The sequence below is a fragment of the Ischnura elegans genome, chromosome 3 (genome assembly GCF_921293095.1).
Source record: "Ischnura elegans chromosome 3, ioIscEleg1.1, whole genome shotgun sequence".
Classification (NCBI taxonomy): Eukaryota; Metazoa; Arthropoda; class Insecta; order Odonata; family Coenagrionidae; genus Ischnura; species Ischnura elegans.
Window position 1 is genome coordinate 97,347,922 of NC_060248.1, and position 60,479 is coordinate 97,408,400.

Genomic DNA, 60,479 nt, shown 5'->3' on the forward strand with positions numbered 1-60,479 from the left:
GTGCGCTTGTAAAAATACATTCGCTTTCGCTACTAGACAAACCGATGTGTTGACCAGCAATTTTTTATTTTATAATTTCACATGCGCACCACGCTTTTCGTTTTTGATGTCTGTAATGCTCTTTTCTAAAACTCATTTTACTTTATTTTTAATCATATTTGAAATTTTCAATAATTTAAGGGGCCGTAGGCAGTTATTTTCTCCTTTTCAACAAAACTTAGTTTTAAAAAATAATATATTTATACTTTAATATTAGATAACTTTTAGATGTCACACAGGATAAAATAGCCCTTTTTTGCTTTTGAAAATCATTCTCGATATTTCACGCCAACTTAGAAATACGATTAATGTCATTTATTTCTGAGCGTCCCCCAAGAAAGAGAAACAATCGGCAGATTACGAGTAATTCAATCTCCGCGCCACGCTATTGTCTTTTTTTTTCTCGTTTTGATCCCCTGACCGCGCTTACGCGTGCGGTCACGCCACATTTTCGGGAAAATAATCCATCGTCTCCCAGAAAAATTCAGAATTCCTCGAATTGTAGTAACGCAAGCAAGAAATATGCCCCCTTTAGTTGCCTAATCTAATCTCAGAGATATTGTGGATCAAGTAACGTATTGTGCGAGCTTTATCAGACTTTTATCTCTTTCTTGCAATTCCCCAGTTTTACATGCAATGACTCAGAATTTAGTGTTTTGCGTCTGCTAATTTGACATTCAGACGAAAATATCAGGATGTAAGACCTCGTCGACAAAATTAATTATAACTTAGACACACAAAAATTCTTTGATGCCAAATTCTAAATGTTTCCTAACCTTTTCATGATAAATACACATTCCTCCCTTAAATATTTTGGGTTTGATTGTTGTTGTCACCATATACTTCGATCGACCTTTACAAAAATTAAATTTTATCGTTAATCTATATTAAATGTGTCATGTCAAAAGCAAGTAACTCATAAGTGTATATGATAGTGGTGAGAGAGATATCATAGAATTTGCACGAATATTTTCTTCGGTATATCTTATTTCTTTCTTACAATAATTTGTTCGACAAGCTGTGCTGTTTTCGGAGTTTCTTCAAAGGAGCATATTTGAAGAAGAGTTCAACTAGATTGGGAATAATAATTTAGCTTGACTACATTTGCTGTGGGTGGGAATGCGATATAGCCAAACTTCATAACGCTTTCAACTACTCATTTTTCCTACGAATAATTTGCTAAACGCGTCATCGCTCTTGACCGCAGCAATCAGATCACCGGTGAAGTCATTACAGCCGCTTTCAAGCTTCGACGATGGGACATGCATTGCATGAGCCATAATAATCAATGATTGCATGCGCAAAGCAATATCGCAACAGAAACAGGCGGTTCATTACGTTTTTTTGCTTGGCCTCCCACCTGGCCGTTACATGCGCTCGGCAGCGTCATAATTGTGAAAAGGTCATTTAAGGCCCGCAAAGTTATTGCCAGCCCAAATTTCACGTGATCTCTCTCACCTCGTGCTTCGTATACACTTAAAAGTAATTGCTTCGGCCACGGCCGACTACACATAAAGTCACGATATAGTTTTTATTTTTTCAAATATTGTTCCATGAATACGGTAATAGAAATAATCATATCCGAATATTTTAAAATGAGAAATAAACAGTTAATGAGAAATAAAAATGAGAAATAAACTTTAAGTCCTGAAAATCCGTTTTCATTCATTAAATTTCTCATATTTTCACCGTTATTCCACATGTATGAACGTCGTAACATACATTTAAATCATCGTATTTGTATTTAGAAATGCAAATAATTTAATTAATTAAGCTTTTAGCTTCAGGTTTGAGCTAGGGTTGGCAAATAACTGACTGAATAATTAAATTTACTCAATGGGAAGCGGTAACGTTCTGTGAAAAGGATGGGTCAATATTTACCAAGAATCCTTTGATATCGCAAGTTTTTGTTCTAATTATGCGAAGAGAATTTAGGAGTAGAAACTTCAAGAATGCTGAAAATTGGAAACCATTAAATTGGATGTACAAAATCAATTTGATAAACCAAAATAATATGTGATAATTGGATGAGGACAATTATAAATTAAAATGCTGTACCCCTTGTGAGAGAATCATTAACGACCATATTTCCGACACATTGCGCTAAATTTCTCGTAATTATTTCATTATGCAGAGCTGAAAAAGAGGTTAAGAGAATCCTATTTTTTCATTTAGAGTAGAGGCATACTAAATCCCTCGATGTATCTTTAGAATTTAAACCCAATGAAAGCACATTTAAAGGCACTTTCGATTGGCTACGACGACTTTGAGTATTTTCTTAAATGTACCATCTTATTGAAGGTTATTACTTATTCAGGAGTAAACTAAATTAAATAAAAAATAAATAGAAAATTTATACCGTAATATATATTTACCCTCACAGACTTCCCTCAAGAAGCGAGTTGAGAAATGGCAGCATGTATCGTAGAAAAAAATTGGACAAACATTATCCACTATTCCACAGGAATATATAGATGCATGAAATATACATTTGATTTCACAAATTCTGTAGCGTCTTCGAATTATTTGAACACCCGAAAATTCTATCTACTGTTTGTCATAGAAATAAATCATGGCACATTTTCTTTGACTTGGTGGGATCTCTCCTGCAGAAAACGTGTACCTGAATTTCTCTTGGGATTCACTCTTCCAAAGGTACTATATAGAGGAGACCCCAGTCGGTTCAGTAAAATCTTGATTAAGGTTACCACCTGCGGCGCATTTTGATCACTTCAAAATACGACTTTCACGACCATGATAGTAGAGGGACAGAGGTTCTGTTTATTCTTAATATTTGCGGCTGGCTATTTGAACTGGCAGTGAATGATATTGAAAAGCCATGGATTTGATCATAGCATCATGTACATCCCTCAGTGGCGGCGGAGTAAAGACCTCGTCTGCCAAACCGGAGATCGCGGTTTCGCGTACCGCCTGGGTTGTTAGTCCCCCCAGGGAATGGTTCTTTGTGATCTTCCTAAGATAAGTTGTAACAATTCATATTCCCCGCAGTAAAGGCCCTGTTTTTGGGGCGATGGTTTTAAGTTTTAAAAATATAATAATTTTTTCCCCTAAATTCGGATCCAGCTGCCGTCAGCGGCGCGAGTGGTGGCTTCTGCAAGCCTATATAAATGCGTTGCCGTTGACTACACATCTGGAGACCGACTGGAGAATCCTCTATGGTAATAATCGTGCCCACTTCGTTAACAGTCAATTTTGTAAGCTGTTTTTTACACTTTATTTCTGTCCCACTTATGCATCCGTCTCACTGTCATCCTATGAGTCTGAGTCCGTATCTGCTGTAGGGCTCGTACAGCCTGTCCAGGAGGGGTGCAGGTGTGGGCTGAATAATTGTCGTGGTCTCGTTTTCGTTGGGCGACGGAAGGAACTGTATCGGCCCCGTCGCACTGAGCCGACCATCTACGTCCTGACCCTGTCCCTGCTCCCCGTCATGCATCTGCTGTGGCTTTTGGGACTGTTGAGAGGGTCCGTAGTTGTAGTTGCCGGAAGGTGGCTGCTGCTGCTGCTGCTGCCCATAACTACCACGATGCATTGGCTGAGTTGGCCGCGGAGGATTCGTGAAGACCTGCAGGGGCGGGTACAATGACTCGACGTCATCGTCCGAGTTCCACTGTGCTGGAGGATTGTAGGAGGTCCTGTCTGCATACGATCCACCGTCAACCCACGATCCAGAACCTGCGTGAGGTGGGTATTCTCTGATGGGGTACGAAAATGGTAGATCGGAAGGCGTGAACAAAGCCTTCATTGGAGCCCTGGCGGCCTCCAGCCCGCCTCCTGCCCAATCTCCAACGTCCATCGGATGACGTCCGAGATGTTGCATGGGTATCCCATACGGGGACGTGATGGGCATTGGGAATGTCATGGGCAAGTTGAAGTAGTCTCGAAACTGATAGCGATCCGGTGGGTGCACGAGGGACCTGCTTCGGGGCTGTCTGGACTGTACTTCAGCTTGTGGGTCGTACTGCGGTGCTTGGCAGCTTCCCGCCTGGTATGAATTCGGATTTCCCGAGTTACCCACGACACACACGTACACCCACTGTTGATTCGTGGAGAACTTGGCGTCTGGGCTTTGGTAGGTGCTTGCGTACCCTCCTGCGTAAGAGGACGGTGTGCTTCCGGAACTCGCGACTGGCCAAATGCCGCACTGCATCGCGAAGTGGTTATTATTCATTGACGGCGCGTAATCCGGTGCGTAACCTCCGCCATCGTCGCCGTATCCGTAGAATGGTTTTCCAGCCTCAGTCAAAGACGCCATCTGTAGAAAGAAAGAATTCCATTACCACTTTGCCTCAGCCAAAGACGCCATCTGTAGAAAGAAAGAATTTCATTACCACTTTGCTAACAAGGGCTTAGCGAGATTTTTTTATACGGGGGTATTTGGAGAAGGTTTTGAAGTGAAAACTTCTCATGGAGCGTTCAGCACTTATGTAGATGGGTAAAAGACATTGGACTCGCGACACCGTCACCGCTACTGCATATACGTATAATTATGTATATTCTGTATAAACATAGTATACTCGCTATATACGCAGTACTTGTAGAGGGGTACAAACCATTAGACTCGCATCACCGTCACCAGTCCTTACTCGTGCAGGAGAGTGTACTCGATACAAGAATAGTGAAGTTAAGTACAATATAACTCAATTTCTTATTATACGTTCAATTTGAGTAGCTTATTCGAATGTTGTGCCATAAAATCAATTTATAGATGTGAAGTGTTTACAATTATATAGTGTAGGAATATAAAAAAGGAAACACGTGGAGAAAATTTTTTGAAGTGAAAACTTTTTATGGCACGTTAGGAACTTTTTTTCAGATTGGTAAAAAACTCTGAACTCGGGTGACCGTCACCTCAAAATCGTCACCGCCTCGCAGTTAACGAAGGAGAGGGAAATAAAGAGAGAAAGAGTTTTGAATTTGCTCGTTCCTCATGTATGAAAATATATTCTGAATCAGAAAGGATCGCTACGTTTAGTGTTGACAATAGTTAGTCGATTTTGTTCATGGCAATAGTTATAAAAAATATTTTCTTGAATTTCGGCTAGTAACTTTGCTTTTCCGAGCTTTATATTCCTAATCCAGTTAGTAGCATTACCTTCTTATACATTTTTTAACATCAATCAGCGTCCAAATTTTTTAAAATAAAAAGTTTTCACTTCCAACGGCAGTCCTACGACTGCCATGTTTTTGTTTACTTGAATGGACTACACCCATGTCTGTGACCTTCCCTAAATTGGTGGCGTACTTTGGACCCCATTACTTCTCCCCGCTCGCCAAAGCCAGGCTCTTCGATTAAGGATCTGGGTAGAATAAGATGATAGAATAAGAATAAGTGCCGTCGCGGTAAAATTTGACTGTCAACAAGGCGAGTTATTCTTGAATTGAGCGGAAAATACTTACCTCACGAGATAATAAATTTTCGAAAAAATAGCAAACATCCGATATTTATTGAAATTATGTAAAACATTAACAATCATGAAGGTAATTTCCTATTCTGAAATACTAATTCGATTAGTAATTATCAAACCGTATCCCAAGAGACACCTTAACCTCAAGAAGAAATGATAAAATATACCGGGTGTCAAAATGACATCCTCCGGCATTCTAGGTAAATGTGAATTTTTTAGGACGAAAAAAGTGAGGGGGGTATCCCTAATACTTTCGTCTTATTAAACCCCAAAACTGATAAAAAGTCAAGGAATATTTTATTTTACAACGCTCTTTAAAGGCCAGGTTCGAAAAAAATGTACATGAAGTGCGTCAAAATGACACCTTCCGGCATTCTAGTGTTAAGGTTATGTAACTCTCTTTGGATCCTAGTTAATAGCAGGAATGGCAATTAGTGTTGCCGCGAGACTCGAGACTTTCTCGTCTCGTCTCCAGTCTCGTCTCGTCTCGTAATGGTGGGTAACGAATCGCAATCAATGCCTTTCGTTTTCTTTGATGAAGGAAACTACCCTATTGGGTGAAATGAAAAAAAGCTGTACTAAACCTCAAAAATGTTTTTTATATGGAAGTTGAAACTTTGCACAGTTGTTGCGACCAGATTATGTAATCATCATTTCATGTAATGATAAGCAAAGATATTGTATTGCCTAATAATTTTTTATGTCAGCCTACAACACATGTTTCGATTGCTACACAATCACTATCGGGTACCTGATTCTTCTCAAAACTGACTTTACTGCAGTTAAACCCCTGTCAAACCAATGCAGCAAATTATTAGATTCACCATCACTTTAGTAGATCAATGCTGCAGTTTATTAGATTTTAGTAGATTTAGAAAGGTAGGTTTAGTAGAGTTTTTATTATTAGATGTTTTTTGCAGATTTATTTTATTTTAGTAGATTTAGTAGATTCTAATGATGAATGTACATCAATCGAAACATAAGTGCAGGCTATTATAATAAAATTAGTGGGCAGTACGATATCTTTGTTTATCATTCGATATGTTGTTCCACGACATCTATCCTAAAAAAGTTGATTTGACATCAGTTCATGTTTTGATAAAAACCGTTTTTCATGGGTTACTTTTCTATACAAAATATGTGGCCTGAAAGTTGAACCAATTCCGCAAAAATTGCATTGCATTGCATTGTCTGAACAGACCTCGCCCAAAATCGCCGCACAACGGCCAAGTTTTACGATTTGCCAAGTGGGTCGCCATTTCCGAATATCGGTTTGCACTATCTGTTGTGGAGGTTTTTGGAAATATATAGCCTTGTCGATTCTTCTATTTGGTTCTGTTTGTCTTTTGTGGAGTTTTCATTTGTGTTATCAACAGGTTGAATAATTTCTCGTTCTAAATAGGGGCTACGTTAAAAACCTCCGGATCGAAGTCGTGACACGCTAAAATGGAAAGAAATCTTAAAATTATCTAGATGGTCAGCCAAATAAGATTGGTGGAATTTTGGTATGGCCAACGTAAAACGCAATAGTCTGTGTCATTACATTTCATAGAATATGATACCTCCTCAGCCTCGACCGGTTTCAGCAATGGACTGACCAAAAATATCGATATCAATTCTGCCAAAGAGACTGTTCATGTGATTTTGGATTCGAGAAGACAATTTATATTGCGGAGCTCTGTATCACGGAGCTTTTGAGGAAAATAATTTTTAAAAACTGTCTTTCGAGTCGTTTTTCTACCCAAAAGAAATAAAATATTTTATTTAACTATCGATTTGGAGCCATGACAACCAGTAATGGCTTAAATCATCAGGGCCTAAACTATGAAAGTATGTAGGATGAAAAAAATTTTTGTGGTTCTTATTAAGCCACTGACCGTTAATGGAAAATATTGTAATTGACATCATTCTTGTCAAACCAGACGGCTCATATGATTCAAAGACCCATTGGGGAAGACGAAGCTTTCTGAGCCCTTGTTCAAAGATTTATTAAGTATAAAGATTAAATTCGTCATGAAAGGATTTTGAATCAGAGTTCTGAAAAGAGCGAAATATCTAGTCATGTCTCTTGATAAACATTTTATTTTTCGAATTGCAATAAAATGTTAGATTTCAAATCATTTTAATCTACCTCTTTATAATTTGCTTCTAAGCGCATTTCTTCGGATATATTCTGACCTTTGTGCATAAAAACGCGGAGAACCTGATTGAAAACAGTATACTTTGAAAATTTCTCGAACGTATAAATGCTCTTCAGTCAGGTAAATACTCATTTACTAAGGTAGGTATTCATCAACTGGGGAAAGCCAATTTACTCATCATATGCGCTACTTAAGGCAACCAGTTCGTTCCTTCCCCTTTTTATTTATTTCTTTCATGAGTCATAAATCGTAAAAACCCCATTGGATGGTAAATAAAATGCCCTATGGTATTGATTTCACAGTAACGCTTTTACTTGCTTCACACGTTCTCCACGAAATATTTTCATGAAACCAATGACGTTCAGAAATAGGATATAGCACTATAATTACCGATAGCTGTCACTTTATTAACGCCAATTTTATTTATAACCGTTATTTCTTTTACGATATTAACTGCTATCTACTCTTCCATTTGAGTGACTGCTTCTTTATAAAAGTCATAGAAAATGTTTACACTCCGTACAAATACTTTACGCGACGTTCACCCATTATTTTTCCTCGTTCTTTCTAAATTCGAATACATGCATGCATTACCTTACCTGTTCATGGATATATCGGAATATGCTGGTTAATCGCTTACATAAGATGAGACTTTTTTTTAAATATGCCTTATTTAAATATAGACAGATAAATTGCCTTTCAAATACCGAATTATAGGTGTGCAATGACGCTCATATTATAGGGCAATGAATAGTCAGGCCAATTTTTTAAAATACAAAAAAGCTCTGCTGATTGATCTTTGAAATTTTTTGTCAAAAAATTTACTGATAATTGAGGCTGAAATTAAAAGTAAAGAGAGCAGCTATTAGCATTGGGGATTGCAGTAACGGGAAAAGTACAAATTGGAGTTACTCAGTTAAATTTCACTCTTAAATTCAAGTAGAACTTCCGAGGCAGTCTACAGATAAACCTTTTCTTCACTCTGCACTGTATTACATACTGCTTCTAATACTAATTAATATTCTAATTTTAATGTCACCTAAGTACAAAACAATTACCGTATAAAGATATAAAATAATTAACGTTACTGAAGGATACACGTTGGAATAATTGAGTAATTAACTCGATAGAAAAACTAGCAAATCAGTGTAGAAGGTAAAAGTGACTGCCCTATTAAAAATTAAAAATGTTCATAATCCCTTTTCTATTGAATTTTCAACAATTCATCCCGTTATGTAAAAGAAGTTTTTTAAAGTAATTATTTTATAAAGCAATTATTTAATGAGAGTACATGCATTATTATTCTGATAAACTCAACGGAAAGCCATTTGCTTTTTGCCTAAAATTAACTTAAACTAAGCTAATTGATTCACAGCCCCATTCCATCTTTTCCAAGATTTAGATGCTTTTCAGGAATATCTGACGCCAACAAGTTCAGCATTTTTCGGGCTGATATCGTTACTATTTGAGTTGAATATGTAAATTCATTGGAAAAAAACATATCACAGCATCTTATAAATTCCACAATTTTTAAAGTTATAAATCTCCCTTACCGAACGTTGAAGTCTCTATCAATTTTAAAGCTATATTTAGTCTCAAATTCATTTTCCCTTAATTCATTTTGTACGTTCCACAATGACAATTAGTTATGAACCACGGTTTTACACTTGCATCATTATTAAGGAGTGATAACTGACATAAGTTTCGATGTTACGCTCGGTATGAATTTGTAATTGAGGAATTGAAAAAGTGAACTTTCTTTTCCTACCCTATGGTTCCAGAAATTTCTGCCGGAAAAAATATACAACGCATGTTTATTACTAAAATTTGTATTCTTATCGGATACATGTTATAATTCCTGGGCATAGTGATCGTTTAGCTGAACACTTAATCAAGTATCACTCACGCGCCAGTTTAAAATTTTAATTTTGTTACATTCCAACTAATAAATTTACTTCTACCCCTATCCCCGATATCTGGTCTTCTACATGCAAACATCTTTTAAAAATTCACACAGGTAGTAGCTGTTTCAATGAATGGCGATAAAAACCCTGGAGAACAATCGATTTGCTTTCTTAGTTCTGATGCTTGTTTTGGACTAACTTTTACCTTTTTTCGGTTTACCGAGCCCTGTGAATCGAGAACAAAGTATTAGTGTATACAACCCGCTCAACCTTAAATCTCCCTATTGAGCAAATTTCGGACTACGTGCCTTCGTCTCACTGTAATAAAGCCTGCATAACTGCACAACTATTCAACTGCCTAGTAAACCGGTAACAGTCGCATAAGATGAATGTCAGACAATTGGGGAGCAATGATGCCTCTTGTGACCGACGCTCAATCGAGCAGATAGTGGTCACAATTACACAAGGAATAGTGAAGAAAATTGACTTGGTAGAAAAAAATAACCACAGTTTTGAAATAAACATTTTTATTTTAACCTTAATCGGCATTTTAATTTGAATTTAACCTAAAACAGCTCAAAAATTGAAGCCAACAGAAAATAAGTTAATAATTGTTCCCCAGTGTAAATCAACTACTTCACTTACTTAGATTCGGCGCATAAAAATCACATTTTCTTTAGCCCTTTCTTCGGTGTGTATATCCTAAGAACCTCATATTCTAAAAATACACTCATTTGGGTAATAAATAAGTTTTACTCTCACAATAGTTCTTATTGATTTCAACATGTATTGTTTGTGACTCCATAACGCAACACTATACGACCTCGTACCTCGCAAAACTCACTTTCTGTCCCGAAAACTCTATTTCTTGTAAACAATAGATAAATTATAGCACTACACTTGATAATAGCTCACTAATTATTACTAGCAGGCGAAAAGAAAAAGAGAATCAGAGTGCCCATATGAAACTTTGAGGAACAATTATCTGGAAGAAATCATTGCAAAATGTTCTAAGATAGAGGCTTTATCCTTACATCTGGGGGCCACTATCCGGACGATGCATTTTTGTGGCATAGTGTCATCGCTGTTCACGTTGAGAACATCGAGGACTTCAAATTCGCATTACACCGTGAAATGCTGACTGCCGTGGAGTTTCAGCGCAGTCGTCGACTCAAGAGTCAGCAGAATGTGTCTCGAGCTTTCTCAGATCTAGCGCCCGTATTTTCTTTTTACCCGTAAAGCTTCCTGCAACACCTCTGGGAGTCATATGTGTCTAGAGTGTTCAAGATCGACCTATACAGAAACTGCTTGCTTGGTCTCAAGCAATAGCGCACGCGTTAGCCTCTCCAAGTCTTAAACCTATCGTGAGTAAATCACAATTTTTATCAGCTTTCATTAAATGTTTCAATTTTTATCATTATTGCATTCATATTTTGTATAAATTTATACGATTCCCCTCTGAATCTGTGCGAGCGATTGTTCATCAATAAATTTCATCTTTTTGTATTTATACCTTACAACGCACAACAATGATAACTTAGGAATAATAGTGCTATTATATTTTATATCGCATAACTTGGATTATTATATGCCGAAAATTGTGACAGATTAAGTGTGCCTGACTATTAAGTTTTCATGCTGTTTGACGTAACAAGTAGTGCATGTGGCTATTCAGATGCAGTTTTGGAGCCCAGTAAGCCTTGATGTGCCCGGTAAACTCCTGCCTATTTAATTATATTGGTAATCAATTTCAATTTTTTATTTGATACCACATTACTTCGTCTTTATCGTCAAAATATGTTGATTATACCGTGTGATAAGGCCTCTCTTAATGTTTGATTACGTCCGATTTATCCCCTTATTCACGCGAATAACCTCGTATTTCTGTGCTATTAATTCGGCATGGCAAGCACACTAATAAAGTGTAGACATGAAATGTATAAACGTATTTTGTATGTTCCCAGCATATGATTCTAATAAGGTGTTCACGGGTTCTCCACCGGGTAAGTGATCTACTGCCAACGTTTCGACACCAAAATGTGATATCGTCCTCAGGGTGTATGGCAGACGATTAGTAGCAAACAAATTACAAAAATGGGGGAAAAAGTATAGAAATCGTACTTCCCAGTTTTGGGATATAGTAAACTATACGCCCTGATGACGATAGGGTAGGCATAAAAAATTCGTAAGCCCCCGACTTACTTAACCGGTGAGGAACATGTGCAGACTTCAACTTTGCGGAATGTTAAGTCTTAAGGCCTGTTTATATGGTACATTAACCCGCACGAGTTAATGTCTAAATATATGAACGCTTTAATGAACACGAAAATGCACAGTGTAATCACCCAACTTGTGCGAATGCATGTTCAGAAAATAAACCCTGTTCTAATTTGGTTCATGCAATCGTATGTGTTCCGTTCAGGTCCACAAAAATCGTTATTGCAATCAGACATTAACTCGTAAGTGTTAACTCATCGTGTAAACAGGCCTTTAACCCTTTCAAACCCAGAACTGCTTCCGCAAGAAATTAAATTTCAAGACCTCTCATTTTAAAAATATGAATATTTTCTACTCAATCATAATTATTGTGGCAGCAAGAAAATTCGCCATTAAACCTCAAGGCCTGTTTACACGGTACATTAACACGCACGGGTTAATGTCTAAATGTATGAACGCGAGAATGAACGCCAAAATGCACCGTGTAACCACCCAACTTGTGCGAATGCATGCACAGAAAATAGAACCTATTCTAATTTGGTTCAAGCATTCGTGCATGTTCCGTTCCGGTCCACAAAAATCATTCACGCAAACGTACATTAACTCGTACGTGTTAATGTATCGTGTAAACAGGCCTTTACAACACAAAAGATCACGTACTTTCAATATTTCCTGAATAGAGCTGAAAATGTGCACGCTTTTAATGCTACTTGGAGGCAACATTGTATTATAATGGGTTAAGTGAGAGGAGACACCTTTTCACTTTCGCAACGACACGTGTCGCTCCCGATTGATTCACCTGATTCACGACGAGAAGAAGAAGACAGGCCACGTGCGGCAGACGACCACCGCGAGAAGACGTCATCTTGATCCGGGTTAGCTCCGACCGACAGTATGTCCTCTGGTCTCGGTTATCTCCTTGCAAAGGGTTCAAATTCGGCGTCTCACGGCTTATTCCACCACACTCAAAACTCGACTATCCACGACATTCGCGAGCGAGAAATAACTAAGCAAGAATTCTTCACCAAGCCATCGGTTCAGCTTAACTCACCCCCTCGCCATCGTCACAGCAACTTTTGCAACTACGTCGAAACTTTGGAGGGAATTTCAAACAAAGGAATAGCGATCCTCAACTTGGCTAAACAATAGCGTGCCGGGTTTCATCTGAAGCAGCTTAGCCATGCACTTTGAGAAATTCCTCCCCACATCGCGCAGACACGTGAGAAAAGCAATTCGGACATTCGCGGAAAGGGAGAAAGAAGAATTGCCAACCTCACCCTCAAGCATCCGGCGTGACATTTTTTCATTTATACTCAGCGAAGAACATGTATGATTTAGTAGCGAAAAGCTTTTTTTAAAACATTTTCAACCTATATTTATCCCTTCATTCATTTTTAAAGATATCAGGCAATATATATCGGCAAATCCAGCGCGTCATACACAAAATATGACTTCAGTTCATTGGAAATAAAATCCGGTAGGTGCAGGGTACTGATTAAGGTGATTGATGTGGGAATTCTAAATCCGGTTGGTGCAGGTTACTAGTTAAATATGGTTAGTGTGGGAATTCTATTCGCCTGACCAAATTCCTCAATTCAATAGTGATAATTTTTAGCTCTTTCATTACTTGATATTCTGATTCGAAGTCATAAATGCCCTAATCCAGTAACGGAGCGATGTATTTCATGTCATGAGGCTTTCTCCGTCGCTACTGAGCTGGAAATATGTTTCTCTCAGAACACAGATTTTGGTTAGAAATATCATGCCAAAATTTCCCAATTAAAATCCTATACAATAGAAAAATATAAAATAATAATTAAAATATATATGAAAACCATTTTTACAACTGATCAAAAATTTCTCCGAGCCGTATTTGGGTGCATTATTTTTATTATAGCATTTTACCGATTAAGTTAGGTTTCTATGGAGTACTGAAGAACAGGGCCGGCCTTAGGGCGGGGCGACCGCCCCGGGCCCCGCTCTTTGGGGGGGCCCGCGTTCGTGAAAAAAAAATTAAAATATACGATAGTTTTGAATCAAGGTATCATAACGGCGTAATTACGAAGTCTGAATTTGGGAGGGGAACACATACTTAGTCAGAGAGTGGTAGGGATTCAAAATGCTCGAGTTTGTAGATGGGGTATAGAGTTTAATATTTTAAGTGAAGGTCCCCGCACTGAAGGTTCGTCCCTAGCCCCGCACCGGCCGGTCCTGCTGAAGAAGCATTCTGGGAGCCTCCCCTTTCTTCAATCACTGACCATCTCATGATATTTCGCCATAGGTAATACCGATCCTCTTGGAAATATATTTTCCCATAGCTTTCGCGCGACACTGTTGATATGGGATCAAGTAAAAGATTAGAAGGTCTGTGAATATATCGCTGGTTCAATTACCATTCTGATTATTCCCATTCACACCCACCCACTTTTATTCTGAACGTTTTTTTTTCAGATTCTCTGATAATACATCAGTTTATAACCAACACTACGAAAGCTAAGTTCTTCATTGTTTTATTATTTTTTACATTATTATATGTTTTTTGTCCTACCGTAATTAGCGTCCACATAGGTAAGCGGCCTCTAGAACCGAACTTATTTGTTGTACAAGTAATTTAAATTCTACCGATTTTAACGGCCACTTCCTTCAACGATAAACGCACAATCCCTCTATCCCGCAACCTTTACTTCGGAAAAATCGTTTGGGATACAATTTAGAAATAAATCTCTTCTAATGTAGAGAAACTCCGTACTAAAGAGTTACAAAACTAAAGAAACTCCGTACTAAAGATGCACAAAATAATCACCCGCCGTTAAGAGGCCATCAACCGCTACAACTTTGTTCATTCCTCTGATACAGACATTTATGTCAAAATAAAAATTTTAAAGCTCCAGGAAGTTATTTATATCATTTTTAAGAATAAAATTAATTAATGGCTCATCTTATCGCTACTTAATCCTGAAATCCTACACCTCTCACCTCTATTTAGCTGTTGCCTGTGTAAGTGGCCAGTTTCATCGTGACAGGTTTTACGGCACTATTTGCGTACATAGTTTTAAAATGGTATTGCTTACATAGATGACATCCATTGAACTATCTTAAAAAGCAATACAACGGTACGCACAGAGTCAACAATTCAAATTTCAAATGTTATTTATTATTTATTAAACTATTCTACCGATTAAGGTAGGTTTCCATGGAGTACTTGAGAATAATTCTGGGATCCTCTCTCTCAACCACTCTCAACCACTTCCCTATGTAATTCACAATAAGGCCTACTCGCTTTCATTATATCTAAAAATTCTATTCTTTTCATTCCTATCCCTCGTTTACCTAACATTCTACCCTCAAACACTGTTTTCAACATTACCTCTCCGCTAAGTACTCGCTCCATCCATACCTTCCGTCTCCTCCGTATTTCATCTAAAAGCTGCCTCTCCTCACCCACCATGTCCAGCACTTCGCCCTTCCTCCTCCTCCTTGCATAGCGAACCTCTCAGAAGCTCCTTCCTGTTCATGAACGCCTCCTTCGTTAAAAATTCAATATTTTTAGCTTAAACTAATACTTTTTTTAAACTTTAAAGGACTGTTTACACGATACATTAACACGTACGAGTTAGTCTGATTGCATGAACGATTTTTATTCACCGAAACGGAACAGGCAAAATGCATGAATCAAATTAGACTAGGTTCTATTTTATGCTGGGTTGTTACATGGTGCATTTTTGCGTTCTTTCTCGCGTTCATAAATTTAGAAATTATCTTGTACGAGCTAATGTTCCGAGTAATCAGGCTTTATGGGCTGATACAGAAGGTAATCCACCCTGTCCCATAAATAATGAATGCTTTCACTTTTTAGTATGATAGTCTCAGAATATATCAAATCTACTTTCTAATGTTTGGAAGGAAATTTCTTAGCTTTTCTACAAAACCACACACTTTATTGCCGACTAGTTTCGGTTACACTGTACCATTTTCAAGACTAGTGTACAAGTCACTAGTCTTGAAAATGGTACAGTGTAACCGAAACTAGTCGGCAATAAAGTGTGTGGTTTTGTAGAAAAGCTAAGAAATTTCCTTCCAAACATTAAATATGGAATTCTACAAAGTAAAGGCCTCAACAATTCAGTGCATCAAATCTACTTTCGATAAAACTTTTATACTGTCGCCTGCAGTTGCTGGCATTGGCAGGGTCCATGGATGGTTATTCATAAGGTTACGCACGCTCACGTGCTTTTTTTGGTGAACTTACACATTTTGGTCGCCAAATGTTTTCGCATTATTCAGTCTGAATATTGAGCTGCAATTATAAAGAAAAGATTCTTCTATCCCTCCCAATATTCTAATTTTGTCAAAGGGAATTCGTTGAAATAAATTACTTTAATTAACTGAGAGGCTTGCATCATTGTACCTTGTTTTTGGTCTTTTTCTTCCCTTAAAGCAGTTTGTCATGGTACCGGAATGCGCCGGAACGCCGTTCCAGCACTGGTTTAAAAGAAAGACATAATAGTCAAATAACACTTTTATCAATTTTGTTGCCACAAAATTTCAAATATATGCATTCGTAACCAAAAAAAAAACATTTGTAATAAAATGTAAATAAAAGCTTGTAAAAAAACACATAGAGTAATATTTCACTTCTAAAAAAATTAAGTAAAGTGCGTTCCGGCTCTGCTAATTTTGCCATGACGTCACTTCCTTAAGGTTGAATCACAGGATTAGCGAGTGGGTAACCTAGCATCACCATTCGACACAATATAAAAATTATGTTTTTCAAAAAAAATTCACGAAAATTTAGTATTAAAAGCCCAATACGTCTCATGACCGATCTATTTAATGCAAATAGAAAAGCTAATTTTGGCATTCTATTGAATGCTAGATTTTCTTCGTTTCTTTGGCAGAGACTGAACAATGTCTCGCGAGACGCAGTTCAATATTATGCGCCGATAACTGCGCATCTTGGTCGAATTCCAGTGCGTTGCACGCCAAGATCAACTCTTAATTAGTAGCGACCGTCGTTTACATGAACGGACAGCACTGCTGCATCATCATTCAACGTGTGTTAACTTCCGTGTCAGCCGTGACATTTGCGAGGTTTTCCTCCGTCTATATCCGTCCTTGACTCACGAAATAGTCCATGGGGTGATTGCTCTTAGGTAATTCTTGCTTGCTCAGTATAGAAGGAGACTGCTAGCTTGCTATAAAAAAACCGTGAGTGAGTTTATCCATAATACTGCTCACTACTTCAATTCGAAGGTTGCTGTGAACTGGTGTAGGAGCAGAGGTAACCCCATGCTAAGTCAAAGCTGTGTGAATTTCACGGTCACGGAGGGTAGGCGATTGAGGTGGATCAAAAGGGGGGTGAGCGGCCGCCCCTCCCCCCCCCCCCCCCCAATTTCTGGAAAAGATGTTAAGTTTTAAGGTGACTCTCCAATGTAATTTTTTATTTCCTCACCATACTGCTCAAAGCATAGGATAATTGTTCATTGAAAATGGGATATTAAGGCTGTTCTGAAAATAACGGTAATGAAGTTCGTCATATTATACTTCTTTTTGGTGATGCTGGTCTACTCACTCCCTCATTCTGTGATTCAACTCGAATGAAAGAACATGCACAAAAACTAGTTACGATGCTACAAGAAGATTGCTTAGTTAATTATCATTTACTTTAATGACATGCCTGCGACAAAATTAGAATATTGGGAGTCATCACTGCGATTTGCGGATGTACAATTACTGAAGACAAAGAAATTTACTCATTAACATAATCAATGAATGTTTGAAAGCCTCTTGCTTACCTATATGAGCCCCCGACGCATTATCGTAGTGAGGTATTGCAAACCACCAAAGCGCCAAGGTAAGTAATGGCAGTGGCGCAGCGAGGGGGGGACTTGGGGGATAAAATCCTCCCCTGGAGCATTGCCCCCCCCCCCCCCGGAGTTGAATTTTTTCGAACGATATTTTGAAAAGTTTTATACCCACAGTATAGCTGCTATTATAGCCTTTCTCTTAGAATATATTGGGTATATCCATGCTTCGGAGAGTCATTGACTTCTAAATCTATTGTACGGGGTAAGGAATATTTTTATCGATTAATTTTTTCGCAGTTAATTGTGTTGATGCTGAAATTACCGATGGGAAGGAGTGAAATCAATGCATAATAACGTTTGAAAAACAGGAAAAATTGAGCTTAGCCAAATGTCTGCCCCCGAACAGTTGCCTTTAGAATTTTAAATATAATTACTTAAGCTTAATTGGAGGGAATATTAAAAAAAACAAGATTCATATAAATTGTCACAAATAAATATTTAATATCCACAATAAATTATTATTACATAAATTAAAATGCCTTGGAGAATTCACAGGCAAATGAACATATTTTGTCTGCTTCTCACGTTTGAAAGAAAAGCCTCCTTATTGTGTTGGCCTTTCTCAGTCTGTTTCTTCATATTGAATGTTCCAATGATGAGGATGGGAAAATTACCTCCTACACTCATTACTCTCACAAAATCACCTTTGCCGGCACACAGAGAGCTTCCGCGGGTCAAAGGATTACTGTTATCGAGAATACAGGTGTATCGTGAAGAAGGTGGTGAATAAATATTTGACTCTAATCCACTATTTCACAATACGGTATGATGAGGCAAATCTGATGGAAAATAACACGTCCTATGCCATTATGGCCACCAGTATGAGGGAAGTATCACATTCCTCTTATGCCACACGTATGCACACGTTTCACCACCACGCGAAGTCACTGTTTGCACGTATAATTGCCCCAAACCTTTTGCGAAATCGGTACATTTTGATGAACACAGCACTCATACACACGCACACTTATTCGGCACATGCCACACTAAATGGCTTCCTAAGTTCACGCATCTTTACCACATCACTGAGTCAAACAACAGGCACAGGGTAAGCAGGGCTTGCACCCGCGAAGGGGAGGACACACGATCGCCTTGGGCTTCTTCAGAACCCTCGTGACGGTCCGCTTCGGGATGTTCCAAGACAGTGATTTCGCCTTGACGGGCAGGAACGGCTTCACGATCGGCTTGGGACGTGGGGCGCATGGCACGAAAGACCGGGTGTTCACGGCGGCGTATGCGTCGTCATCGTCGGCGCAGAGTTCACAGGGCTTGGGTGTCTCCGGACAAGGGACGGGAAGATCATCGTCTTCCACCTCGCCGCCGCAGTTCTCCTCTTCGGTTACCTCATCCTCGGCGCACGGTTCGGGGGTGGGCGCCACCGTAGGCTCACAAGGTTCCGCGATCTGTTGCTCTTCCTCGTCGTAGCAGTCGTCGTCTTCTGTGGGGACTGCGGTGGTCGGTTCGCAGGCGTCCGCTGCCGGGGTATCTTCGCAGCATGGCTCTGCGACCGTAGGTGCGGTGGTCGGCTCGCAGTCAACCTCGGGTTTCGGAGGCTCTTCACATCCGCAATCTGCGGGTTCAGGCTTCGATTCGATCTGACTCTGGTAGTCCGATTGCTCCTCGTAGAATGTATCCGTGCTGGGCTTTGAGTTCGAAAAGGTCGTGGGAAACTTGGGGTGGTAAATTGGTGCTTCGGTGATAGGTTCCTCACAGGCCTCGTCAATCACTTGTGACTCAATCTTGGAGGGTGGTGCCGGAAAGTAATTTTCGGCGGAGTAACTGGAAGGGAGCTCGGTGGTTCCAGAGCTAGAAGCGGGTTTAGGGGCAGAAAAGTGTTTGTAATAAAGCGGGGTAATGACTTCCCGGCATTCTGTTTCGCTGGTTTCAGGAGTGTAGTTGGGAATGTAGGGGTTGTAATCGGTTTTTTGTGGCGCGGTTTCTTCGCAGGGAACGCTGGGAAGAGATGGCTTGGTTTCAGGATTATAGTTGGGAAAATACGGTTTGTATTTGGGTGCTTCAGGTTCCTCACAAGGTTCCGAGGGAAATGATGGTTTTGGCTCGGGAGTATAGCTGGGGAAGCAAGGTGGCTCAGGTACAGGTTCGTCGCATGGTACGCAGGGAAGAGATGGCCTGGGGTCAGGGTTGTAGTTGGGAAAATATGGATTGTATTTGGGCGTTTCAGGTTCATCACAAGGTGCAGGGGGATTATATGGCTTCATTTCAGGGGTGTAGTTGGGGAAGCAAGGTGGCTGAGGTACAGGTTCGTCGCAGGGAACACAGGGAAGAGATGGCCTGGAGTCAGGGTTGTAGTTGGGAAAATAAGGATTGTATTTGGGCGTTTCAGGTTCATCACAAGGTGCAGGGGAATTGTATGGCTTTGGTTCAGGGTAATAGCTGGGGGTATAAGGATTGTATTTAGGTGGCTCGGGTACCTCGCAAGGTTCGGAGGGAAGAGATGGCTTGGGGTCAGGGTTGTAATTAGGGATATAGGGAGTGAACTTGGGTGGTTCAGGTTCTTGGCAGGGTGCAGAGGGATAAGAGGGATTGGGCTCAGGGTTGTAATTGTGGAAGTAGGGATTGTATTTAGGTGTTTCAGGTTCTTTGCAGGGTACGGAAGGAAACGCTGGCTTTGGTGCAGGGAAATAGTTGGGGATGTAAGGATTGTATTTCGGCGTTTCAGGTTGAGGTTCTTCACAGGGTACACAGGGAAGAGATGGTTTGGGTTCAGGGGTGTAATTGGGAAAAAAAGGATTATATTTCGGTGCTTCAGGTTCTTGGCAAGGTGCAGGTTCATCGCAGGGTACACAAGGATAAGATGGCCGTGGTTCAGGAATATAATTTGGGAAATAGGAATTAAATTTGGGTGGCGCAGGTTCGTCGCAGGGTGTGGATGGATAGGATGACTTTGGCTCAGGATTGAAATTGGGGAAGTACGGGAAGTATTTCGGCGTCACTGGTGTAGGTTCCTCACAGGGTGCTTGAGGATAAGATGGTTTGGAATCGGGAGTGTAGTTAGGGATGTATGGATTATATTTGGGCGTCTCCGGTGCAGGCTCTTCGCATGGAACGGACGGTTTGGGCGTCTTGTTGATTGTCGAGTCGGAGTCGCAGGGTGGTTGGTATTGAGGGTAGTGATTTCCTGTGGGGTAGTACGTGGGCTGGGGTTTCTGACTGGGAGTGTACGGGTTGTAAATGGGTTTCACGGGAGCAGGTTCTTCGCAGGAAGCGGGAGAGTCATTTGTCTTCTCGTCAGTAACTGTCGGTTTGCGTGGATAATGATTTCCGGTTGGGTACTGAGGAGCTTGCGTCGCATCAGCGCAATCTTTGGGTTCTGGTGTGACCTTTGGTGTGTCAGGTTCGCACTTTGGTGTCTCCTTGGGCGTTTCGTCGCATGGCACGCATGGTTCGGGATTTGGATTAGGGATAGTTTGCGGGGGGCTTGGAACCGAGTACGATGAGGTGCGATAGTTGGAATAAGATTTTTGCTGACCACCCGAAGTATAACTACCGCTTTCTACTTGAGAGTAGAATGACTTCGCCTGTGAGAAAGCATCCCCAAATTTCTGATAAGAACTCGACTGTTCAAATGTTGGATACTGGGGGAATGAGGTCTTTCCACTGTAGCTCGGAGGAAATGAATATGAACTGGTGCTTTGGGAACTCTCTTGTGGCTGGTATTGCGGTGTGTACGCTCCGTAGTCGACGTTTGGTACATGATATTGAGGGGGGCTGTGAGGGTTGCAGTTTCTTTCGATCGGTCGATTTCCATAGGCAACCTGCAAATAGAAAAAGAATTTTTCCTTTAATGACTATAATATAATTTAAGATTTCGTATTCTTTTCAAAGATAGATGAAGTGGAATAGTTGATAAGGACTGCCGGATTATAAGTATTCAGAAACGAATGTATGAATTTAAAATGAACCATACTGACGTTGGTAAATTTGTTCGTGAAATATTTTCTTATTTTATCCCCCAAAATTATCAATTCATGCATGAAGGTGATGGACCTACGATTGTTGTAGTAAAAAGTCATGAGAAAATTCGAAACGCGCTCGTATACGCTGGAGACTCTGGGCCATGCTCTGGGTGCGCTTCATGATCCATCGATACGTCTTCGTGACAACGTTTTAACACTTTTCCAGGCGGCCATGAGATATTTTTCTATAGTATTTTCTATGTATTGTTCTAAATTAATTAATTATATAATCAAGGTATCACTAAGAATGAAGAGTATTAAATCCATACGCCATAAAGTCTATGCATTTCCCAAAACCCGGGCTTTTCAACGAGCCTTACATGGATTGATTCGATCAGTGCTGTAGTTGGGCCGGTACGGCGTACCCCCTAAAATCCAAACCCGTTATAGCCGTACCGGTTAAAATACCTTCGCGGCCGGATTATAATACATGTTCAGCTGTTGGAATTTTTGGTAGTACCGCCTAATTTTTTTTCCAACTACAGCACTGGATTCGATACTATTACAATTCACATTGGCAATTCTTAAGGCCTTTTTACACGGGGTACGTCATCGCGCAGTCTGGCGTATGTACGAAGGCGCAGTCAAAATTGCGTCGTGTACGGCGGTAAATTGCAAGAAGTCATGCGAGAATGCATGTATGCGGGAGGGAAAAATGGCCCCTGGTCTAATGCCGAGCTCGAATTCTTGCAATTTCAACTATTTTTTCAGTGTTAACCTGCGCAATGACGTGTCCCGTGTCAAACGGCCTTAATAAATATGTCGTATTTGGAAGCCTATGAATTAATATTGCGGCCTGCTTTATTAACAGTTAGATGCTGTTATGACTGTATGCCAATTATTTAGAATGTAGAATTGGAAACATAATAGCTACAGCATTTTTCCTCCAGTTTCAGTCACGCTATTTGACTGATAGTAAAATACGCTGTCACCTGAAGTCATTGAAAAAACTGATAATCGATGCATCTTTGCAATAAAATTCGTATAGTGGTGAGAGTGACTAATTCGTATTCGAACGTACATTTGTTAACCTTTAATTATGAGCAATAGTTTAGCCATTTCCATTAATTTTATGTTTTAAGTACCAATCCCTTCGATAGGTAACACCATTTTGATACATAACTTCAATAAATCAAATTTGGGAATAATTCAATCGTCATCAATAATCAATGAGTCACTTTGAAATATGTGCTGAGTCTAGAAATCATCGGCACCTGAACTAAACGCTGAAAATCATTCTCACCTTGATTTCTCGCGGTGAAGAGGCAAACATTATATCGATTAGAAGGTCTTTTCAAACTTGACACCTGCCTTTACTGTGGAAGCTGACGAGGCAATTTATCTATTCCATGCGTTGCTCACTCATTGTTGAATTTGCGGGGCCAAGAGTGGATTAGATGCTAGGCTCGTAGCAATTTCAACCAAAATAGTCAATAATTCGCGTGCTAAAATTTTATCTGCTACCTTTGCTCACGATTTTATTCGCAAATGTTTATTTCCGAAGAAAATCTAAGGAAATCGTTCTAGTTATATGTAAAAATCACTAAATAAGAACAATATGTCGGATAAACCTTGGTAGAAATTAATGCTAGAGTATAGAAATAAAGCCGAGCTAATTTTTTCATGTGTTTACTTTAACGGCCTGATACGCCTATATAATTTTTCTTTGCGAGAAACAGGCCATTGACACGAGAAGTTTTTTTTTCTTTGCATGCTTTCATAAAAACAAAAAGTGATCAGTGAGTAGTAGTAAGTACTGATCCAGTTCATGTGAATTAAAATAAAATTTAGGGTTTAATTAGAATAATTATAGAACTGGATAACCTAAAAATCGGTTCAAGACAGTTGAAAATGCAGTTACCTCCCGTAAGAATCCTTAAATGATGGAAAACTTCGAGCCGAAAATCTCAAGTATTAGTGCAATTACTTATTGAGAGTATGAAATAATTACAAGTAGAGAAAATTCATAATGTTTTGATTCTGTCCTACTTTTATAATGCCTATAATTAGGTTAAATGTTGAATGATACTATCGATTTCTCCGAATTTGCTAAAGTCAGAATAGAATATTGGTGTGAAGTAGGGCATCAGAAAAAATTGATCGAGTCGATACGATATGTGGTATGAGAGAAGTAGAAGAATTCTTTGAATTAAGTCGTAAAAATTCTGGCTATGGATGAACACAGCTCAGGTGAAGAAAAAGTAGTAGGCCCTCGTATAGTATTGGGCACGGAGCTGATGTGGTTAAAAAAAGGAAAAGATTTCCTTTTTGGAATATAAACACCCACCTAATTTCGAGCCTTCCTCAACAGTACGTTCGATATGCTACAAGAGAACCTTAATTATGAAACAAAACTAATTGTTGAATAATTTTTAATGAAAGATTGGACGCCTCCGAAGTTTGAAATACTTTTGGGAAAATTCCGCGTTGAGAACATATATTTATGCTACAATTTGAGCGTACCACTTTCCTGTTCGTACTCCAATTGGAAAACGTAACCTGAGCAATAATGGATTTTAGGTTTCCTCGGTGAATGAAATGGAAAATCTTCTTCGGACTTCGCACCTGAAGCATTTTCAGTTGACACCAATATTTCGAAAAACTAGTTAAGTTTCATTTTCAGGACGTGTCCCTGACACAGCTCTTAGAATTTACCCTAAAGATGATATGCAAGTTGTTTTTCGAAACGTCTGCGCTATTTTTAATTTGTATTTGTGTGCAATTGAAGGAATAAATAATGACGTCGACAAACCGAAAAAATGTCGATAAATTGCTGTCTCTCATTCAGTCCTGTTAGGATCTCCATTGTTGCCGACGTTTCGATGGTCGAATTGTCCATCGAAAAGTTGACAGCAGCGGAGATTTTGACCCGGCTTCAAACCTAACAGCAATTTATCGATATCATCAACCGGGAAAACTTCGGATTTTTCGATCTATAAATACTTGTGTTGCAGATTACATTAGATAGCATCCTTGTTGTAGATTGCGCAGCGGCGCCTGGAAAACGCTTTTGAAACCCGAGTAATAAAACGAGTAATAGCCGGTTTTTTATTTCTAACCATAAGATGACACATCCATCAGCTTTACCTGGCGGTGGCTAAAAGGTCTTGTTTAGTTTGGAGAGTGATCTTACACCGAAACTAACCAGAACTGTAAACCACCTCTAAGTAAAGCTAAAATCTCCATTATCCGGTTAGTGTTTACCACACATTATAAAACCGGCCCTAAGAGTAAATTTTAAATCTCTGTAAACAATGTTAAACGCAATTTCAGCGCCGATATTTAAAAAGATCATGCATTATATTCACCTGCGTCGTTGCGGTAAGCAGGAGGGCGAACGCCCATATCCTTCCAGAAGCCCACGGTCCCATCTTTTGCTTGAGACACCGCACACCCAAGAATTTCACTGTGAACTCTTGCTGTCGGTGGTAATGCGCGCAGCTTTTATGCCACCGATTCTTGCCATCATAAGACTGGCGGGGCAGTGACGTATTTTGGGCGTCCAATGTTATCCCAAGGTGAGAGTATCTCTTCCTCGATTGTTTCCAACAGCGACGGCAGTCGAAGGCACGTACTCACAGGCGGACCTGCGGTCAGATGTTTGGTCAACAATCTCGGATCCGGAAATACACTTCGTAAGGTCATAGACAATGCTGTCGATTGCAGAGGGTAGTGTAATGCTCTTGTGCAGTAACCGATCACAAGACACGTCAATGTCTTTGCCGTAATCCATTGATTGTTACGAGGAGTTACTTCGGAAGCCTTGACGTGATTTTTGCCGCTTTCGCGACATGCTTCGATGTCCTCATGAGTTTGGTGAGCTGAGTCCTCACACGGCCATTGGACCACAAGGCCTTCCACGTTGTTGAAAGTCAGCTCGTTCCCGTCAGAGGCATATCCAGACATTAACGCCTGTTAATACGAAAATATAGCAAAAAATGAAGCACCAAACAAAAGATAAGTTTCATCTCTGGGGGTTAATTAAAATCAAAGCGCACTGGAAGCCATCGTTCACTCTTCCAAAGGCCTGTTTACGCGGTAAATTAGCTCGTACATGTTATAAACGCGAGAATAACGCCAAAATGCACCGTGTAACCAGCCAACTCGTGCGAATGCATAAGCATAAAACAGAACCTGTTTTAATTTGATTCATGCATTTGTACGTGTTTCGTTCGGGCCATAAAAATCGTTAATGCAACCAGACATTAACTTCGTAGTAATTTATCGCGTAAATATACCCTAAGGGAGTTCTCAAAAGCGCAAATAATCATAGGTTTATTTTATTTCCTGAGAATACTGAAAGGTGGCATCAAAATGAAAGATGAGGTCAACTTTTAAGGTTAATAATATCATGAAACTCAATAATATTGTCCATTGCCCTGCCTAATGAAACATTTATTTCTCTTATTAAAGACTTTATCCTGTAGATAACACATGCAAAAAATTAAATTGAATAGCGGTAGTGACTAATTGTGACTTGGTCGTACGGAATTTTTTTGCGTACGGGAATATTGCGTGATTGAGGTGAGGTTAAAGGTCCTATAAACAGTTTTTAACCTTTTCAAACTGAATACTCTAATTAAGAACTGTAAAATTTATCAGAAAAAAACTGTTTTTGTAGTAGATAACCACAATTTCTGTCGTAGAAACACGAAAAAAAAACCTATGCGTCGCCCCTTTAAGTCACCATTTTTCGCTAAAACACGCCCTAAAGTTTCAAACGCGATTCGGGAGAAAAATACTTTGCGATTAATGTGATTATTTATGTGATTTGCTACCTAATGAAAATACTATATAACACTAACCGCATTCGCGACTTTCAAAAAATTGTTGCCATTGTTGTCTGGCCCATCCTAGTGTGAGGGCTATCTCAAATATATGTACAGTTCTGTTTGTATATAAAATCTTGACACAAATTTTGCACACCTAGTTGATATTTTCCTGAGCAACAGGGATAGTAATATGTAAGTATGTAGCTAAATCTTTATCTCATCTTATTTAATATTTTCAATTTTTTCCCAGTTTTATTTTAAAATTTTCATTAAATTTGCACCATATAGGCCGGTCCAGGGCTATATCACGCCTGTTTGAGTGCGACGGAAGTCTTTACGCCAAATTCAATCCAGGCATCCTTTGATAAGCATCCTAAGTATCTTCCCATTGTCCACCAAGTTTTTATATAATAATAAGCTGGTGCAAAATCGCATTTCTAGGCATTGCAATTACGGAAATATTTTTCATGACTTGTCAACCACCTTGTTTTTCCGCTCAATGCACCTCAAGGAAATTTCCTATGGGAGAAATATTGGCCATGCTGGATGACGTTAATGTAATTAATCAATGTACACAATCCATGATGCATGCTGATTAGAGGTTTGTGAAAACCATCGCTCACCTTATGTCAGGTCAAAGGCTTCCGCAACCTGTGTCGGGCTCCATGTCGTGCCTCTATGGCTCATAGGATGAGATTGAGTCTTAAAATACCCGACTCATATCCAGACATATAGGGTTGTGTAACCCAATTACTTGTCATTTTTGTCGTTTATAGCCTCAGCCTTGGTGATGACAAAAGGTATCAAAATCTCATGACAATGAGTTGTGATAGATTGAAAAGGCAAACCTCAAACATCATTGTTTTCACTGTGGTTAAACTGGTAAATACTAGAACACAGCCCTTGTCCTCATTCAATGCTCCGATTGGTGTTAGACTCAAAATTGGGATCGGAGAAAATACAATAAAACCGCAGTTGTTTTTCAGCTATCGGTCTCACTACCACTAATTACTAACACCGTACGTCTCTAATTAATTTAATAACTAACTCAATAATTTGATCCAGAGGTTGGTGAGTATACCTACATGAGGGTTGGGCTCAAATAAGAATAGGGCATAGGTAATGAATTAATTCACTCACATTCGGGGTGGAGGGACCAATTCCTTTCCCTGGGTCATCTCCCTCTCCGAGAATTTTTTTAGGTAGTCTACACATTTTTTACCCTACTAGGTAAAAATGTCGGTCAAAATCGATTTTTCTAGCAATTCATTTCTAATCGAGAAATATCTTTCTTGTAATAACATACAGTGAGTACAAAAACATGTTTTACTTTAAATTCTAAAAAAAAACACTCGAAATACACATTTGAACAGTAGGAAAAATCTCAAAAAAATCTGCTCAGAATGCATGCTTGAATTTTTAGCAGTAAAAATTTACAAAAGCACGCACATAAAAGTTTTGGGATCACCAGTGGCGTAGCGAGGGGGGAGGGGTTCGAGGATCAGGACCCCTATAAAAACACATTTACTTTGCTTCGTGGAAGAAAACAAAATATTTGAAAAAGCATGAATTTGCAGAGGATTTATTTGAAAAATGAATTTTTTTCGATAGTGAAAAGTGTAAAAATTAGTTTAAAAACATCTACTTGGCACCCCGTTTTTTTATTTTCCCTCCTGGTTTTGGACCCCCCTCCGTACGAAATTCCTCGCTACGCCACTGTGATCACCACTTGGAACCATTCTGCTTCACTAAAAGTTTTAATAAAAATCAACTGATGGAGATGCATTCTTGAAGATAGAGGGCGTGCCTTAAATATCAACCGGCCTCAGAGAATAGTCTATCAGATTGGACGGATGACGTTATTATAAGCCGGTAGTGACGCTGCTGAGCTCAAATGAAATGCTCAAGATCGGAGTTGGAAAATCGAATTTGAATTGAAACTCGATGATCATGGCTCGATCTAGATCTCCTCGATCTTTTGCTCAGATTACGATTGTCCGAGCGATTGTACTAACGATAGTTGGCCGAATGCTGAGTGAATGCATGTCCTGACAATAGTTCACATAGTTCCGAACATTTTACGATGATCTCCCTTCTCTCAATTTTTTTCATGAATTTGTCCAAGCAAGAGAGAATATGGGCGGAAGAAAAATTATTCGTTGAATACACGTTGAACACAGTAATATCTTGACCCTGCATACCTTAAAAGCCTTGCTAACCGTCAATTTCTCATTCACTTTAGATGTTAGCACTAGAGGGCAGCACAGGTTTTAACCGTCGTTGTTTGAATGCACGACAATTCCAACGATTGCTGGAACAATCGTAATCTGAACGAGGCAGTGGCGCAGCGGGGGAGGGGGGGCGGGGGGGGGGGGATAAACTCCGAGAAATTTTAAGCTTAAGGATAAGCTCAGAGAAATTTTAAATTTGATCCATTTTACTCAATTGGATTGTTATTACTAATAGGATAGTGTAAGGATCAATAAAATATACCTCAGAAAGCCCTAAAACTTACCATTTTGAACCATTTATCTTACAATTCCGCAATTTATTAATCCCGCACCTACCGTTTACCCTGGTGGGTATTCCATACCCCCACACACCCCGGTATTAGTTGCACCTAAACCCCTCCCCCCCCAGCCTTAATTCCTAGCTTGTTCCTTGGAACGAAGCATTTGACTATTAAAACTCAATTTTCGATTTAAATCGTAATCGAGTTTTCCATCACTGTCCCCGAAGCCTTCACCCAAAATTTGAACCAGGGGCCCTGCGGTCAAAGCTAAGTGCTTTAACCACTAAGCTGCAACGCTTCCTGCTACTTGTAATTTAATAGTTGTAATCAGGGGTGGTCTGGCCAGGTCGGCTGGATGGCGATCGCCGAGGGCCCCGAGTTTATGTGGCCCGCAAAGCGGTCGAGTCTATCGTGAAGCGTACATGTAAGCCATAATTAAAAAAAAGACTCGGATTACTTGAACAGAAGTTTTTTTTTGCTATTACAATTTTCTACGTTTTCATTATTTGTTTTTTATTCACAACGCACTCAGTAAAAATTATAATATAAAAATTGAATGAAATATATGAGTCTGGAGATAAAAGAGAACCTGGTGCTCTTTAAAAAGGGCTATTCGAAAAGATTATTTTAGAGATATTTTACATTTCGGTGCAGTTTCAAGGAAAAAATCACTAAATTGATAATAGAACCGTAATGCATTATTCAATATTATAAGCTGTGAAATTCTCAGTTTTCACATTATGTTTTCTTATGAAATTTCTAGTTTTCATTAACTTTTATCTGGTTTTTAAGAGCTGGAATAGCGTCAAAATCTATTTCCGTACATGCAATTTCCGCCTAAAATTTTCCGAAGGAGGACCCCCGCATCTCCCGGTAAGGAGGGCCTAATCATGATCCTTAGCCGAGGGCTCCCAATCAGCTCAGACACCCATGTTCGGAATCCCCTTATTCTGTAGGGACAATACGACAATAGGTAACGTATCAGTAGAAAAATCTAGGTGTGATCAATGGCGGATTTTTGGTAGTAAGGGTTATGAGAGCAATGCTGTCGAACTTGGGTGGGTGTTAGAAGTGAATACTGACACTATACAATCCGGGGGTGGATCTAGGATTTTTCTGGGGGGGGGGGGCATAAGGGTCTGACAGGTCTTCACATATTTGAGATTAAAAACAAAATACAAAAATTACTGAAGAAAATATTCTCTCTATATTGATATAAAAGTTATTAATATTAAATCTAATGATTGAGGCTGAATAATATACAAATCAAAACGAACGCAATGATAACCGTATTAATAATCTTGTATATTTGTTAATCGACTGGGGGGAGCACGTGCCCCCGTACCCTAACCTAAATCCGCCTATGATACTATCCGCTGCATAATTCTATCACTCGAGTTTGTAGAGCATATATCTCAAAGACCCTCACTCGATTTTTAAACTATTAACACTATATTAAAGCTCTTTAATAAAAATAATTTAATTAAGATTTAATCTGTAAAATTTGGCATGCAAACCAATGTGGTGTTTATAATGAGTTTATTATGCGTTAAGAAACAATTTCAGCGCATTTTTCCGATTGCCACACAGATACGTTGCAATCAGTTGCGGATCCAGAGAGGAGTTTGGGGGTCTATACCCCCACTGGGGTATCCAATTTGTACTAGATAAAATGGTAATTTTGTTCAGTATTCCAATATATACAACAGGGAAGGAGAGCCTCGAAAACCAAAATGTTCACGGATAACACTTCGTTCAACGCGGCACCGATCCGATTGTTACTACTTAATTCCTTGGAAAATTAGTAATGAGACAACCTTGAAGTGTTGTTACACGCCTCGAAATTCTCAAAATATTCTATCCTCGCGAGTATATATAGTATCCTCGCGAACTACTGGGAGATTACCCCCCGGATCCCTCACCTAGCCCCTCCCCCTTGTTCCTATCCTGGATCCGACACAGATTGCAATTGCAGCTTTGTAGCGACGAAACGGATTGAATTATCAAATTTTACCTCATACCCGTTGTTGCTTATGACTTTCCGTATCATTTACATGAAGTTTCATGATATTTCGCTCCTCATTGTTTAATTCATTGGTGAAAACGTTCAAATTCGTTATTTTCTGATCCACGCACCCAATGAAATAACCCTTTGAACCACCCATGCTCAAGTGGACCACTTTGCAGCAGTGACTGATACAGAAAAAACTTGAAGGGGGGCGCTAAAGATATCTTGATTTACCTTTACTTTTATATTAATAAAAAATTGTCAAGTCACATGCAGAGTTTAAGAAAATTTTAATTAAATTTATTACTCACACATACAAGACAATGCCATATTATGATATAAAAAAGTTATAATTGTGGTTCTGCATTGTTGGGCAGTACGGGCGGGCCCGCAAGGAGGGGGTGCGCGCCCCCTGCACCCCCCATCTGTATCCGCCACTGTTTGCAGTAGTGGCGGATACAGAAAAAACTCAAAGGGGGCGCAAAAGGGGGCTCCTGAGCTACCTTTATTTTCGTATTATAAAAAAATAACTAAGCCTCATGCAAAGTTGAAGAAAGTATTATTTAAACTGTTAGTACACATGTACAAGACAATGTCATCTTATGATATAAAAAATTACGGTTCTGCAATGTTCGGCAATGCGGGCAACCCTGCAAAGGGGCGAGCGCCCCCACCATATTGTAGTGGTCGGTCCCATTACACAGTCATGCTCCCTGGGTTAAAAAATTAACCTTTTCCTATTCCTACTTTTCCTTAACCCCCAACCTCGCACTTCCTCCCCTCCCCTCTGTCACGGCTCGCAGAGGTAGATGAGTGAATGTGTGCGTGTGGGAGTGTTAAAGTGTCATGTCGCTGAAAGCAGGGGCGCAGCAAGGAATCACGGCTCGGGGGGGTTAAGGTGCAACTAATACCTGGGTGTGTGGGGGTATGGAATACCCACCAGGATAATTGGTAGGTGCGAGATTAATAAATTGCGGAATTTTGAGATAAACGGTTCAAAATGGTGAGTTTTACGGCTTTCGGATGGATATTTTATTAATCCTTACACTATATATTAGTAATATCAATCAAATAAAGTAAAATGGATTAAAATCAAAAATTTCTCTGAGCTCTGGGGGGGTTTTATCCCCCAAACCCCCCCCCCTCGCTGTGCCACTGGTTGAAAGTGGTGAAAGAATCTGATGTTAGCAAAGTGGTATCCTTTAGATTTTAAACAAACTTCCCCCTTAGTGCCCCTTCCTCCTCAAAGTCCCCCCTATCGTCAGCAAAGGGTATAAAGGCCATGACGTAATGACAAAAAAAGATGTAAACCGTGGGTGAAGGCTCTGCCCGGCGAACCAGCGACAACCAATTTGTGTGGAGGAGACGAGGGGAAAGTAGAAGTGAACAGGAGAGCTGCTGGCAGCGAGTTTATTCATACGCAGACGATTTGGCATACCGGTACCTACCTGAAGAAGAACCATACGTCCCCCCGTTTCTACAGAATCAATCGTCTGGCGGAGTATCCGGAGCACCGCAAACCCAACGCCACTCCCATCCCGAGATAGGAGGAGCAGAGCATCACCAGATTTTGGTGCAAAGCTATCTCCGGGCTGTCTTATGAGCGGACACGTACGGTTGTCATCGCCCGACAGGAATTATCCCTTAAACCCCCCCCAAAAAAAGAATGCTTCAGCTGCAGTGCTAACTTCTTATCGAAACCGTCCCCTGCCCCTTGAAAGTGCAAATTGAATTATTACTGTCGTCATTCAGGACCACTGTGCTAAACAAACAGGAAGGACTAGTCAATACCCCCCTGGATTCATTATGGGGACTGGGTACCACGCTAGAAAGTGCCTTTGCAGGACGCTACCATTAAGGTCTCTAGGAGGCCATATATGCATGTAACAAGGAACTGTTTCCACTAAAAAGCATGGAATATATGTAGCCTTGGTTTGTATGTCTTTACAGTTGTGCACATGAAACCAGTTGGGGGAAAAAATTGCAAACTTCCCAAAAAAATAGCCCTTTTCTCAAGAGAATTACTCCGCTCAAAATAGAGTCTCAGAACCAATCAAACATTTGAGTCAAGGGTGCGTCTTTCATAATTTCAAATATATATACCGGTGGAGCGTGCATGCAACCATATTTGAATATTTGAAATAGTTGTTTTTTTTATCGTCAGCAGTGTTCATTTCTTTTTTCGTTATATCATCTCTTATGCGTTTGTTATTGTTAATTTTATCATTTATCTATCCATCTAGCCCATCTATCCATCCCGCATTTATTTAGTAAGAGGGTTCATATTTCATGTAGTATTTGTGCCAAGTTTTCCAATAATAATCTGTGGTTGAATGGATGAAATAGTGTGACAGTGTCATTCGCCTAACGAGTTGAGGAGACGAGGCTCCCAATCAACCCTGGTCATACCTTTCCCCAACGTCCAAGTGCACTTCTCCAGTGGTAAAGCCCGGGAGCATGAAGGATAGGAGTCACTCGAGGACCCCGCCACTTGCTCTATCATATCTTCTCCTGATGAGATTCTTTTTTCTTGTTATTGTGTGTTTGTCCTGTAGTCTAGTGTGAGAGGAGTTAGTGGGAATTCATCTTATTTTTGTTGCACACGTTTCTGTCCACCCAAATACAATCCGGGCAGTGACGTAGCCAGGAATTCCATTCATAGGGGGTCCAAAACCAGAGGGGGAAATTTTTGGAAAACAGGGTACAATGTAGAGGGTTTTAAACTAATTTTGACACTTTTCATAATCGAAAAAAAACTTCATTTGTTAAAGAAATATTTCATAAATTCATGATTTTTCAATACATATTTTGTTTTCTTTTATGAAGGAAAATAATTGTTTTTTTTAGTATTATATGTATCCACCACTGCTTTGCGGATATGTAGCCGTGGCTTTGTGGGCTTCAGCCCATCCTGAATTTAAACCTTTTGGCTACCCCCTCAATACACCCACCTTAAGGAGCATTCTAATTCTTTCTCCATGAATACCAACACTCAAAGCCACCTCTTTGATTTTATTGATAGCTTTCTCAATGTAAACATTAAGCATTGCACATTAAACAGTGCACAACTTTGTCTCATTCTTTTTCCTTCTTGCTTCTATAAAGTTGGATCCACGTTCTCTCACAGTCACTTGCTTTTGTAAAAACTATGCACAATTTTATGATGATTGTAGAGCACTTCGATTTCTTTCAGAATTCTAAGCATTGAATTCCATTTCTCATTATCAAAAGTCTTCTACAAGTGGCAAATGCAATGAAAGTTACTTTGTATTTCTCCATTCACCTCTCTATGACTAGTGTAGGAGCCAAAATTGCTGCTCTTGTGCCCTTGCTTTTTCTAAATCCGAATTGGTTCTCATCCAGGAACTCTCGTTCTTCCTTCTATTCTCCTGTAGATGATTCTCATCAGAATCTTTGATGCATGTGTCATCAGGATTATGGTTCTAAAATCCTCACACTTCTCTGCTCTCTTCTTTTTGGGAATATGAGTACATAATTATGTTCTTCTTGAAGTAGCTACGTAAATCTCCTGTTAAGGAAATATCACAGATGGTTTTTTACAGTGGAGTTAAAGTCTTTCCTTGGACAATTTTGATAAGCTCTGCTGGAATATCAACTCTTCCTGGAGCCTTATTCTTTTGCAGGTCTCTTATTGCAGTGTCAAATTCCAATTTTAAGATGCTTTGATATCATTCTTTTCTACCTCACTTTCATCGTCAATAATTTTAGCACTGAGTTCACTTCCACTGAAGAACTAACTCTTCCAGGTATTATTTCCATTTCTTCTCTTTGTCTTCATTTTCAATCAATACACTTCCATCCTTGTCCCTTATGGCATTGCATCTTGCACTTTGTTCTTTGAAATGGTTCCTTAATGATTCTATGGCCCTTCCACTTTCCATTGTACCAACAAAGTTATTTTGCACATCCTCCTAAAGCTTTCCTCGCTTTGCGACCAATCTGGTTCCTTATTCTCTAGTAGCAGTCTCTTGTGGCTCCGTATTCTCTTGTCCTGTCCTTCCTCAGTTTTCACATTCTTAAACTTTCTCCATTATTCAGTGAAGTCTTGGACCTAATCTGTGATCCATGGTATTTTCTTAACAAATTTTTTCTCCCGAGAACATCTCCAGTGACCTTCTTAAGCCCACTTGTGATATTTTTCCAGCTATTCTCCACTGATTTTTCCAAACACCAAACTCGTCTCACTACGTGTCATTGGTATTATTGGCATCCTCTCCGGGTACCAAATATGTAAAAGTGGTTGTCGATGAGTCCCTTTACCACACACATTTGTCTTGTTTTTCACTCATTAGTCACCCAGCGGGAACAACTGGGAAAACAAAGCACTCCACCATGCATTTCATATGCACCACCCCTGTCTGTCTCCTGTAAATCTCGACACCTGGCCTTAGACAAGCTTGACCCAGCCAGGAGGGAGTTCGAGTTGATGACGCGAATCAGAAACGGATATAGAAATACTTAAAGGGGGGGCCACAAAAGATATTTGAGCTAACTAAATATGCTTTTATCTTAATGAATATAATCAAGTTATGCACATGCAAAGTTTAACATAGATTTATTTAAACTGATTATATGCATGTACAAGACAATGCTATCTTATGATGTAAAAAAAGCTACAATTGTAGTTTTGCAATCTTCAGGTATGTGGGCAACTGCACAAGGGGGGGTGCACAGCCCCTGAATTCCCCATATATATCCGCCACTGGTGCGAAGGAGCACTGCCTGCTGTTCGGACAGCAGCTGCTCATTGGCCCTCCACCTCGTCTCCAAGGTAATGAATGGCACCCCAGCAGTGACTACCGTGCTTTGAATTCGTGCACAATACACACACAAAGGATTTTTCCTCTTCTCCCATGGTGCCTAGTTTCTTTCCCACAGTTGAGTCACTTATGAATTATGATTAAATACCAGTGAACCGTCAAGACATCTTCAAAACCCCCATCTCGGCGCATTTTGGGCTGTTTGAATTTCCCTTCATGTCTTATGGGCTCAGCATTGCAGCGCAGACATTCCAAAGATGTATTTAAGAGGTGCTCAGAGGCCTCAAATATACTTACACTTACCTTGTAATAATAAGGCACTATGTACTTTCCACACTTATGTTAATACTCGGCTACTGGTTTCATCGCATTTTTCAAAATTCTCAAGCGCAACTGCCATCTCCAAACAAGCCACAGTTCTTTTTATATACTGCAAGGGGGTGGAGGGGAAGTAGGTACTATGTATAAGGAGGTAGGGTGAAAATTGATGGTTTGAGTGGTGAAGGTCGCGTACCTATTAGGTTGCGGGTTTGGAACTGGGAGATATTGATTGAGGGGAGAGGTCAACACTGAGGAGGGGTGACAAGTGGGTTGGTAAAATGTCGTGAAGCAATTTCTCACCACATACTTTTGAGTATGACACAATTTCAAAATTTTCTAGGAAGTCCAGATTTTTTTCTTTGTCACAAGTACTTAAAATACATGGATCAAAATTTACCTCATGTAAAATTTCACATTAACGTTTAGCAAACACAAAGTACAAAGTGCCTTTAATATTACTGCCCATAACTTCCACAAAGTAAATTCAACCACCATCAACTTCATTGGATACACTTACCTTGACAATGTTTTGGTTGCCTTTAAAGATGAGGATGAGCATGAGCGCCACCTAAGCAAACTTTTGCTTAGGATCAGTGACAATGGTGCTGTCATTAATCCTTCCGTTTGAGAGTGCCCCTTCCTTCCAGCTCTTCAATATAGCAGGTGCAGTCGTCCTCATGAGGACCTCAGCATAACACACGGCAGCAAATGGGATGGTGAAGCGCTTCCTTAGCCAATTATAATCTTCCATGCACTGCCACAACAAACAGCAGTGGGTGGATATACTACCAGCAAGCCTCATAGTTTTCTGATCTCCTCTGAAGGAAGATATTCAAGCCACCCGAGCACAGCTCATACATGCCAAGCCACTACGCCTTCCAGGCAAGTTCTTCTCCTACCAGAGAGACCCCACCCCTAATGTCACCTATTTCACCTCCCAGCTCCTGGAGCACTATCGAGGCTTGATTCCTCGGCCAACTGCATGCCTTGGTACACGGCATACCTTAAAGGACCTGTCACTATCATTCCATGTTTTTGTTCATCATAATATAAGTCATGGTACCCTCCAAGCTCCTCACAATTGTTCACAGAAAGTCCTGCAGCGGGATGGCAAATTATTAAAAGTCCATTTGTCAAACTGTGATGCCAGCATTGTCATTGACTGCCTGAAACCTATTTTTTTTAATTTCTTTTTAATTAATTTTTAATAGAGACCAGGCTATTTAATAGCATTTAAATCCCAACTTTTTTAGCATCTGACGACTCCTTTGGTTTCAATTTTTTTAATTGCATTTTTTATTTTATTTTTTAATGCACCATTTACAACTTTTGGTTTTTATAGTTTGTCAGTGGTGCAAATGACCTTAGTTGTCGAGGCACCCTTAAAACAAAAATACTACTACTACTTCTGCCTGAAACCTGCAGACATCAACTCCAAGGAACCAATCACCCCCTCAAGGGGAGGAGCAAAATGATCATCCCGATCACCAGCCATCAGCCCAAGAATTGCCATCTGCAGCCATCCCACTAGCTCATGGACCCACATTTGCACCTGCAACTCCAGGGGCAGAACACGCACTGCCCAGCGACCGATCTGAGAGACACATCTGTTTCCCTCGGTATCTGTTGGACTATCAACTTTAATCTTCAATTTTTTTTTCACCTAAGCATTTGCCATTTTCATGCCATTCTCCTTCTATTCTGTTTTTTCCGTAAATGCTAAGGTTAATCATTTTCATGTGGCGGAGCTTCCGGTTCAAAGCGCATCACCTGGCTGAGGTTGCTGTCCTAGGTCCATAGCAAGACCTCTAGCCACCTAGCTACCGCCACGAAGGGGCCACAGAGACTCAAGAACTGCGGCCAAGAGAGAAGGGACTTCCATCCACGTGAGACGATCATTGAGACCATTCAGACTACATATATTGCTCAACATCGAATAAATGCAGTCCGACTCTTAATTATTTCATTAAAGCAAGGTTAATTACCATCCTTACCAGCCCCTTCAGCAACCTTACAATAGGTATGTTCATACATCATCACACTACATACAAGAAAAAATATATCAACATAGGTAAGTACGTTTATCTCTAAAAATCATCCTTATCCTATCACTGAGCCTTATTTCCTTCATTGCACATTACCCTAAATCATGCTTTCCCTTCATTTTGAATCTTCAGCATCGCCTCACCCCTCAGTTCACAGCCAATCCACATTATTTTCACCATGCTTATCTTTTATAGCAAGCACAGCTCTCCATAACCACACTGAGCCCTTCATGTGCTTTCCTCTCTGAGCTTCTATTATGTAAGCAGCAGATACATTGGTGGGATACAATGTTGGCCTGAGCATTAAAACTTTTTCATGAGGAATCATGAGAAGCTTGCTTTGGAACACTATCATCAAACGCTTTTAGAGTCGCACTAAATATGCGCAACCCTAAACCAGCTGAAAATCATGTTCCCATTGGGCCCCTCAAGTAAAATACTGACGTAAACAGAATGTTTCCAGAGTGATGTTGGGACCAACTGCGTTAATGGCAATGTGCACAATGGGGTGTTTCTGTTCACGTAGAAATCAAAGGTTCTGAGCAGTGCAATTAATCTGACTGACCACTCATCACTAAAGATAGCCTTTCCATGAGATGTATTCAATTGAGAGGAGTTGTCTAAAATAACTTATATAATTGTTACATCACAGCATAGATAATTCAATTTATAATTTCATTTTGTATTGGTAAACAGCATACTCAACAATGGACATTAATAAATGCTGGGAGGTACTCAGAAGACATATCTCAATCATACTCCTCATTTCCCTTTCAAAAATTTTTATCAATATCTGAGGTCCTAATGCCCCCTGCCACATGTCTGTTGTGGGAACTTGGAGCATAGTATGTACATATGTAGGCATAATTGAAAAGGAGGCATTGGAGAAGAGGCGGAATTTACATTGCTATGTACATATATGAGAAATGAATGTGGTGCATTGTGGGCCCTCAGCTAGGGCTCCTGATGGAACCCTCCTTACTGGGGGATTCAGAGGTCCTCCCTCAGAAAATTTTAGGAAAATCCATGCCCAGAATTGGATTTTGATGCTGTTCTGGCTCTTTACACGTTGACTGCCATGATGTTTTTCGTAGATATGTCCTCTGACACCATTAGTGTTTTTCATTCTGTTAACTATTCCCGGATCATAAAACATTAAATGTGTTTTTGGACTTTACTTTAAAATAAATATTTATATTCTGACGCCACAACGGTCATGGCCCATACGTTAGCAAGAGATTCCGGTCACTCCGGCGTCAGAAATCCTCCTTAAAACAGTCGCTCGGAGGCTGGTTCGTATGACCGGTGTGGCGTGACGGGAGCCAGTCAACTCCGGTCATTATGTCTGGCATGGCGGTCAACATGTTAAAAAACTAGATAAAATTTTGTAATAGAAAATAGCAATTTCATCAGAAAAAATACCACAAAAAGTGAGAATTTCACTGCTTATGAAGTTTAACCCTTTCACTGCTGTGGACATAGTTTTTCTTCCTCCCTGCCATGCACTTCCGCAAAAGCCCTTTAAAGGGTCCCTAATCCAGGACCCTTTCCTCGACGAGGTCACCCACGCAGGACCGTCTCATCAACCCTACCAGCAGGGCCTCCCTACCGAAAAGTGACCGCTCTGACTGCATTTTGAAAATCAATCAATCAATCCACTCATCAAAAAATGATTGTTTTCATCGCACTCCTGCCAATCAAGCAATCAAGTACGTCTTTGAACCGTGTTTCTGCAATGAAAAATAACGATTTTGTTAACATTGCTAAAATGGCCATTTTCCTGTGGTCCGCAGCCACGTTTTTAGTAAAGTTAATAAAAATCGTTATTTTTCACCGCAGAAACACAGTTTAAAGACGTACTTGATTGCTTGATAGGCAGGAGTGCGATGCAAACAATCATTTTTTATGATCGGATTGATTGATTGATTTTCAAATCGCAGTCAGAGCGGTCACTTTTGGGGAGGGAGGCCCCCCACCGATAGGGTCGATGAGACGGTCCTGCATGGGTTAGCTCGTTGAGGATAAGGTCCCAGATTAGCGACCCTTTGGAGGGTGTACCACGACCATCCTGGAAGTATGAACCTGCTCCATGGGCCCACGAAACGTATTTTAACCTTTTCGCCGCATATGAGGAGAAGGTTTTCGGAGATTGAACATCAGCGAAAGGGTTAATGATGTACTATCATTTGCAAAAGTCGTGCAACAAATCAAGCGGCACCACTCTCATTCCACAAAGATTGTGCCCGGAAACTGTACAATTTGAGGGTATAAGATGACCTATTCGTGAGTCATTCCCGAGCTATCATGAAAATTCATACCCAGATAATTTGAAACTGCATTGAAATCTAAAAATATTCTTCAAAATATCCTTTTCAAATGACCCTTTCAAAAAAGCATCATGTTCGCTTTTGTCATCTGACTCCTTTATTTCATTTATTTTCGATACAATCTTTTTACAATTATTATGCTGTAATTAAAGCAACTACTTGATTGTTTCTGGCTTTACTTTGTGAAAATCCATTCTTAATAATAAAACGTTATTGTACTTTTCCACACGATTTAATTAATACGACCGGTTTCGTCGCAGAGGCGACATCATCAGGTACAGAATCCGTTATAATAACAGTTATTTTGTTCTTGTTTATCTGGTTGCTATTACGTTGGTAGGGGAGGGTTGCGTTGGGGTTGGAGCGTCACTCAGCTTCAGGGGAATCTCCAAGAGCGGGGAATAGTTTACAAAAATATTTTCATTTGCTAAAATTCCATTTTTTATATGCTTCCTTATCTCCAACTCCTCCAAGCAGTCCATCCTTCTTCCCTTTCCCTCAAGGTGGAGAATTTCCGGAAACATCTATGGGAGAGTGACCACAGGAGCAATTTTGTTCCGGAAATTCTCCACCTTGAGGGAAAGGGAAGAAGGATGGACTGCTTGGAGGAGTTGGAGATAAGGAAGCATATAAAAAATGGAATTTTAGCAAATGAAAATATTTTTGTAAACTATTCCCCGCTCTTGGAGATTCCCCTGAAGCTGAGTGACGCTCCAACCCCAACGCAACCCTCCCCTACCAACGTAATAGCAACCAGATAAACAAGAACAAAATAACTGTTATTATAACGGATTCTGTACCTGATGATGTCGCCTCTGCGACGAAACCGGTCGTATTAATTAAATCGTGTGGAAAAGTACAATAACGTTTTATTATTAAAAAAGCAACTACTGTTAAAATATTATTTTCGATTGTAAAAAAAACTTTGGTTCAAGTGATCTGAGTCTTATTTTATTACACCTTTCATATAGGTTTCATGCTAGACACGAGTGTTGTGGGCGACCCCTAAGCTCGGGGCCCTCAGTAATAGCTGACCAGCCACTCGCCTGAATTCTCCTGGGTGCAAGAGAGAAATGAATGCTAGGGGAGGAGGCTGTTTGAACATTTTTTATTGAACACATCATTTTAAGTTCTGCAGTCTCACATTGGAGGGAGATGTTCTGTGTGCATTTTATCTTTGCGGGTGAGCTGGTATGTGGATAAAGCAAGTGGGGATGAGGGGAGGGAAAGTTTCTCGACACATGACTTTCCCTTTGCAATCAGCCAGCATGGCATCAGTCAGTTGCTCTCAGACCTCCGTTGAGTTAACATCGTGAATCTACTTGTGGAGCAGTGTTTCCAAACCTCACGCATTCTCCTTGTATGTGTTCATGTATGCCTTTCATCAACAATGCCTCATTCAGCTTGGTAGCTGACAATGTCATGGGCTTCTGTGAAAAGATTATCCTCAATACCTTCCAAATGAGTACATAGGTAGGTTTATTGTCTAATCGCCAAGCCCAAAATTCCTGTGGTCACCCATGACTCACACATTTTCAGTTTCTAGGGCGGCTATGTACTTTGGACAACGTTAAGTTTGCTCGTTCTCTCTCTCTTGGTATCCCTACCCCATTAACGAATCCTTCCGAGAGTGCTCAGGCTCTCATGAAAGCTCACCCGCAAACATACAGTGAACAGATTATAGGATTCACTGCTTAGTACTTAGGCGGATCATCTTAGGTCCCAAAAGTATGCCTATGGCAGTTAGAAAATTTAAGGAAGGAGAAATAAAGAGAATCAGCACACATTAACACCTATATGAGGCTCACTCTTTTTAAAACATAGTATTGGTTGTATTATGGTCCTTTCCTTATGCTTAGTACATAAGTATGTATGCATTTTATGAGGATTCCAAGGATCCAGTTCCTATTCTATGAATACCTTCCACCAGTAGCGTAACTAGGAATATACTTTTGGGGGATGGGATGACCTGAGGTGGCGACTTCAACAGAGGGTCCGGGAAAATTTTTGGAAACTGGCATGCCCGGAAATATATGTATTTTACATCATTTTGGCACTTAAAATTTAATTTTAAGCTGATGCAGTTATTATGTGTCAAAACTAGACAATAGTTTTAAATTAATTTTTTATTTCTCTGAGGCTCTGGGATAGGGATCTTTCCCCTCATCCCTCCACATAGTTACGCCACTACCTTCCACATTATTTTTGCCTTCCACCACAATATCTACACATCATTTATCGGTACATGTGCCAAGTGAAGAACTCAATTTTTTTCAGCTGTTTAGACCATGATGTGATGGCAGTGGTGCCGACTTCATGGGGCTGAGGGGGCCCGAGCCCCCCAAAAATGTTGTTATTGGGGGGAAGAAAAGATGTCAGGCTTGTAGATTTTACCAGAGTGTCGAGTTATCAAGATTCGAGTTTTCAGGGTTCTAATTTTGATCATATGACTCTTCTAAAATGCTTTAAAACTCACTATTTATCAAATTTCCCGGGGCAACACCCCTAGTATGGGCCCTCCCAATATTTTTTATAAGTCCGCAGCCCTGTGTAATGGCATTTATTACATTTGTTGTTCATTTAGACCATTTTTTGTGTTCGTGATGAGCTCACACATGTTCATTCGATTTAACCATCCTCTTTCTGCAAAGGGTAAGCAATAAGACTAATGATAATTTGCTGGCTACTTCTAACTAGAGCTAATGCACCGATATGGTAATTACCAACAAGGCAGCCAGTCTAATCAGCAGATTCATTCACTCATCCACACACAGCTCACTGATATAAATGAGAAATTTTGAGCATATATTTCTAATGCTGAAAATGATTCAATAAAGAATGCATATTATTGCAAAAAAATGAGTTCTCTTTAAACCATCAATGTTATGTTTAATCCGATAGGAAAAGCGCTCACTGCCACACAGGTACGTTTACTACATTGCATTCTTTAATTACTTTCATTTGAAATATTGCACTAAATTGTCCATTTCCAGGTTCCTGAATGTAGGTACCTTTCCGGAATGATGAAATTTTCAGTTTCCAATTATCTACATCCACATACTACCCTGCGAGGCACCTAAAAAAGGCGAGTGACAGAGGGTGTTTGGATACCAGCCATCTGCATATAAAAAGAAAATGCTCAAAAAAATTACGAATACCATTTATTAAAGTCTTTATGGTTCAGGAAAAAAATGAATTCCCATATCTATCCATTCAGCAAAATGTCTCTTTTAATTGATTGCTTCCATCTGAACTGGAAATGTAGCGTGGCTCTAAGATGATGTTCTCCGTATCACTCCAAAAGATATCAATTCTCAATTGTTCAAGCAACCTAAGCCTAGCATCCAGCCTCCGAGTCTCTAATGCCTCACAACTGAATTCGCTTAACATCTGGGTAATGCCATAGAGTAAGTATATACTTTATCTATAGTGACAAGCTGTTTGAACGCCCAATGGCAGTTTTTGACGAATCGTCCAGCTTTCCTTTGTATTTTATTCAGTTCATGAAATTAAGTTCTTATGCAATCTGTTTTTGCTAAAATATAGCATTTTTTTATCCTCAAATATAATCTTTTCTTTTCCCCAACAGAAATGTCCTTAGCAACCAGGCAGAAAATGTTCATGGATGGTGCAAATTGGCTTGTGCCACCAAGCTAGTGTGTAAAATTAAACCTCAATTTTTGACTGGACAATTGGGAGTGTGACCAAATATGCCAACTCATTATGCAATTGCAGTTATGAGAACCTTAGAATGGAGAATTCATTAATTATGTAAGGTGATTTTGGCGATTTTTAGAACCCTCCCCTCTTCCCTTAATTAGATATCGTGAGATTTGGCACGACCCCCTCCCTATAATCTCACATGCAGGTGCACAGCTGAGAATTAAGGCAAGGGGGGGTTTTTAGGAGCAACTAATACTGGGGGGTATGGAATTTGGGAGTTGCGGGTACCCTCCCCCAGGAAATGTTTAAGATAAAAATGGTTCAAAATGGTGAATTTTACAGCTTTCTGATGGATATTTTATTATTTCTTACACTATTCTAAAAGAATAAGTTATCCAATTAAGTAAAATGGATTAAATTTTCTAATTTTCCCGAGTTCTGGTGGGGGGGGGCGAGGTTTCATCCCCCAAAACTCCCCCCCCCCCCCCCCTCACTGCACCACTGCTCACGTAGATATCAAAATGTGTATTCTTAGTATAAATACATTAATCTATGCTATAAAATATTTTGTACTTACTAAAATACAATTTGTTTACTTAGTTTTATGTAATGTTATCTAGTTAAGATTAGTATTTCAGATGACTAAAATCGCAATTTCACACTATTTCTTGAGGAAAAAAAATTATGTGATAGTTGCCAGGACCCATCCTCGAGGATGGGTCCTGGCAACTATCACATAATTTATCAAATAATCTCCCCCATGTGAAATTGGGTGAGTGTCTGCTTGATGCCCTCCCCTTCTAAACGCCTCACGTAATTGGTGGGTGACCAGTTGATAGGTCAGGCAAATGGTTAGAGGTTATATATATGTAATAGGTTGCCTTTTACATTTTCTTTAATTTTTATTAAGAAAAAACCTGGGTTGAAACTAGGACGTTAATGCTTGCTTTGCGGATTTTGAGAAAGCATCCCAGTGAGAAATGGGTGGTGGAATCCACGTGGAACCCACGTGGAAATGTAACGTGGATACCACGTGTTTTTGGTCGTGGAATCAACGTGGAACCCACGTGGAAATTTGGTGGAAAAATTAAAACAGCAGTAGGTGCTGTCCTAAAACCATTAAAACCTCAACCACTCTATAGCTAAACCTTCTATATATGTGTCTACGATTTTTCATATGCTCTCATGGCTGCCTTTCCACGAATTATATAAAAATAGAATGTGCGATACATTTTCACATAACTAGCGTGGTTTCAGGATGATAAATGACGCAATGTCACACCAGAGAGTTAAGTTCCACAAATTAGAAATTCTGTTTACCATTTTATGCTAATCACCACAAATCCACTTGAAATCAACGTGGATTCCACGTGGGTCCAACCACTCAATATCCACCACCACCAAATATCCACCACTCAACGTGGATTCCACGTGGACTCCACCACCCATTTCTCACTGGGATTTGATTGAGAGAACTGGGTTCATTTACTTGGCATTCTTTAGAAAAAAGGCATACACTAGTAGGATTGGTGACTCATTAAAAATCTGCATAAATGTCTCAGACTGCTAAAGTGAGGGGAGTGGTGAGGGGAGGGGAGAGTTGAGGTGGTCAAGCATTGGTCAAGATCTAAGACTGGCTGTCCACTGCTTTAATTTTTATGCATTTACTTAAGGTAATTTTACTGTCTACTGTCCGAAGGCCTTGGTGGGTCATCCCATCCAAATATCAAACCAATGAAAGTACCCTATTAGGAGTTAGGTGGAAGAGGGGACTTTTTAGTCTCAACCTCGTCTGAATAAAGGCATCTATAAATCCTCAGAATCAGTTATTTTGCGATTGCCAGTTCCCAAAAAGGAGCTAAGGTTTTCATGGTATGTACTATTACTGTGAAAGGTCAAAAATAATGGACTTAGAAAAGAATGGAATCAAAGGAGAGCATGTTGAATTGATTTGAATTTGGCGGCAATTGCTGAGTAGCCAACGCAAATGTCATTTGAACATAGTGTTGGCGATAGTCTTTCCTAACCATAGCATTTTCCACGGAGTGGGAACCACATGCTGTGCTCACTCAAAACTCTGTTGAATTTCAGCAAAAGATTGGCAATTCAACATGCGTCATTTGGTCATTTGGGAGACCAGTCGCAGCCATCTCACAAGCTTCCCGAGGCTCAAAAACTATATTGCATTCCACTAAGTAGGTTTTTTAAAGGCTTGAAACACAGTTGTCTTCTCCCCGTAAATTAGACCATAAGGAAGATGTTTTGCTTGAAGCTGAAGGATCTTGTCTTTCTTGATGAAAATCCTTTTTCAGCAATTGATTTTTTATGGAAAACAAAAGAATAAATATTTTAAGGTTCACTGATATTAAAAAAAAAAGTTCCCTGGGCTTGGTGATTTAGCAAACATAGGGTGTTTTTATTTTAATACCTTACTGGTCTTTGGTGCTTTTTTAAATATATTCTTTAACCTTGCAAAGTTTATTCTTTTATTTTTACAAATTAAAGCCTGGAAATATCAGTTAGATCTTTTTATTTTCTCCATTTAAAAGGTAAGTACACATCAACACAGAAATAGCAGAGGATGGTAGACCATGGTCATTTAATCAACTAAAAATCATTTAGTAGGTAAGTGAATTGTGTTGATATGGCACTAATGAAAACATATTTCAACCTTCAAAAACACATTAAAAGTATAAGTTAGGTACTTCATTGATTTAATGCTGTGAAAATAGTTTCAAACTTAACCTTCAGTTTTATATCACTACATGCAAATGAATATGTTGCAAAAAAATCCTTTTGCAAAAATTGCCACCAATATACTCACTTTTGAAATGAGAGGATCAAAGAATACTGTGATAAATGCATGCAGCAGCGGCAATAATATCATTTACCAGAACATTGGCAGATTTCTGGGGGGCACATGCCACCCACCCCCAGATGATTAAAAAATACCCAAGATTTTTAATACAGTTATCATTGTGTTTGTTTAGTTTTGTGTATTACGCAGCCTCATTCATTTAATTTCATATTAATAAATTAATTTGATATTAAAATAAAGAGATGATTATGAACAGTAATTGGTGTATGATATTTTTAATCTCAAAAATGAGAAGACCATTTGTCTGTCACACCTTTGTGCCCTCCTCAGAAAAAAATTCTGAATCCGTCCTGGTTCAAATATGTGTATTATACGACTCTCACAGCCAGCTTCGAAGATGCCATCTTTAGAGCAAATTCGGGGTTGCAGGGTAAAAAATCGGTGAGATTTGAGGCTTGTCTCTTCACAGCGATAAAAACTTGTAAGGAGGTATCCCTGTATGTTGCCCCGCATGACTTCAGCTGCCATTATTGGTGGGCAGCTACTCACCATTCCCCACTATGATGTATTCACCATTGTCTGGTGTGGAATACAGCAGGAGGAGGCAAAGCGTGAAGGATGAATTACAAGACCATAGCCCTTATAGTCGACAGTCAACAAACCTGAAAGCTACTGAAGGCAAGGGCATACCCAGAATCAAAACTGGGGGGGGGGGGGGGGGGGGGGCAAGCCATGGTTGTTCAAATTGTAGGTAAGATTTAAGCATGGAAAAGGTGAATGAAACCAACATTTTAAGGAAACTGTAAAAGCTCTTTATTAGTTTTTAAAATCATATGCTTGAAAAAATATTATTTAACTTAAAATCATTTGCGATTTTTGCATCCAGGGGGGAGGGACAGCTGCAGAAGACGAGGAAAATTGTAAACAAATTCTAATGATACCATTTAAGAAGATACCTCCTGACATAATTTACAACACTAATAGCCGACTCCGAAAATACCCTTTTCGGAGCTGAACCGACGTCTCAAATGAAAAAATCCACGATATTTGCGGCTTGCATCTCCACGGCGAGAATAACAAATAAGCAGGTATCCCTGTAAGTTGCCCAACTTGACTTGAGCTGTTGGTGGATCACTGCTCGCCCTCCTTCACAATACTCTCTTTGCCATTGACTGGCTTGACGCTCAGCGATGAGATGATAAGCGGAGGGGATGCATTACGAGTAGCCTGCTGTTGAGGGGAAGGACGATAAGCCAGCCGTTCAATGGGCAGTCAACAACCACGAAAGCTGCAGAAGGCGTGGCAGAAACGTAAAAAAATTCAAATCATAACATTCACGAGGATATATCCTAGCATAACATATGTATATACGACACTAATAGCCAGCTTCGAAAATGCTCTTTAAGAGCAAATCTGACGTCCCAGGGGCAAAAAATATGTTACATTTGATGCTTTTTTCTCTATTGCGAGAATAAAATACAAGGAGCATTCAAGTTCAGGTAACCTCTATTGTTTCGTCAGAAAATTCAGGCAGGAACTAGACGAGACAACAAAACCGCATCGGCTACCAGATGAAAATGCTTATTTGGTGATTGAAAGGTTCCCACCCTGATTTTTATTCAAGTCGTCAACTAATGAGGAATTCGTATGTTAAATGAAGTCGTAATTTCGATATTTACACTGGACTACACCCTTCTCTCCTTGGGGGTATTCCATACTTTCAGAGCCCATATCATGACCAGCCCCCATTTTTGATGCTGAAACCGCCCCTGGTAAAGATCTAAATTCAAATGTTGTAGAAATAAATTTTTTCTTCGATCCGTAATTCTTTGAATAATGCAAAGGAGACCATGATAATGCCTTTGCTTACATTTTTTCTGATAAATGTCCCCTGCTCGCAGCTGAGCTAACACCCACTGCGTGCATCCAACAGTGGCACAGCGAGGGGAGGTTTTGGGGGATAAAACCCCCCCAGAGCACAGAGAAATTTTTAAATTTAATCCATTTACTTAATTGGATTGATATAACTATAAGAATAGGGTAAGGATTAATAAAATATCCCTCAGAAAGCCGTAAAACTCACCATTTATCTTAAAATTCTGAAATTTATTAATCTCGCACCTACCTCTTATCCTGGTGGGTATACCATACCTCCATACGCCCCGGTATTTTTTTAATAGTATTCTGCCCATTGACCCGTTAACGCCTAGCGGTACCAAATGGTACCAGCTGGTAGTGCAGTGCTAAACGTAACTTTTTCGTCATTTATCATAATCTATTAGGGTTTTTGAGAGTTTAAAATTGATAAGAATATTTTTAATAACGTTTATCCGATAAATTTGCTATTTTAAAGCCGTCTTTAACGCTTTTAGAGCCGTTTGAAATTTGTGAATTATCAACTAGCCCAAAAGAACGGAATTTTTAGACCATGCATTTCGATTTTCTTTACTTACGCCTAATGTACTGTTAACACAAAGGTTTTATTATGAAACTATGATTTTTATAACATGTATATCTCATATAAAGCATGGTTATTCAATGTGAACCTAATATTTGGGATGTTATGATGCAAAAAATTCTGGTGGTACCACATAGTACCGCTAGGCGTAACTATTAGTGGTAAAAGACTAAAATATGCACCTTGTGACTCTGAATTTCATTGACATTTAAGTACATGATCAGCACAAAAATCCAAAAAAAACTTTTCAATTCAGGCGTTACCGGGTTAAGGCAGGTTTCCATGGAGTATTAAAGAAGTGATCTGGGAGCCTCCCTTTCCTTCCAGCACTGCCTTCTTCAATTCACTGTAAGGCATCTTCCCTTTCAATCTATCTAAAAATCCTATTCTTTTCCTTCCCCTCCCTCGTTTCCCAAACAATTCCACACTCTAACATCATTTTCAACATTCCCTCCCCGCTAAGCACTAACTCCATCCATACCTTCTGTCTCCTCCGTATCACATCCAAAAGCTGCCTCTCCTCGCCAACCATATCCAGTACTGCTTCGTTCCTTTACATCTCGAATGCCTCCAATCTCCTCTCATCATTTTTCCTCAGTGCCCACGTTTCCGCACCATAGAGAGCTACACTCCAGATCGAACTCTGCCCTCTCTTACAGGTGATGGGAAGTATAATTTGTGGTGGCCTCCTGCTTGGTCATGTCCGTTTCACAAGTTTTGGTGAAATTTGATTGGCCTACCTTATCATATCCCATAAAATTAGGATAGATCATTATCTCCCTAGAAAACTCACTTTTGTCCATGACTGCTTATTTGAGGAATAAACTTGCTTGTATAGAAGATGGTCTTCATATTTAGAGGCCCTGGGGCGCATCTAGGAATTAAGGTGAGGAGGAGTTTTAGGTGTAGCCCCAGTATTAGTTGCACCTCACGACACCTCAAATGTAATGGGATTTTCTTGGGGTATCAAAGCAGAGGTACTTAACATAGAAACAGTTAGAAAGCAGATTTATTCCTGCGGTGTAGGTGGTAACGCATATGCCTACACACCTATAGGTCAACAGTTCAAATCTCAGCAGTGATGTAGATAAATGAAGACAGTACATATTCAGTAAGAACCATACAAGATAGAACCAAAAGTTTAATGAGCATGACATTATACACTAAGTAGATGAATCTCGATTCTCTAGGGAAGTCTTTCAAATTTTAAATTATGTCAATTTCATCCATTACAATTTCAAATACGTACCCTCAAAAGATCTACATTCTAACTGAAGCGAAGGCTTTCCGCTTATCTCTAGAGAACATAGAAAGTCAAAAATATTTTTCTGATGATTCAGTATTTCAGCACCACTTACCTTGGACCACAAAATAAAATGTGCAAAAAAGATGGCTCTCAAATTTTAAGTTTTTTTATGCACAAAATCCACAAAATTACAGAATTTGAGAAAAGTACGCTTCTAAACGGCTTTGTTTTTACTCTGCTCTGCCACACATTGAGGAATTTGGCCTGGAGAAGTTTTTTTTGTTTCTTTTCTCCAATATTTTTCAAAAATTCTTGATAGTTCAAAAAATTTACAAATGTTCCAGCAAACTATTGAATGAAGTACAAATAAATATTTTTTTGGCTTTCTTCAGACAACATGTTATGAAATGAAAATTTCCACACGTTTTTCTTCCTCAATTCAGTGATTCGTCCACAGTGCCACCAATAGTTTGACAATGGGGAAACAACACAGGACTGGAGGTTTGACCTTACCAGCAATGCTTCTTTCAGGAAAGTAATTGTTCTGAATGATAGCAGGTGATGACAAAAATTTATGGAGCGGAATAAAAGGCAATTGACTGCAGGGGAAATCTTTCTGAAATGGCATTCTAGATATCTCAAGCTGCATAGGATGAGATGAGTAAGGATCGTGCATCATTAACATCAGAATTTGAGTTCATATACATACATAACTTGACATGGCACTTCTGTGTGTCTAGTATTCTTGTAACACCATCCACTTCAAGACAATTTCCCAACTGTTACACCAACAAAGCAATTATGTATTGTAATGGTTCAAGCCCCATTACAGTGCATTTCTACTCGGCGCATTTTCTTCCCTACCGGTTTACCCGCTCTTTCCACCACCTTTCCCAAAACCCCACCCCCAGACCATGGCCCGTGGAGGAAGGTGTGGATGAGTAAGAGGGGATGAATGTGTTTTCGCCGACTTTTGTATGGTTGTGTGTGAGTGTGTGTGTGGGAGGAGGGGAGCTCGGGTTTTTCCTGAGTGAATGGCGTGTTACTCCCCCCTTTTTTGTTCATTGTGCATTACCCCCACCCCAAGTTGAGGGATAATAAAAGGTGGTGCGCGAAAGAGAAGCGAGAGAATTCTTAAGTGACTGTCGGGCGGAGCCTATGCCCAAAATCTGAGTGCGACGCACGGCATAGGAGACAAGTGGCCCAAACATCATTTCAGAAAGATTGATCTGAAAGAAGAATCCCCCCCTGTCCGAAGGAGCAAAGGACCAGCTGAAGAGGACGCATTACCTCCGTTCCGGATGCAGCTTCCTCCAACAAGGGAGAAAGGTGTGCAGTAAATGGAACGAGAGTTTGTTGGATCCAACCTGGTCCAAACTCGGACAACGATAAAGTAAGATTGCAGCTATCCCCCCCCCCCCCCCCCAAAAAGCCCCCTCGTGTCTCCTGCCAAGCCGTGTTAAGACAAACAGTCACGGAACGCACCCATTACATTAGTGAAAGTGAAATTAATCACCAAGTACAATTAAAGTTCGCACCCAAATTTACATTCGTCGGGATGGATTATCATTTACCTCCCCAGTCGAGAAATCATTGAAATTGTGTCATATTTACGTGTTCACCACCGAACTTTATTTTGTTCATATCATTTGCTTTATTGATTTACATCTCGAAACCAAGTTATATTGTTGTTGTTTTTTTATTTATTTATCATTGATGTTTCATAAGTGGCTTTCACCAATTCATATTTCATTAGCGTATAAGAGGGTTCCTTTTGTTTTTGTCATATGCAACATTATTTGTGTGAATTATATTTTGTTTAATTGAAAGTGTTTGAGTGAGTGTTTTGTTCTGATTTCCTTCACGGGTCACCTCAAGGAAAATATCCCTCGCCCTTCCTTTCGCCCCGTCCGTTTTCCTTCCGTAAATGCATGTTGGACGAGTGCATCAGCGCCCGAACGTCACCCATCAGTTTGAATCGGGAACCCCCCACCCGCAATCATCTTCACAGAAGGGGAATATTTTTTTTATTTATGTGAATTAAGAGAAGTGAGTGGCATAGTTTTGTCCCGTAGGTCCCATGCGGAAGGGATCTTCGCGGATTTGTATATTTCTTTTTATTTTTGTGCGACGTCTCCCCCCGGTTCTATTGTGGTATCCGGGCGAGTCGGGGGTGGGATGCCACAGTATGTACATCTATACACATACAATTGAGGTTTCTTGCCTTTCCTAATGAAAGCAGTCCTTAAAAAAATGATTATGATACCACTCAAATTCTCCTTCTCTCAACCTAACCTTTTATTCAATAACTTCACGTTTTGTACACCTAGAAATTATGCATAAAAATGGTGACGAGAAAAACAGTTCTGAGACTAAGTCTGAATTACATAACACACTTGTAAAAAAATTGTTCTCAAGAAGTACTGCAGAAGAAAAAGATGAGCTCCCAGAAAAAACTAAGTTCGCTCACCAGAGAAACAGCTTCACCCAGATGGGGGAAATCTGTTGGACATCACTTAAACCATTGCTCAATGAGCTAGTTTCCACTTTGGAACAACACAATAACACACTGTCCAGCAATTCACTTGCAGAAATGTTCAAATGTGTGACCTACACACAAACAGTTGAACACGAGTGCTTGATAGATTCAACAGCCACAGGGCAAAAGGGCCTTGGCTTTGGGAGATGCTTTGCATCAGTCCTACATCCAGCGTGCCCCACGCATCATAGCAGGAGGAGGAGGTCCACGCATTCCAGGCACAGGAGGCGGCATGGGCCCACCTCGTCCCATTGCCATTTGAGGGGGAAGTCCTGCAAATTCAATCACAAGAAAGCTCAATGAGAGGTTTATTTACAAAAGAAGTACAGACATGGTTCCCACTCAAGCTAAAATACAAAATTCACAGGGTTTTCCAGGTTTTCACGGTCCAGATGTCGTCAAATTCACGATTTTTAGATAAACCATTTTAGGCAGATATATTGATCGCGTGACAATCAATGGCCGCAGGTTAACTAAAAATTTAACAAACACGACAGACGCCGTGAATGCAAATGCAGCAATGACAGTGCTATCTCTCCTGACATCACATATCGTTTGCAAAATTCAGCTACCCCTAAAGCGGGTGGTGAGCAGGAAAATGGAGGGACCAAAGTTCAAGGTAAATTAAGAAGTGTCTGAATTTTCGCCAGGGTTAATGAACGCTTTGGTACAGGCTTCAAGTCAATGTGTCATCACGGCACATGGACCAAAAATTGCACTTAGAATATATGTACATGTGCAGATAAATGTGTGGACAGTGCCTGCGCATGACTGACCTTGAAACATGATCGACATATCAATTTCTCTTTCGCTCTTTCAATCGCAGTTCTAAAATCTAGTTTGAGAGATTTTTAAGGTTATATGATAAATATGAGATAAGGTTATATGTCAGATGCATAAGGAGCACTGAAATAAGCCTGATCCACCAAAACAAGCCCTCTCTACGAATCACCAAAACAAGTGATTCTTCCTCTGGGTCCTTCACGCTCATCGCCCCTTCCCGCTCCTTTCTTCACGGACCCCTTTGTAGGCATTTCCCTTCCTTACCCGGCAACCTTGCCCCTACCCCGACCTAGACCAATCTGCCTGTCATCGGACAACTCTCGGTGGCCGGACTGTAGGTTTATCAACTTCAGAACAAGGTTTTGGAATGCATCAAGTTCGTATATCGGACTAACTGTATTCGGGACGATATCAACCCTCGATTGCATCGTGCTACATTCTTCTGTTGAGAAAATGAAACGAATTTTACTATTTTGTATACATTTCCGCTTAATTTAATCGCGTTTATGAGATACTGTTTATTTTGACGATTCCTAAAAGAAACATTCATACGAACTTCGTTATTACGAATCTCTGGTTTTTCGGTCCCGTGAACTTTGTAATAATGAGAGTCTACTGTAACTAGTACCAAGAGCATGGTCTTTAATTTGGTCCAGTATAGCAGGTCAAGTGACATCAAATATCTCCAGCCTAACCTCCACCTCCATGGTACACAATGCTAAACAAATGAACAATGTAAGCAATGTGAAGCATCATTTTGAAGGAATTTAATTTCTCTTCTAGCTAGCTTACGAGGGTTTAATTTGAAGCAGAGCCATAAGAAATTTTCATTGAACATGTTTTAAACTCAACAAGTGGTAAGAGGGTAAGAAAGGAGAATAGCTGTCCTGCCATAGTTTAACTCTTTGAGTGCCGGATGCTAAATTTAAAGCCCTACTGAAAAATCCAGCCATTTTTACTGTATTCGTATACAGTAAAACCCGCAAATTGCAAGTTTTTTTCTGGGTCCCGTCATATTTCCTATCTCTCCAATGTAAATAGAACCCTGTATTTACGCCGTGTTTTTTTCGTTTTCCCGCCATGTGCATCACGACGTGCCGACTAAAAAAAATTTTTTTGCGTAGTAAAACAATTAATCGTGCATATCAGCCCTTAAAACTGTCTTTTGGCTTCCTTTCGCGCATTTTTATTTAAAAATCTAAGAGAGAAAGATGTAATGAGAACTATTTTCGGGAAGAATTTGAATGTGGCGGGACAGAACGCCACTAACGTCGGAAAGTTGAACTACGTCCTCTCGTTTTCTGTCAGCGGCGAAAAGATTCACGATATGAAAGTAGGTGTATTGAGCAATCGAGCTATGTATTAATTATAATGCAAGAACTCCTGAAGGAATGTTGACAATAATCATGTAGTCGATAATTTGATACGAGAGTTTGCAAGGGAACCAGACGTGATAAATGCCGGAACTATATAACTTGACCGACATCTGGGATCATTTGCGCTGACTTCATTCAACAGTTGCGTAGCAATTATGGGTTAATTAAATACTTTTGAAAAACTTATTTAAACTTGAATTATCCCATTCAAATAGCAGTGTATCGCAAACTATTGTAAATTTAAAAAATTATGAAGTCCCATGACAGTTTGTACTACGCACTTGATCGCCGAGGACTATAGGTCAGATACTCGTGTGTTGCCGATCGGCAACTCGAGTTACCCTCAACTCGTACGGGAAATAGAATTGATCTGGCTTGAAAATGGAAATTCGAGGTGAAAAACGGACATTTTTAATTGACGAGAAAATGAAAATTATAGAGATAGTTGATTCCCACACCGGAACCCGCATCGATTCAAACGCTGGCGACTCGAATGTTGGGACTTGGCAATCCGTTCGGATTCCCAGTCTCAACATTCAATACAGAGGTGAAAAATCGCGATGCCATTGTAAAATATGCAAACCAGTGCGGACATTTATCAAAAAAGAGAATATATGCGAAGGATTCCAGGTAAGAATAAATAGAACGAATTCTAAAAGAGTAGTTTTTAGGTGCAAGATCATCAAATGTCCCAGCAAATGGTGTCATCTAAAGGCCTGTTTACATAGTACATTAACCCGTACAAGTTAATGTCTAAATTATGAACACGAAAATGCACCGTGTATTCACCCAACTTGTGCGTATATGCACGAACAGAAAATAGAACCTGTTCAAATTTGGTTCATGCATTCATAGTTGGATTTAGGGGATGGGGACTTGCCCCCCCAGATGCTTAAAAAAAGAGACAAAATTTGAATACGGTTATCATAGGAGGATATATGGGGAGGATATAGGAGGATATATTTCCAGACTTAAAAATATGCAAGATTTTTAATACGGTCCGGTTATCATTGCGTTCGTTTTGTATAACGTGGTATCATTGTGCCCCCCCCACCCCACTCCAGATCAAAATCCTGGATACGGCATTGCTTGTGCCCCCCAGAAAGAAATCCTGGATCCGCCCCTGATGGTCATCATTATGTTCGCTTTGTTTTGTGTATTACTCAAGGAGGCTCAATCATTTAATTCAATAAGAATAAATTTGATATAAAAATAAAGAGAATTTTGTAAAGTCTTTGTTATATCTTGTTTTTAATCTCAATTAAGACAAGATATTTTGCCTGTCAGGCCCTCTAGTGCCCCTCCCAGAAAAAATCCTGGATCTGCCCCTGTCTACATTCATACATATCCCGTTCCGGTCCACAAAAATCATTCATGCAAGTAGAAATTAACTCGTACATGTTAATGTATCGTGTAAACAGGACCAAAGGCCCTTGAGAAAAAAGTATTTCCCCACAAGATTGGGAATCGAAGATTCTACGGCATCTATTATGGTTGGTTGGGCAGATTCAAAAATAGGTACAGTCTTGTATATAAGATGGTGAGTGGTGAAAGCAAAGATGTTAACATAGAGACAGCAACTCAGTGGAAAGAATCTGAATATATTAGAGTTCTGGAAGGTTACAGCCCAAAAGATGTTTTCATTGCAGACAAAACAGGATTATTTTTTAATTTTTGCTGCCAGCAAAAACACTGTGCTTCAGAGGGAAACAGTGTTATGGCATAATGCTTAGTGAACAATTAAAAAATTAACATTTCCAAAGCCAGTATATGAATAAAAGTGAAAATTCTCTATTTCCCACGATTTGCATTTTCCCGCAATTTACACTTTTTTTCTTTGGTCCCTAGAAAAGTGTAAATAAGGGGTTTTACTGTATTTTTTAAAACATTAGCATCAAAAATATATTCATATCAATGTGCATTTCAATTAAAATGGACTTTGCTCTTCTTTATGAATGAGTTGAATAACATTTATTGCTAATTTTAAGTATATAATTTAACAATGAAAACCTACTGTTTTTTGAAAAATAAAAAAGTTGCAACATATGATGTACCGCCATAACATACATAAAAATTTTTTAATACGCTCAATTTGAACCATTTAAAGCATGGAAATCATAAAAAAGCATTGTTCCAAGCAAAGCATTATAAATCCTGGATGACGAAAAGGGTCAATGCACCCTCAACGAACGGTCCATTGGCCCAAAGAATTTTCACACTAAGTGGCCTATGATGAAGATGCTGGTAGCTACAGAGGACTTTTCGTCCTCAAGACATAAATTGAACTCTTTTTCCATCGAGCAGTAGAGTTTTGAAAAAAACAGAACCCCTAAGCAGTAAACTGGAAAAGTACCACGGGCGAAATATTACGGCTTCACGCATACAAAGCCAATTAAATGGAAAGATGTAATATTACGTCCATGGCAATCCTCAGAAGGATTAGCAGGACGTAATATTACGTCCATGGCACGCAAAGTGTTAATGGTGAGGAGGAATGAACAAAATCAGTTTCTAGAACTCAATGTTGTACATTATCATATGTGTGTATTGCATAAATAACACTGGTTCTCTGGCAACAGTTTTCTGTCCCATTTAAATGAGGAAAACTGCTGGTACCTAATTCATCAATTGGCATCTGTTCATAAAGCTTTTACTCAAATAAGCAGCTGTTCCCATTACCCAGGGGTCCAATTAACGGGAAACTACTTTGTACGTAAATATCATTTGAAATATTCCAGAAAAAATATTTAAAAATCACTTTCCCATTTAGGTCAATGTTTCAAACCAACTTATTTTTCTTAGATGATTTCGAACAACCTGATCCAATTCTTCTCTTAATAATCGAGTGTGGCTAGTTTTTAAATGGTGCCTTCCCTCTAGGTGGGCCATTTTTAATAATTTTAATAATCTGCCAGTAATATTGAACTTATGTTATTGCATCGATTTTTATTTTACCTTACCTTCAATCATTTCTCTTTTAGGATAGGCGAGATGATATAAAATTCAATTATTTGTCTTACTTCAGTTTTATTTATTTTTTTTTAAACAGCAGGAGGCTTAAAATAATGTCTCTTACTATTGTAATTAAAATGCGAGGGGAGTAATACCATTAATTGTCAAGTCCAGTTTTGTATAATGAAATTGTTTTTGATGAAAATAAATAAGATTTAATGATGGACAACACTAGATGGTACTTAAGCATAAATATTCCACAAACTAAAGACCATTCAGGCAGTCATTCAACAAAATTGGACAACCTATGTAACTTACCCATCATTCCTGGTGGGGGTCCCATCATTCCAGGTGGTGGTCCTCCAACTGGGGGCATGCGTGGCGGAGGAGGCTGCTGAGGTCTGATCTGAGGTGGAGCCGAGACCTGAGGCCCTGCTCTTCCGCCAGGAGTCATCACCTGCTGCGACGGACCTCCAACACCTCTCACTGGCCCTTGCAGACCTAAAAATTAATGTGAAAATTGATTGCATATTCATGATACAGAAAAAATGCACCATTGAAATCTGCTATTTTGAGTAGATTAAGGCATATCACTAACAGTTCAAAGGGTAGGTAAATGCTACTAGATGCCAGTGAGCTGATTGGTACCAGGAAATTGCTAGAGAAGTGAAGAAACCATGATAAACACCAAGGGAAATAATCTACCGAGAATGTAAAATAATAGAATATCAAAAGCCTTTCGAAAGCCAATCTCTTGGCTGGCTCCATGAATTTGAAGAAACAGTGGCACACATACTCCAAACTAAAAGGAAATGAAAGGAAATACAGATATTAATTACCCAAATAAAGTAGAACCTCGGTTATACAACCCTCAGTTATACACAGATTTTTTTTGGACCCGTGAATAACCCCATATCTCATGATCGTGTATCTTTCACATGTTATTCAAAATTGACAATGGACATGGAGAATTTGGATGATATTTCGTGCAATATCCTTGCTAATGTAAATGTCATAGCTCCTAGCGTGGGCTTAGTCATGCTTCCCAACCATTCCCTCACCAACCCTCCCCAATTTTTCCCCCCTGTATAACCCTCTCCCTCCACCCCTGCCAGATTTTGGGTATATATTGGATTGTAGATATTACAAAGAGTGTATTTGATAATGACGCCTCAGCGTCGAAACACGTCATACGAATAAATTTTCCTGTGAAAAGTTACCAAGGTTGTACATTTTCATTTCAACATGGATTTTCACAAAGTTACAACCGAATCAATTGAATTCGTCATACATGAATTAAACAGCACTCAAACGGAAAGACACAATTATAAAGGAGCACTTTTATTTATTAATTTTATTCAAAGCTGACAGATGGCATCTATTCAACTTTTTTTCTCTTTCCAATGAAGCCTGAACTACAAATTTCTTCTTCTCTTGATACAGGAGCCTATAGTAGGCGGTGTCTCTTTCCAAAAAATCACCTTGACTGAAGTCAACACTGCCCTCTATCGTATACGTTCGTATTACCTGCATATATGTACTGCCATTTAAAACAGTTGAATGTGGGGATGCCCAGTGAACATCACGGGAATTTCAAAAAATTATTTACAGACAAACGTTTGAAAGTCCGAATTTTGCGAATGAAAGTCAAGCAAAAGGTGTCAATTTGGAATGTACGAAAGTGTGAATTGTACGAAAGTCGACGACCGCCTGTAATAAGTTTTAATAATGAACAGTGTTTGTTAGATATTACATAATTGTAATTACAGTAGATTATTGCTAATCCAGTACAGAAGATTTTCTAGAATTTTGCCAACGTTATGTTTTCCGTCGCCCCAGAAAAATAATGCCCAAATGAGCCGTAAAAAATCCTCGACCAAAATTTTGGCTTCCAAGGTCATCCAAAAAAGATAATCATACTTGTAATATGGACGTAAGTCGATGGTGATTCAACACAATGGTAAAAACAGAATGCGTTGTCTCATTCCGCAGGCTAACCCCCCCACTTCTGTGGGACGAATGGAGCCGGGAGAAAGTTGCTTACAAAAAATCAAGTGCTGATCAAAACTGACGTAACTTGCATCTCAATAGGTTTAAATGAGATATAGCCGGACCTTTAAAAGCTATGAGCTTAGCTCTGCCTGGTGGCAAGCGTTTATTTTCAACAGTACGGGAGTTACTATAAATGCCATCAGAGAATAACTCGCGTCGTCAGTCATCACGTAATCATTAAAGCCAAATTCAAGATGTGAAAGATAAGGCAGTTCCAATTGACTAAGGAATGGCTTAGCACCATTTGATAGAAAT

At 39.6% G+C, this 60,479-nt stretch overlaps 3 protein-coding genes across 3 annotated transcripts in view; all 3 read right to left on the reverse strand.

The window, feature by feature from the left end:
• Positions 1-2,386: 2,386 nt before the first annotated feature.
• On the reverse strand, positions 2,387-12,787 carry LOC124156218. Its single transcript, XM_046530616.1, has 2 exons — positions 12,527-12,787; positions 2,387-4,312 (listed from the first exon to the last, which is right to left on the reverse strand). Exons 1-2 carry the CDS (start codon positions 12,590-12,592, stop codon positions 3,308-3,310), a joined length of 1,071 nt encoding a protein of 356 aa, XP_046386572.1. The 5' UTR covers positions 12,593-12,787; the 3' UTR covers positions 2,387-3,307.
• A 5,224-nt stretch (positions 12,788-18,011) lies between these two features.
• On the reverse strand, positions 18,012-25,007 carry LOC124156219 (cell surface glycoprotein 1-like). The gene is made up of 2 exons (XM_046530617.1): positions 24,880-25,007; positions 18,012-21,370 (listed from the first exon to the last, which is right to left on the reverse strand). The coding sequence occupies exons 1-2, from the start codon at positions 24,940-24,942 to the stop codon at positions 18,617-18,619; spliced, it is 2,817 nt and encodes a 938-aa protein (XP_046386573.1). The 5' UTR covers positions 24,943-25,007; the 3' UTR covers positions 18,012-18,616.
• Positions 25,008-52,796: 27,789 nt separating this feature from the next.
• Positions 52,797-60,479, reverse strand: part of LOC124156220 (small nuclear ribonucleoprotein-associated protein B) — a 9,358-nt gene continuing 1,675 nt past the window's right edge. Inside the window, exons 4-5 of the mRNA XM_046530618.1 lie at positions 58,491-58,673; positions 52,797-53,333 (exon numbers count right to left, since the gene is read on the reverse strand). Coding sequence (XP_046386574.1) covers positions 53,224-53,333; positions 58,491-58,673 — 293 coding nt within the window. The 3' untranslated portion in view covers positions 52,797-53,223. The remainder of the gene's footprint in view (positions 53,334-58,490; positions 58,674-60,479) is intronic.

Excerpts from the sequence above, each read along its gene's own strand:
- LOC124156218 (XM_046530616.1), bottom strand. The coding sequence starts at position 12,592 with ATGACGTCTTCTCGCGGTGGTCGTCTGCCGCACGTGGCCTGTCTTCTT. Across the intron at positions 4,313-12,526 it reads TTCTTCTCGTCGTGAATCAG|ATGGCGTCTTTGACTGAGGC; the intron begins GTGAATCAATCG and ends TTCTTTCTACAG.
- LOC124156219 (XM_046530617.1), bottom strand. The coding sequence starts at position 24,942 with ATGGGACCGTGGGCTTCTGGAAGGATATGGGCGTTCGCCCTCCTGCTT. Across the intron at positions 21,371-24,879 it reads TGCTTACCGCAACGACGCAG|GTTGCCTATGGAAATCGACC; the intron begins GTGAATATAATG and ends TTCTATTTGCAG.